General features: G+C 35.9%; 2 protein-coding genes across 2 annotated transcripts; both read left to right on the top strand.

The window, feature by feature from the left end:
• The first annotated feature begins 18,549 nt into the window (after positions 1-18,549).
• On the top strand, positions 18,550-20,117 carry LOC131043647 (uncharacterized). The gene is made up of 3 exons (XM_057976881.2): positions 18,550-18,873; positions 19,279-19,400; positions 19,494-20,117. The coding sequence occupies exons 1-3, from the start codon at positions 18,747-18,749 to the stop codon at positions 19,815-19,817; spliced, it is 573 nt and encodes a 190-aa protein (XP_057832864.2). The 5' UTR covers positions 18,550-18,746; the 3' UTR covers positions 19,818-20,117.
• Positions 20,118-24,458: 4,341 nt separating this feature from the next.
• On the top strand, positions 24,459-25,921 carry LOC131043654 (uncharacterized). Its single transcript, XM_057976888.2, has 3 exons — positions 24,459-24,704; positions 25,113-25,234; positions 25,334-25,921. The coding sequence occupies exons 1-3, from the start codon at positions 24,578-24,580 to the stop codon at positions 25,655-25,657; spliced, it is 573 nt and encodes a 190-aa protein (XP_057832871.2). The 5' UTR covers positions 24,459-24,577; the 3' UTR covers positions 25,658-25,921.
• Positions 25,922-72,089: the final 46,168 nt, after the last annotated feature.

A 72,089-nucleotide genomic window follows, 5' to 3' on the forward strand; every position in this document is an offset into this window, starting at 1 on the left:
GCAAATCATCTACCTCCCAATCTTTCTCATTACCATTAGGGGTGGTGGACAACATGTTAAAGGAGCCATGACTAGTACAGTAGATGAAACTATCTCTAATGCCAAGCATAGACCATGCCCTAGTGATGGATCACGATGTGTGTCACTCAGAGCTAGAGTTAATGCTTTGAAAATATTGAAGATAGATCATCTTAGCATTGCTAACACTTTCAAGTATATCATCAGAATTATTATCTAAATTGATCACAATATGAGGTTTGATAAGAGGAGGAGAATAACAAACATTTTGAATCAACGACTTCAACTTTTGGTGAGGTTGTTCAAGATAAGGTTCCTATATATTGTCACTATGTTTTATCAATCTATATGTTCAAATCATGCTTACCCCTCTATGATCTTGTGAGTAAATCATAAAACCATGAATACAATGTTAAAATATCATTGCTATATTTTTCCAAGATTGAGTACCACGTCCTTGGTGCTTATTTTAGTTCATAAAGGGCTTCTTTAATTTGCAAACATAACCCTTCTTTTATGTCAAGACAAATCCTTCGGGTTGTTCAATATATACTTTTTTCCTCCAAGTCTCTATTCAGATCATAGACAAATCCCTCTACATAATACAGGAAACCACTAGGTTTTCTTATGGTCAAGTTAGGGGTAGTTTTAGTGAGTCATATGATATACTTATGGATGAAGGCCAAATTTAGTCATGTGTCCACTCCCTAAGGCCTGTTTAGCCTCCCCAAAAATTGAGTTTCCCAAGTTGGCCGAATTTCAACTTTAGAGGAGCTTTCCTATGTTATATCATGTGCTTTAGTTGAATACTTTGAAAACTGAAAACTGAATATGAATAAAAGTGTATGTTAAAGATATTGTATATTGAAAATGAAATGCTTTCAGGACTTGAATGAAATCTGCAAGGATTAGTTCAAATAGGATATGGAAGAATGTTTCTCTATAAGAACCTTATGCATACAAATCAAAATCTCAGAAATGAATAACAAACCAATGCCTCTATCCAAGAATATACATGATACTTTGTGGACAAACAATTTGATCAGACTCTTGAGACAGTTTTAAGGTAACTTGTAAACGCGAGTTCTTTTATGTCAAGACAAATCCCTCTACATAATACAGGAAACCACTAGGTTTTCTTATGGTCAAGTTAGGGGTAGTTTTACTGAGTCATATGATATACTTATGATTTTATATGATTTACTCACAAGATCATAGAGGGGTAAGCATGATTTGAACATATGTCTGTAGCATCTCCTAGTGGTTTCCTGTATTATGTTATCTTCATAGATGATTTGAACATATGTCTGTAGCATCTCCTAGTGGTTTCCTGTATTGGTAACTATGAATTAGATTGAAAAGAAGAATTAATGCATTACACACCTAATAACAAGATTATGTAAAATACCTAACTGGGACTGATTATAGATAAATATGTAAACTGTAAAACTCTTGTCTAACGCTAAGTGTTGGCAATGTGTATTTCCAGTTTCGTATTGAATTCAATAGTTTGTTTGTGACTTCCTTTCAATAACAAAAGTCTTGCGATTCAGAATTAACCATCAAGCTTAAGCAATGAGGTTATACACATTGCCAACACTTAGCGTTAGACAAGAATTTTACAGTTTACATATTTATCTATAATCAGTCCCAGTTAGGTATTTTACATAATCTTGTTATTAGGTGTGTAATAATTCTTCTTTTCAATCTAATTCATAGTTATCCAACCCTTATGCTTGCCTAGGTTTTCTTATGGTCAAGTTAGGGGTAGTTTTAGTGAGTCATATGATATACTTATGGATGAAGGCCAAATTTAGTCATTTGTCCACTCCCTAAGGCCTGTTTAGCCTCCCCAAAAATTGAGTTTCCCAAGTTGGCCGAATTTCAACTTTAGAGGAGCTTTCCTATGTTATATCATGTGCTTTAGCTGAATACTTTGAAAACTGAAAACTGAATATGAATAAAAGTGTATGTTAAAGATATTGTATATTGAAAATGAAATGCTTTCAGGACTTGAATGAAATAAATAACATATTAATTTGAAAAATAAAATATTAATTTGTTGAAACATTATTATTAGTCAATGACAACACAATGCGAACAATTAGACTATTTCTTACATCATAAATCATATGAAATGCTTTCAGGACTTGAATGAAATAAATAACATATTAATTAATAAATAAAATATTAATTTGTTGAAACATTATTATTAGTCAATGACAACACAATGCGAACAATTAGACTATTTCTTACATGTAAACTTAAATGACTTACCCTTAAATTAAGACAAGTCATTGATGTCATGAGTGTACACTTGGTAATGCTCAGGACACTCCTTAATCCTCAGAAAAGTGTAACAATTTATACTTAATCCTCAGAAAAGTGTACACTGTAACTATTGACAACAATTTACACATTTGAGATAAAGGAGTTAGATATATAAATCAATGACTTGTCTTGTCTGAATTTTATAAACACTGTTGAGGGAGTGTCCTGAGCATTACCAAGTGTACACTCATTACAAGACAAGTCATTGATTTATATATCTAACTCCTTTATCTCAAATGTGTAAATTGTTGTCAATAGTTACAGTGTACACTTTTCTGAGGATTAAGTATAAATTGTTACACTTTTCTAATCATTCATATTGATTAAAATAAAAATAATATTTACTACAATCCCATTGTACTATCATTGTACATATTCCTTCTTATCAATTTATGTTAGTGATAGATGTTAGTGAATATTATTATTATAATATTATTCATCCAATTTAAATAATGATATACAAACATATTGTGGTGGGAAACTGCAGAAACAAACATTATTATTAGTCAATGACAACACAATGCGAACAATTAGACTATTTCTTACATGTATTAAATAATTACACTATAATATTAATAGTTGAAACATTATTATTAGTCAATGACAACACAATGCGAACAATTAGACTATTTCTTACATGTAACAAATAATACCTAACTAATAATAATTGTAATACATGTAACAAATATACCTAACTATAAATGACATATAATGATTTAATATCTCAACTATAAATGACAACACAACGCGAACAATTAGACTATTTCTTACATGTTATTAATTGTTATATATTATTTATTATAACTTGTTATTGATGGTAATTTTAATAACTCTACATTATTATATTATTATCATATTAGTTTCTCATTAATTATGATTATCATATATGTTCTTATTATGATCACATAATTTAATATTAGGTTTTCTAATTATATTGTGAGTAAATATTACAATGTTATTATAATTTAAGACATATTATAAATATTAATACTTATAAAATTAACTAAAAAATAAATTATTTGAGAAATTAATCTATACTAATTAATTAATAAGTTAGTGACTAATAATATTGATTTAACATTAGGTTTTCTAATTATATTGTGAGTAAATATTACAATGTTATTATAATTTAAGACATATTATAAATATTAATACTTATAAAATTAACTTAAAAAAAAATTATTTGAGAAATTAATCTATACCAATTAATTAATAAGTTAGTGACTAATAATATTGACTAATAATATTATAGTGGAGTGACACACTATAATGTTGATTTAACATATATACTTATATACTATTAAATATACATTATTATTTAAATTAAATATACATTATTACTTAAATTAATCATTCTAATATTTAATAGACTGGGATGAACCTAAACACCATTATCATATTTATTTCATTCAATTTAAATAATGATATACAAACATATTGTGGTGGGAAACTGCAGAAACAAACATTATTATTAGTCAATGACAACACAATGCGAACAATTAGACTATTTCTTACATGTATTAAATAATTACACTACAATATTAATAGTTGAGATATTAAATAATTATATGTCATTTATAGTTGAGATATTAAATAATTATATGTCATTTATAGTTGAGATATTAAATAATTATAAACACCATTATCATATTTATTATTCATCCAATTTAAATAATGATATACAAACATATTGTGGTGGGAAACTGCAGAAACAAACATTATTATTAGTCAATGACAACACAATGCGAACAATTACACTATTTCTTACATGTATTAAATAATTACACTATAATATTAATAGTTGAAACATTATTATTAGTCAATGACAACACAATGCGAACAATTAGACTATTTCTTACATGTAAACTTAAATGACTTACCCTTAAATTAAGACAAGTCATTGATGTCATGAGTGTACACTTGGTAATAAATATGATAATGGTGTTTATGTTTCTTGATAATATCATATTTATTTATAATATTAAATTAATATAGTATAGATTAATTTTCTTAATTATTACATTAAATGAATTTCTACTTTCATAACACCATTATCATATTTATTTCTTGAGATAGTTTTAAGGTAACTTGTAAACGCGAGTTCTTTTATGTCAAGACAAATCCCTCTACATAATACAGGAAACCACTAGGTTTTCTTATGGTCAAGTTAGGGGTAGTTTTATATTAATTGTAATGATGTAAGAAATAGTCTAATTGTTCGCATTGTGGTGTCATTGACTAATAATAATGTTTCAACTATTAATATTATAGTGTAATTATTTAATACATGTAAGAAATAGTCTAATTAATATGATAATAAATATCATATTAATTGTAATGATGTAAGAAATAGTCTAATTGTTCGCATTGTGTTGTCATTGACTAATAATAATGTTTCAACTATTAATATTATAGTGTAATTATTTAATACATGTAAGAAATATTCTAATTAATATGATAATAAATAGTCTACATAATACAGGAAACCACTAGGTTTTCTTATGGTCAAGTTAGGGGTAGTTTTATATTAATTGTAATGATGTAAGAAATAGTCTAATTGTTTGCATTGTGTTGTCATTGACTAATAATAATGTTTCAACTATTAATATTATAGTGTAATTATTTAATACATGTAAGAAATAGTCTAATTAATATGATAATAAATATTATTTAATACATGTAAGAAATAGTCTAATTATTTAATAGTCATGAGTGTACACTTGGTAATAAATATGATAATGGTGTTTATGTTTCTTGATAATATCATTTTTATTTATAATATTAAATTAATATAGTATAGATTAATTTTCTTAATTATTACATTAAATGAATTTCTACTTTCATAACACCATTATCATATTTATTTCTTGAGACAGTTTTAAGGTAACTTGTAAACGCGAGTTCTTTTATGTCAAGACAAATCCCTCTACATAATACAGGAAACCACTAGGTTTTCTTATGGTCAAGTTAGGGGTAGTTTTATATTAATTGTAATGATGTAAGAAATAGTCTAATTGTTCACATTGTGTTGTCATTGACTAATAATAATGTTTCAACTATTAATATTATAGTGTAATTATTTAATACATGTAAGAAATAGTCTAATTGTTCGCATTGTGTTGTCATTGACTAATAATAATGTTTGTTTTTGCAGTTTCAATATATAATATGTCATTTATAGTTGAGATATTAAATCATTATATGTCATTTATAGTTAGGTATATTTGTTATTAATTATTATATATTATTTATTATAACTTGTTATTAATGGTAATTTTAATAACTCTACATTATTATATTATTATCATATTAGTTTCTCATTAATTATGATTATCATATATGTTCTTATTATGATCACATAATTTAATATTAGGTTTTCTAATTATATTGTGAGTAAATATTACAATGTTATTATAATATTTATTTCTTGAGACAGTTTTAAGGTAATAAATATTTATGTTAATAAATATGATAATGGTGTTTATGTTTCTTGATAATATCATATTTATTTATAATATTAAATTAATATAGTATAGATTAATTTTCTTAATTATTACATTAAATGAATTTCTACTTTCATAACACCATTATCATATTTATTTCTTGAGACAGTTTTAAGGTAACTTGTAAACGCGAGTTCTTTTATGTCAAGACAAATCCCTCTACATAATACAGGAAACCACTAGGTTTTCTTATGGTCAAGTTAGGGGTAGTTTTAGTGAGTCATATGATATACTTATGATTTTATATGATTTACTCACAAGATCATAGAGGGGTAAGCATGATTTGAACATATGTCTGTAGCATCTCCTAGTGGTTTCCTATATTATGTTATCTTCATAGATGATTTCTCTAGGAAAACATGGATATACATGATACTTTGTGGACAAACAATTTGATCAGACTCTTGAGACAGTTTTAAGGTAACTTGTAAACGCGAGTTCTTTTATGTCAAGACAAATCCCTCTACATAATACAGGAAACCACTAGGTTTTCTTATGGTCAAGTTAGGGGTAGTTTTAGTGAGTCATATGATATACTTATGGATGAAGGCCAAATTTAGTCATGTGTCCACTCCCTAAGGCCTGTTTAGCCTCCCCAAAAATTGAGTTTCCCAAGTTGGCCGAATTTCAACTTTAGAGGAGCTTTCCTAGGTTAGATAACCCTCCTCATGAGTGACATTGCTCTTCCCCATTTCTTTTACCTTTTTGAGGTGTCTTGGCTAAAGAGTTTGTAAGGTTTTGGGAAGATCAACCAATAAGCAGCCTTCACCCTTCCCAAGTGGGTTGGAAAGAGTGAGGAGTGTCTTCATAGGGAATAGTTTGGGAGGGAGAAGTTTGATCACCCACTCTCCATTTTGGAGACTGAGATTTTTGAGTAGTTTTGGTAAGTGTTTTTGGAAGATTTTGGCTAAGTCTTGAGGGGAAAAGATAGTGGATTTGGGTAGCTCTTCTACAAGATTCATCATCCCTTTTGGTAGATTTAAGGTTGGTTGTTTTCTAGCTCATGTATGTTGTTGGTGAGGTTGTTCAAGATAAGGTTCAAGATAAGGGTTGGTCCCTTTGTATCTTTGTGCCAACAGAGCAACAAGGATCACCCAAAGAAAGCTTCACAAACACAAAGATAGCGGGTATACTTATTAGTTTTAAACTCTTTTTTGAAAATAAATATATGCTTGAATTTATTATTGCATTACATCTTACATGGCCTTTTCTTTAGCAGTGTGGTCTTTCAATACAGGTTTGATTTTGACTATAATCAAAATCTTGCTCTATACGGGTAGAGTGCAATTTAGACCAGAAATTTATCATTCCAGATACTATTGTGTTGTCATAATATAAATATACGCCTAAAACCAATGTCTTTATAGTAGTTGCATCAAGCAATTGAATAATATAACATGTCCATGGGGAACAGTTATATAATATAACAGTTATATACTAATATAACATGTCCTATATTTATTTGCATTAAATATTATTTTTTTCCCTATCTTTATGTACTTAAATTATAAAACCATGAATACAATGTTAAAATATCATTGCATTATGATTTATCTATGAACATAATAAATCAAAATAGTCATACACCTCCATTGATATTTATTTTCAAAAAAGAATATTTATATTTGTATCAAAACTGATTACAACAATATACGCCTGATCTATGATAAAAAATAATTAGTTCATTCTTCTTTTCAATCTAATTCATAGTGTACATGGGGACCCCTTCCCCCCCTCCAAAATCCCTATTTTTTCAGGATGCAATACTTAGGGGAAACATCCCCTTGCCTTATTAACTTGAGGGCATGTTCCTATATATTAAGACATGCCCTCAAATTAAGACAAGTCATTGATGTCAATTGTAACAGATAATAATGTTTTTATGATGTTTTTTCTATTTTGAGGGCATGTCTTAATAAAATTACAAGACAAGTCATTGATTTATATATCTAACTCCTTTATCTCAGTCTCCAAAAATAATAATGTTTTTATGATGTTTTTTCTATTTTGAGGGCATGTGTAATGCATTAATTCTTCTTTTCAATATTAATTTATCATTGTAACAGATAATAATATTAATTTATCATTGTAATAGATAATAATGTTTTTATGATGTTTTTTCTATTTTGAGGGCATGTGTAATGCATTAATTCTTCTTTTCAAAAATCTCAGTCTCCAAAATGGAGAGTGGGTGATCAAACTTCTCCCTCCCAAACTATTCCCTATGAAGACACTCCTCACTCTTTCCAACCCACTTGGGAAGGGTGAAGGCTGCTTATTGGTTGATCTTCCCAAAACCTTACAAACTCTTTAGCCAAGACACCTCAAAAAGGTAAAAGAAATGGGGAAGAGCAATGTCACTCATGAGGAGGGTTATCTAACCTAGGAAAGCTCCTCTAAAGTTGAAATTCGGCCAACTTGGGAAACTCAATTTTTGGGGAGGCTAAACAGGCCTTAGGGAGTGGACACATGACTAAATTTGGCCTTCATCCATAAGTATATCATATGACTCACTAAAACTACCCCTAACTTGACCATAAGAAAACCTAGGCAAGCATAAGGGTTTGATAACTATGAATTAGATTGAAAAGAAGAATTAATGCATTACACACCTAATAACAAGATTATGTAAAATACCTAACTAGGACTGATTATAGATAAATATGTAAATTGTAAAATTCTTGTCTAACGCTAAGTGTTGGCAATGTGTATTTCCAGTTTCGTATTGAATTCAATAGTTTGTTTGTGACTTCCTTTCAATAACAAAAGTCTTGCGATTCAAAATTAACCATCAAGCTTAAGCAATGAGGTTATACACATTACCAACACTTAGCCTTAGACAAGAATTTTACAGTTTACATATTTATCTATATTAGTGGTAATATTAATATAAAGGTATGAAACTAATATTAACTTTACAATAAGGTTTCAATGACTTGTCTTAATAATAACAAACCAATGCCTCTATCCAAGAATATACATGATACTTTGTGGACAAACAATTTGATCAGACTCTTGAGACAGTTTTAAGGTAACTTGTAAATGCGAGTTCTTTTATGTCAAGACAAATCCCTCTACATAATACAGGAAACCACTAGGTTTTCTTATGGTCAAGTTAGGGGTAGTTTTAGTGAGTCATAATATCCTTATGATTTTATATGATTTACTCACAAGATCATAGAGGGGTAAGCATGATTTGAACATATGTCTATAGCATCTCCTTGTGGTTTCCTGTATTATGTTATCTTCATAGATGATTTCTCTAGGAAAACATGGATCTACTTTCTTAAATCTAAAGAGTCTGAAGAAGTCCTAAATAGATTTAAAGAATTCAAAGCCTTAGTTGAAAATACTACAGGAAATCTCAGAAATGAATAACAAACCAATGCCTCTATCCAAGAATATACATGATACTTTGTGGACAAACAATTTGATCAGACTCTTGAGATAGTTTTAAGGTAACTTGTAAACGCGAGTTCTTTTATGTCAAGACAAATCCCTCTACATAATACAGGAAACCACTAGGTTTTCTTATGGTCAAGTTAGGGGTAGTTTTAGTGAGTCATATGATATACTTATGATTTTATATGACTTACTCACAAGATCATACAAACCAATGCCTCTAATATACTAATATTAACTTAAAAATCTCAGAAATGAATAACAAACCAATGCCTCTATCCAAGAATATACATGATACTTTGTGGACAAACAATTTGATCAGACTCTTGAGACAGTTTTAAGGTAACTTGTAAACGCGAGTTCTTTTATGTCAAGACAAATCCCTCTACATAATACAGGAAACCAGTAGGTTTTCTTATGGTCAAGTTAGGGGTAGTTTTACTGAGTCATATGATATACTTATGATTTTATATGATTTACTCACAAGATCATAGAGGGGTAAGCATGATTTGAACATATGTCTGTAGCATCTCCTAGTGGTTTCCTGTATTATGTTATCTTCATAGATGTTTTCTCTAGGAAAACATGGATATACATGATACTTTGTGGACAAACAATTTGATCAGACTCTTGAGACAGTTTTAAGGTAACTTGTAAACACGAGTTCTTTTATGTCAAGACAAATCCCTCTACATAATACAGGAAACCACTAGGTTTTCTTATGGTCAAGTTAGGGGTAGTTTTACTGAGTCATATGATATACTTATGATTTTATATGATTTACTCACAAGATCATAGAGGGGTAAGCATGATTTGAACATATGTTTGTAGCATCTCCTAGTGGTTTCCTGTATTATGTTATCTTCATAGATGATTTCTCTAGGAAAACATGGATATACATGATACTTTGTGGACAAACAATTTGATCAGACTCTTGAGACAGTTTTAAGGTAACTTGTAAACGTGAGTTCTTTTATGTCAAGACAAATCCCTCTACATAATACAGGAAACCACTAGGTTTTCTTATGGTCAAGTTAGGGGTAGTTTTAGTGAGTCATATGATATACTTATGGATGAAGGCCAAATTTAGTCATGTGTCCACTCCCTAAGGCCTGTTTAGCCTCCCCAAAAATTGAGTTTCCCAAGTTGGCCGAATTTCAACTTTAGAGGAGCTTTCCTAGGTTAGATAACCCTCCTCATGAGTGACATTGCTCTTCCCCATTTCTTTTACCTTTTTGAGGTGTCTTGGCTAAAGAGTTTGTAAGGTTTTGGGAAGATCAACCAATAAGTAGCCTTCACCCTTCCCAAGTGGGTTGGAAAGAGTGAGGAGTGTCTTCATAGGGAATAGTTTGGGAGGGAGAAGTTTGATCACCCACTCTCCATTTTGGAGATTGAGATTTTTGAGTAGTTTTGGTAAGTTTTTTTGGAAGATTTTGGCTAAGTCTTGAGGGAAAAGATAGTGGATTTGGGTAGCTCTTCTACAAGATTCATCATCCCTTTTGGTAGATTTAAGGTTGGTTGTTTTCTAGCTCATGTATGTTGTTGGTGAGGTTGTTCAAGATAAGGTTCAAGATAAGGGTTGGTCCCTTTGTATCTTTGTGCCAACAGAGCAACAAGGATCACCCAAAGAAAGCTTCACAAACACAAAGACATGCCAAGCATCACATTATGAGAGATTGCATTGCATGCAAGAAGACACATGTAACAAATAATTTACTGCACAAATGAGCTAGTCTAGCAAATCATCTACCTCCCAATCTTTCTCATTACCATTAGGGGTGGTGGACAACATGTTAAAGGAGCCATGACTAGTACAGTAGATGAAACTATCTCTAATGCCAAGCATAGACCATGCCCTAGTGATGGATCACGATGTGTGTCACTCAGAGCTAGAGTTAATGCTTTGAAAATATTGAAGATAGATCATCTTAGCATTGCTAACACTTTCAAGTATATCATCAGAATTATTATCTAAATTGATCACAATATGAGGTTTGATAAGAGGAGGAGAATAAAAAACATTTTGAATCAACGACTTCAACTTTTGGTGAGGTTGTTCAAGATAAAGTTCCTATATAGGTGTGGAAGATGACAAGGAAGGAAGAGAAGGTTGGATCAAATTAGCATTTGACTATTTAGGAAAAAAATCACTTTAGAAGCAAGCTCATGAGCCTTGACACAACACCTTCCCCAATATTGTCTTGCATTACAACTTCGTCGACTATTACTTGAAGTTTTTGTAGTTTAAGGTTGGGGATCACTCAACGTTGATTCCTTTTCTTTCTTTGTTCGAGGAAAAAATAGAGAAACAAAAGAAACCACTAAATTTTGAGAGATAGGTGTCAGACATTTACCTATTTACCGTTCGGACTAACCAACTTAAGGAACACAGAAAGTGTCCACCCATCTATTTAGATTAGATTGATTGGGCCCACATTTAGTTAGTTCTTTTCCCTCCCTTCTATCCTGATGCGCCCAACGGGACCTCGAGTTAACTATGGGGCGACTGTATTCACCGACCGATGATGCTTAGGTAGGTGTACTTTGGCCTTTCCCGAATCGGCTTCCCTTTATAGGATTGTGGGGGTGGAACCACAATATATATAGGAGGAATGTTAGGAGTAGGGAGGATTCCTAGTCCAAGATGTGGTTCACTCATTACTTGTGGGGTAGGAAGAGCTACTTCTGTATCCATAAACAATGAAGGATCCTTAGGGGTAGTAGTTGAAGTGGATCTTGGAGGATTTCCTGTAGATACATTAGATATCTTACTGGCTTAAAATTTTTGATAGGAAATGAATAGGATATCTTGACAAAGTTTGAGTGGTTGAGTTTTTTGAGGCCAAAAGTAATTAAGGGTAAAGTTTCCATGACTAGCTAAAGGCTAGAAAAGACTACGGTGAATAGCCACAACTTATCCTTTGTGAGAGAATTTCAAACACTAATGGATGGAAGAAGGGATTGTCTTGATGGATATGAACCAAGGATGACCCAACTTCACACAAAATTGGTTAGAGGTAGGGATAATGATGAAAAGAATATCTCAACATTTAGAACCAACTTCATTGGTAAGGGTGATGGATCCTACGGTAGGACAAGTGAAACCATGATGTAACTTGATAGAGATGTCAGATTTATCATGTGTGTAAAGATGCTCTTTTGTAATTACATTCACCATACATGTTGGATCATTTAGAACTCCACGTGAGAGTTTGTCTTTGATTTTCGTATTGATGTATAATGGATCATTAAGTACATTTATGATATCACTTGAAGCAAAGGTGATATTAGGTTCACATTTAGAATCGAGTTTCTCTTGGTCTATGAAATTAACATTGTTTTGGTCAAGTAAGTCATTAGCTGTTGTATGACTATAATATTTAAGCTCAATAATAATCATGGAATGAGAAGGTAAAGGATTGGTAAGTATTTGAAAGTTTTGATTAGGTGGTACTACGAATTTATTTCCTTTATCATTCACACCATCCACCACAGTAACATTAGAGTCAATGAGGTCTTGAATTTCATTTTTTAGATGCATACATATCTCTGTGTCATGTCAAAGTTAACAATATTATTGACAAAAGACTTTTGAGTTAAAGGAAGGAAGTAAAGGTTTTGAGGTATTCATGAGATGGATAGAAAAAATATTCATCAAGTTGTTTTTAATCAATTGAAGCATAATAAAATGCAAGGACTCAAAAAGTAGTGTGAAGTTACGATTCTTGAATGGTTTAGAAGAAAAGTGAGCTACAACAAAGATGTTGTACAACTTGATTATCAATGTTGTTGGAAGAATTGTTTTTGTTGATCTTAATGAAGTTTTTGTTTTGTTTTATAAATTTTTGGTAAGTTTGATGAGAATCTTCAAAGTTATCAATTGGAGTCAAAGATGAAAAACCTTCATATTGATTGACTTGAAGTTGATATTCATGAAGTGTTGTGCACAAGCGTGTGAAAGATTGGTATTTCAAAAGCAAAATCTTTCTCTAGTGTGTGGTTGCAAATTATCAATAAAAACTCTTTTAATATTAGCATCAGATAGAGCATAAGAAATATGCGAATGCAAGTGTTGATATCTACCAATGAAATCAATTAAGTTTTCCTAAACATGTTTGCAATGAAATAAATCAATCGACATCACTTATCCACTAATTGTTGAAATTCAACAATTAAATTATTAGGCATTGAGCAAAACTATTCCAAAGCAGTTTCTTTCAAGGATTGTTTTGAAAGAAGCTTTTAATCAAAGAAGTCATTGCATAAAATGGAAAATATTTTCACATGAATATGAGGGTTACCTTTTCCATTGTATTTCTCAAAATGATGGACCTCAATGTTTTGTGGGAGTGTGGTTCAAATAACTTCAATGAAAAGTGGGTTACTTGTAATGTATGAAGGGATGGTGGATTGGGATTGGGATACATTGACCAATTGTTTGTGTAAGGATGAAACATTTTGCAACAAATGGTTTATGGCGACATTGGTGGATGAATTGGATTGGAAAAATTTGGATTGTGATGGAGAATTTGAAGGTATACTATGGTACGTAGGTGGAACATTGTGATAAGTGGATGGAGGAGATGGTTGATGCATGTTTTGAGAAACAAAGGGAGATTTGTTGAAGGTGGAACATAAGCATATTGATTGATAGGGTTAGCCCCATGACTAATGTAGTCACATAAATCTGTCCACTTAATTAAATGAATACTTAGTATTTATTTGATTATTTAACCATCAATTAATAATTAATTAAATTAATATTTAATTAATTCATCTTAACCCTCTTCTCCTATTAATTAAATAAATTATTCAATTTATTTGATTTAATTCACTTAACCAAATTCAGACCATTAATTAAATAAATAAATCATATTTAGAATGGTTTTTAGTTCTTTGTTTTGTTTTTATGGTTGAAACTAACTTATTAACATTGAACTTTGTTGTTGCCTTGTCCCCATTTCCATGACATCAACTAACATGGGTACCATTACCATTTTTTGTAGTAGTAGCCATTATAGAAGATATGTAGATAAGAACATTGGTTAATGTTGTAGGCATAGGCATGGGTATCTCAATTTGGGTTGGAGGAGTGGAATATCCAAGAACTTACACACAACTAGCTAACTTCATAGCGTTTTCATCCACTATGTGAGCTATGCCACATAAAACTTTCATGTCATGTTCATCACTTGAATCAACTTTCTTAAACAAGGGGAATTTATCTCCAACCAAGTGTTCTTGACCCACAAATTGTTAAAGAATTTCCAATTGCTTGTCAATATTCACCAATTGTTCATTAGACACTTGTATTGAAGGGTCATCATGCGACGAAGATCTTCAACAATGTTAGGCAAGGTAGGTGCTAGATTAAGAGAAAATGACTCTCCCAAATTCTTAGGTGGGAATAATATAACACTTAATTTAGGCTAAATACCATTAATATTTAAACCATGGAAAGCCATACATTTATAACTTCTTTTCTCAAGAATATCAGATTTAGAAAAATGAGTTTTGTAACTCATAAACATGCACAAGCTCCAACAACACACAATTGCTCTCAGGAAACAAAAAAGAAAAGCTAGGGGCAAAGACAAAGGAATTGGTTTATGCTTACAATGCCTTTAATGCAATTGTGAATAATGATAATGCAAACAACTAACAAAAGATATGCAATTATAGCAATGATGCAATTGATTAAACAAGTGATTATTTACTATATGATATAGCAATGAAGTGATCAATTAACTACCTATTTAAGCAATATGAGATATAAAAAAGATGATTAATCAATAAAGCAAGCACATCAAAGACAAATTTTAGAAATTAATGTCTTTATATTTGAAAATTTTATCAAATTAAACTTATATTTGAAAATCCAAATTGAAAATTATGCAAACTATGTTAAGTCCACCAAAATGAAATGGTGAAAATGGTTGTCTCTAGCTTGGAAATGCAAAGTAGGAAGCATTTCTACTCTATTATATCATTTCATTAGGAAACAATCAATTAGGCTCAACTTCAGTCCTCTAGGATAATATTTTTGATTTGATATGATTAGGATGAGAAATGATGTAAAATAAACAATAATCAATTTACAGAGATAGATACAAAACTATAAATCAAAACGTAAGCTCATATATGGGAATGAGATGTAGAGAGGAATCAATGTTTGAAATATGAGTCTGAAATAGTTAGACTATGAAACTAGGTGCCTTAGTCTAGATAGGTGTCCTGCTAGTCGAGGTTTCAGATCTTAGATCGAAAGGTTCTATAGATCACTCTCTCCAAAATTCAGTTAAAAATCATTGGACTATGTAGCTAACTAGATTAGTCCTAGGGTTTTTGATTGTACAAAATCTAGAAATGTGCGTCTTAGTCTACTTTGCACAATTATGTCACTTTTGACACATAGAAAGAGAGAAAATGTTGTGTTGTATAGGGGTTTGGCTAAGTCAAACCTCAAGTAATTGTTTCCACACCACAATAGCAATGATGGATGAGAGAGAGGTTATCCCTAGTAGGGTAGAGACTAAAAACCTTATGGAAAATGATTGAATTGACAAATGATACATTGATATGGAACTCCTTGCCTTGAACCCACCCAAAAAGCTTGATGTTGCTAGATAGGTGTTAATGAATGCCTTCAGTCATGGAGGAACACAAAACTTGATCATGATTGTTGAACTTGAAAGCTTGTATGCTTGACTTCAAATTTATCCTCAAATGCTTGAAGATTCATGATTGAATGCTCAATTGGAGTGATAGGAATGTGAACTTGAAAGATGTAGATGTTCAAATGAGAGAGGGAGTTGTATTTATACACAACTTACACCTTTTCGGGTTGAAATTTTTAAGGAGGCCAACATTGGGGAGCACTTTCTCGCTCCTTAAATTCCCAACTGTTATGATTTCAAAATGTATGTTGTTGTATGCAATTAGCAAGGCAAATGAGAGAAAGATATACAAAATTGGATGATTATAAAAGATAAGATTGTATGTTGTTGTGTTCACTTTAGTTGGTAAGAAAAACATCACAACCATATACATAGTGTTATGAATATTAATGAGGCTTTTAGGAATTAACCAATGAGGTAGAACTAAAGGTACCATTTCTTGAATTTATAAAGGGGTTTTTAGAATTAACCCCATAAGAAAGAATAACCTTGATTTAAGAACTTTTAAAGAGACACTTCAAAATATTTACATTCTTATAAATAGAAATGAGGACTTTAGAATAAAACCATAAAATTATAAGGGTTGCGGATTATACAGGTTCTTTGATTATATCATTGTATAAAGTCAATGGGGTTATAATAATGGAACTCTAGATGGTTTGCATAATGATGAGAGAAAGATAGGATTGCCGACCAAAATAAATTCATGAGTATCATTTTTGCAAATGAAAGGAGAAATGGTAACTTAACTTTACCTAAAACCATGGAGAGTATTTGGTAGACATATCACATGATGGAGATAACAGTTGGCCAAGTGATACATGATGAGAAATGATGAAATTGGTAAAAAAAGAGTGTGAAATATTCCCATAATCAAACGATTTCATGAATATAAACAGGGGTTTTAGAATAAAACCATAAAATTATATGGGTTGTAGACTATATAGGCTCTTTGATGATATAATTGTATAAAGTCAATGGGATCATGGTAATGAAACCCTATATAGTTTGCATATTGATGCAAAAAAGACAAAATTAGTGGAGCAAACTAGATTCACAAGTACCCTTGTCTGCAAAATGAAAGGAGAAGCTCAACATTACATGAAGCCACATACAACATCCAATAGGCACATCACATGAGGAAGAGTGCAATAGGGCGAGAGAAAAGTACAAAGGAAAATGATGGAGCAAATGAAAAAAAACATGGGAAATAAACCCCTAAATGAACACAAATGCATTTTATTTGGGTTAAAACACGACTAAGGTTTGTGCTAATTAGATAGTCAACATTGTGCTATTTGAGTGTTTGAAACATGTAATAACGCAAAGTTGAACTTTTAACATTAAAATGTGATTTAAATACATTAATAATTCAAAGGTCTAATTTCTTTAATGGCTACTTTTTAATTTTTGTATGCATAATAAGTCATCATCTCTTAGTCAAACATATGTAGAAACTAAGACAATAACTATAAACTCTTTTGTCACTAATAACTTGGTACCCTTCCAGTAAATCCAAAATAGGAGAATCATACCGGTAGTGGTTATAGCTAACTTTGTGCACCGACATATCCTAAATGGTACATCGGATTTCAATGACTTAACTACTTGTAACTATTGTTCTGGCTTTCAGGTAGTAACAACACACGCTATGGCATCAGTTACGTGCACAAGGGTCAAAAAGTACACATTTCAAAGTGTCACTCAATACCTACTTAAAGATGTTCTAATATCCATCCACTCAAAATTGCCAATACTTGTGGACAAATGTCCTAGTAGTTGTGCACAAATGTCCTAATAGTGGTGCACAAATGGGCCAATTATGGACCAAAAAGCTAAAAAGTGATTGGCTATTGTTACATGTGAAACTTATTAATGAACATTTCATTATCATTTTTCTACATCTTTAAAATTAGTAATTAAGAAATTGAGTGCACAAAGAGTGAACCCCTATTAGGCAGGGTCCCATGGAGGGGGTTTAACCTCTATTTTTAAGGAAGAGGTGGTCCCATGAAGAAATTATTTTCCTACTATAGGATAATTTAGTATCTTTTCCCAAAAAATAGGAGCCCCTACATTTTAGGCATGTAATTTTAAGCAGGTGAAAATGGGGTGGGGCTAAAAATTACCTCATCAACTTAAGAATATTTTATGCCACTTGTCAATTTAGAGGGAAAACTAAATTTATTTACAACCAACTTGCTTAAATTTAATGGTTTAAACTTAGATGAGATTGCCAACATCATTAAATTTTTAAGCTGAAGTGCAATACAAAATTCATAAGACCACCAACTTAAAAATATTCTTAAAAAATCTTAACAGCGCTAGCTCAATTTTTTAAGAAGTTCCCTTCCATGGGACCCCAACCTTACAACGCTATTCACTACTAGTACTCTTCCCTACCCACCACGAATCAAAAGCCAACGCTATCCACTATTCACTACTAGTACTCTTCCCTACCCACCACGAATCAAAAGCCAACGCTATCCACTACTAATACAACGCTATCCACTACTAATACTCTTCCCTACCCACCACGAATCAAAAGCCAACACTATCCCCTACTAATACTCTTCCCTAACCACCGTGAATCAAAAGCCTACCCACCACTAATCCATGTAAATTGCCTTTGACTTGCATTATATCTACTGTGTATACCCATAAATTTGGGATATTAATTTCCAGGAAAAAAACGAGAGAGACAATTTGGGATATTAATTTCCAGGAAAAAAACGAGAGACACGATTTGGGATATCAAGTGTATACACGAAATTCTTGTACCCGGATCCTCTCTTGCTTTGTCACAGAAAGAAAGATGGCATTGAAATCGAAACAGATCGCAGCGTCACTGGAGCTTCAACCTCATCCCGAAGGAGGCTACTTCAAGGAGACTTTCAGAGACACTTCTATTGTTCTTACCAAATCAATTCTTCCACCTGATTGTAAGTCTATCAGTCACTCACTTTTATTATTTGGGTGGGTTTTAAATTGCATTTAAGCCGAACAAAATCTGTTTTCGCAATTCAAAATATATTCATAAACACACACAATTTCATTTTTTAGACCACTGAGGATTTTTGAGCTTTCTAAGGGCTTTAGAGAGCTTTTAAGGCTTAATGGGTTATATAGATTTTGGAAGTTTTATAGTTCCCTAGAGTTTGGGGCGTCTGGTTTCTTAAGAGTTTTATAGTTTTTACAATCCCCCTGGAATTTAGTGATTTTTTTCTAATTATTTGAAAAAAAAATATTTTATGTTCATCTCTGTTTTGGTAGAGGTTTAAAATTTTGTTGTGAGTTTATTGTTCATGGATGTAATGGATATGAATTTTTTTATGTATATTTATCAGACAAGGTAGACAGGCCTATTAGCACAGCCATATATTTTTTACTTCCATCTGGGAATGTTTCCCTTTTGCACCGGATCCCCTGTGCAGAAACATGGCATTTTTACATGGGAGAACCTCTGACGGTCAGTACAATTTCACTATCTTTGGAAATGTATTGAGTTCTCATTATCCTTCAATAGTAAATTTATATTGATTAATGGATTGTGCCAGGGCAGGTCTTTGAGCTTGAGCCTAATGGAGGAATCAAACAAACAATTCTTGGCCCTGATCTGGCAGCAGGACAAAAATTGCAGTATACTGTTCCACCATTTGTTTGGTTTGGGTCTTATCCAACAAAGGATATTGAAAGCTTCTCTGCTGATGGTAGCATGCTAGTTAAAGCTCCACCTAGAGATCCTGAGATGCATTATACCTTGGTTGGGTGCACCTGTGCACCTGCATTCCAGTTTCAAGATTTCGAGTTGGCATCAAGATCTGAACTACTGTCAATGAATTCGATTGCCAAGCCCTTTATTGAATACCTAACATCTGCTGACTGAAGATTCATGAATGCGATGCAATCCAATAGAATTTACTTAGGATTTCAAGAATCTGCATAGTCTGTTCCAGAGAAACGGAGGCAGTATCAAGAAATTGCAAAGTTGGTCAAGGTTACTTGTTTTATCTTTATAGCCCGTTTTAGAGGAAGCAATTTACTCTCAGAAAATTGTAAAGGATTGCAGTAAGACTATTTGTTTGACTTATATAGGCTGTTTTAGAGGAAACACCATAAAATCAGAAAATTGCAATGATTTGCAGCAAGACTATTTGTTTTATCTATATATGCAGTTTTAAAGGAAGCAAGATACTCAGAAAATTCCAATGCTTTGCTCAGAGCTATATATTTGATCTAATATAGGGTAGTTTAGAAATGGTTTGCATCAAGGCTATTTATTTTATTTATATTAATTCTTTTAGAGGAAGCAATACACTATCAGAAAATTGCAATGATTACCAGCAAGGCTATTCGTTGTATCTATATAGGTTGTTTTAGAGGAAGCAATACGCTATGCAGAAAATTGGAATGTCTTGTAGCAAGGTTATTTGTTTTATCTATATAGACTGTTTTAGAGGAAGCAATATACTAAATGAAAATTGCAATGATCTGCAGCAAAGTCGTTTGTTTTATCCATATTAGCTGTTTTGGTGGAAGCAATGCACTATGCAGAAAATTGAAATAGTTTGCATAAGGAAATTTGTTTTGTTTATATAACTTGTTTCAGAGGGAACAGTACACTGTCAGAAAGTTGCAATGGTTGGCAGTTTATCTTCATATCCATATAGAATACAAATCTCATATCACATCATGCGAACCTGAGATGTAAGACATAATTTTTTGATGAACAGTCTTATTAATTGGGAAGGTGCCTCCATGGACTAACGGATGATACTTTCAAGTGTTGTTAACTATTAATTGAACATTGCCCAACTCAATTCTGAGTCTGTGAAACACCTTAGTTTTTGGCTCTGGTACATGTTTAGTTGCATTGTACTGAGATCTGATTGTTGGAAGCTGGATTACAGGCATTCTAATCTAAGAAGCTATTTATGAAGTTTCTATTAATGTAGTTTTCTATTAGTGATCAAACTTACGTTCTAGATATATTTATTATTTACAAATGAATGCCTCGTTTATTGTTTATTTGACTCCTATTGATTCTTGAATAATCAATGTTTCTCCAAAATCAAATAATCTGATAGTTTGTACATTGTCTGACTGACCAAAGTTAGGCGGTGAAAAGGTGTGAATGCACTGTTGTTTCCTAATGTAAGGTTTCGTTCATGTATCTATGACCACTTAGAGAATTCATAAAATTTGGAACAAATATGATGCAGTCTCTGGAAGAGAGCAAACAAATCCACCATCAAAAGAACATCTTATGTTTCTCATGCACCTGCATTAGGGCTATGAATCCAAATACAACATTCACCAAAATGTATCCTCTCCTGTTTCAATTTGCAGCAGAAATCTTGTTTAATGTTAGGACTTGAGTGATATTCACTTGTAGATAGTTCTTATAGAAAGAGTTTGTCTACATACTTGATACCAGTGACATTACAAATGTTTCAGTATGGCAAGCATAATGTTTAATATACAATAATGAAGTTGTAGGTATTGCGAGCCATCATATATATTGGTTGGTCTGACAGAAACCTCAAGGCATTTGGCGAACAACTTACAACATATGTAAGTAGTGTTTGTTGGAGCATGAATAGTGATGCAAGAGCACGTGCAACAAAAAATGGAGTTAATGTGGTACAATTTGAGAATGACATTATAATATGGCAATAGGTACTGCAAAGAGTCAAGGATAATGTTATGTTGGTGTGGGCTTATTGCAAGTGAAGCGCTGGTAGTGGTTGTTATATGGGAAACATACATGTATACCAATGGTTTATAGGTTGTAACTCTTGCTTCATAATGTATGACAGCAACAAAGTGTACAAGGTGATTATCCATGTGGAGATATCACACTAGGTGATTTATGTAGTAAATTAACGTTATGTATGGCTGGATTATAGTTTTATATTTCATGGTATTCTGCATGTAAGTTGGATAGTCAGATGATTGATATTCATATGAAAATGTCTATATATATCATCTTGTACGAATTTGCCAAGGTTATTTGATTGTACAGGCTGAAAGGAATAACATTGGATTGTACATTGTTGGTGTGTAAACACTAGAGTGATTGTAGAAAAATAGTATGTTGTAGATTGAGACTTTGTAAAAGATTCCAAAGACATTTTTGTTTTGAATTCGTGTTGATTGTGAATAATATAACTATGAACATCTTTTGGTGATGGGCCTTTCTCCCATATGGATTTCCCATGTAAATCTTTATGTCTTGTGTAGTCTTGTGGAAACATACTGTTTCGTTTACTTATGTACATGTGATGTAAACAATTTCACCTTTAAATTAGAGAAGAGAATGTTTCTCCTTGTGATTTTGATCATTTTACTTCAACATGGGGGTTGTGGTTTTTTATGGGCTGCCAGATATAACCGTTGCTTCCATAACTGATGTCACCTCCAATAGTTGTCCCCTTCAGTCTCTATTTTTGCAAATCATCGCTGTGATGTATTTTAGTTGACAGCCTCCTATATTTGATAGGCACCTCTGATTACTAGGATGTGGAATATTGATTCCTGGCTAGCAATTATGGATTTATTGATAACCTGCTTTCAAGGAGGTCATGGGTAATAATATGTCCACAACAATCGTTGCTTGCTGGGAGTTGGCATCCTCTATTTAATCAACCAAATGTGTGAAAACAAAAAGGAGAGAACAAATATGGAAGAGGGATAGGGGAATGTAATAGTGCAGCATTGTAACATATTCCTCCTTAATTGAGGATTGAAAGACGTATAGGAAAGTAGGATAGGGGAATGTAATAGTGCAGCATTGTAATATCTTCGTCCTCAGTTGAGGATTGAAAGATGCATAGAAAAGTAGGATAGTAGAAGTTATGATGCTACCTCCCCAGTAGGTTGAAACATAGAGTTGTTAGAGGTGGTCTATTCAGCCCATATGTTGGTCTTGTTTGCACCAGTTTGTCTTGCATGGGTTATCTTTTTTCATTAGACACATGTTTCTTATTTGCAATGACTCCAATGGATTATTTCGGACACATAAATTTAGATTTACAAATTTTAACCAAAACTTACAGAAACCTATATTTGTTAACAAATTTTACATCAACTACTATTACTCTGATTAAAATATGAAATCAACAATTGATAGATTAATTCCAGAACTTTTTCTTATTTCTAACGAGATCTGAAACACATCAAAATATCTTGTAACAGTGACAAACAATAGCTGCAACAACATGACAAAGTGAAAATACTAGCCTGAAACCACAACAAACAACTACTGATATACAAAACATGTAAGAGGCAGAACCTGCAACTCATGAAGCACATTCACAACCTTTGTGGATGAGATTGTTATACAGAACTGAAGGGGTTACATACCCCGATTCCTGAAATTGAAGGGTTTTGGTCCTTAGATCTCCAACAAGTTCAAGGTTTTTCATCCTCAAATCTGATTACTTGAACACAAGGCTTAGATAATGTAGGTAAGGATTTTTCTTTTGTTGGTGTAGAATGAAAATATATTGAATGACTGCATCCACCCCATTCAATAACTGAATCACAAACAAAAGATATTTTGCCTCTTCATTTGTTTCAATTTTGTATCTCAATACTTGTGCCTTGGAAGTACAAACAGAAAATATTTTGCACGACTTTGCTTTAATGTAGGTTAACATTTGCATTTACAAACTATAATATAGAACCAATGTTATTGTCTTCTTTGACTATCATGAGGTAATTTCATTTGTAAATGCCTATGTTTATGATCAATACCATCTATCATCTATCAGATCCTTCAGTTCTCCTAAACAAAAAAGATAATATATACTAAGGATATAACAATTTTCTTATTATTGAAAAAAACATAATAAATGAAATATATGGTTCAATTCTACATTTAATGGGCAATTGCATTAATTTCATTACAATACAATTTCTACATTACAAAATATATTGCTAAATCATGTTCTAATTTGAGATGTTCATTACAATAATATTTAAATTTTGTCTTTACAAAAAGATTAATTCACAAGCATGACCATTCGTATTGTACAAACCTAGATTATCATCCAACCAAAACATGCACCACCTTTTTACATTTACTCTTACCTCGCCTTCGAAACACTAAAAATGAATCAAACAAATCAAACAATCATCCATGAGGACAACCACTTCATCTACCTTTAGGACCACCTATACATTTACTATTATCCTGCCCTCAAATAGTTGAAAATGTAATAAGTGTTGTTATTAACTACTCGCTAGTGCAAACACTTCACCTACTTTATGCCATCCCCAAATTTATCAATTCTAGTCAGATATACACAAAACTATAATCTTGTATAGTACTCTTTATAGAAAACACATTTTCTACAACATTATAATTATAATAATATAATAGATGTCAACATTGTATAAAAAAGTCTATTCTATACAAAATAAAAAACTGACAATAATTTGTAATTTTCAAAAAGATTGTTCCATCCCTCACCATCCATAGAAATCTTTTACTAACTGCTACACTCCATGGAAATCCCAAGTAATAAAAAAGCCACCTTTGACTTGTACCATGCCTACTAAATTAACCAATAAGTTTGGGATATTAATTTCACAGGAGATCCCTGTAACCTTATTCTCTCTTGCTTTCTCACAGAAAGAAAGATGGCGTTGAGCTCGAAACAGATCGCAGTGTCGCTGGAGCTTCAACCTCATCCTGAAGGAGGGTACTACAAGGAGACCTTCAGAGACGCTTCTGTTACCCTTACCAAATCAATTCTTCCACCTGAATGTAAGTCTATCAGTCAGTCACTTTTATTATTTGGGTGCATTTTATATTGCATTTAAACGGAATAAAATCTGATTTTGCAATTCAAAATATGCTCATAAGCATACACAATTCCAATTTTTATATCACTGAGGATTTTTGAGCTTTGGAAGGGCTTTAGAGCTTTTAAGGTTTAATGAGTATATAGATTTTGGAAGCTTTACGGTTCCGTAGAGTTTGAGACATAAGGGGTTTTTAAGAATTTTATAGTTTTTACATTCCCCTGGAGTTCAGCGTTTTTTTGTTTTCTATTACTTTATTTTAATTTATTTTATGTTTTTACATCTCTGTTTGGGTAGAGCTCTAAAATTTTGTGATGAGTTTATTATTCATGGATGTAATGGATCTGAATTTTTTAAGCATATTTATTAGACAAAGTGGACAGGCCCCTTAGCACAGCCATATATTTTTTACTTCCATCTGGGAATGTTGCCCTTTTGCACCGGATTCCCTGTGCAGAAACATTCCATTTCTACTTGGGAGAACCTCTGACGGTCAGTACCACTTCACTATCTTTGGAAATGTATTAAATTCTCATTATCCTTTATTATCAAATTCGTCTTACTCTTGATTAATGGATTGCGCCAGAGCAGGTCTTTGAGCTTGACCCTAACGGAGGCATCACACAAACAATTCTGGGCCCTGATCTGGCAGCAGGACAAAAATTGCAGTATTCTGTTCCACCATTTGTTTGGTTTGGGTCTTATCCAACAAAGGATATTGAGAGCTACTCTAGTGATGGTAGCCTGCTAGTTAAAGCTCCACCTAGAGATCCCGAGATGCATTATTCCTTGGTTGGCGTCACCTGTGCACCTGCCTTCCAGTTCCAAGATTGCGAGTTGGCTTCAAGATCTGAACTACTGTCAATAAACTCGATTGCCAAACCCTTTATTGAGTACCTAACATCTGATGACTGAAAATTGATGAATGCAATTTCATTTCCAATAGATCATTTTTAAGATTTCAAGTGTCTGCACAGTCTGTTCAAGAGGAATCGATGCACTATCAAAAAGTTGCAATAGTTGGTCAATGTTATTTGTTTTATCTTTATAGGCTGTTTTAGATGAAACAATATACTCTCAGAAAATTGCAATGGATTGCAGCAAGGCTGCTTGTTTGATCTATATAGGCTGTTTTAGAGGAAGCAATAAAAAGCAGAAAATTGCAATGATTTGTAGCAAGGCTATTTGTTTTATCTTTATATGCAGTCTTAATGAAAGCTATACATTCAGAAAATTCCAATGCTTTGCAGAAAGGCTATATGTTTGATCTAATATTGGCTAGAAATGGTTTGCAGCAAGGCTATTTGTTTTACTTTTTATCTATCAGGCTGTTTTAGAGGAAGCAATATACTTAATGAAAAGATTTGCAGCAAAGTCGTTTGTTTTATCCATATTAGCTGTTTCAGAGGAAGCAATACAGTATGCAGAAAATTGCAATAGTTTGCATAAGGATATTTGTTTTGTTTATATAACTTGTTTTAGAGATAACAGTAAGCTATCAGCAAATTGCAATGATTTGCAGTTTATCATAAAAGTCCTATTGTTTGGGTTCATGTTAACCTCAATTTTACATTCGTTTAAAGGTGCATCCATGGACTACCAGACAATACTTTCAAGGGTCATTAACTATTAATTTAACATTGCCCAATTCAATTCTGAGTATGTGAAACACCTTAGTTTTTGGCTATGGTACATGTTTAGTTGCATTGTATTGAGATCTAACAGTTGGAAGCTGGATTGCATGCATTCTAATCTAAGATGCTAGTTATGAAGTTTCTATTCACGTAGTTTTGTATTAGTGATCAAAATTACATTCTAGATTTATTTACAAATGAACACCCTGTTTCTTGTTTATTTGACTCCCATTGAAAAATCAATGTTTCGTTTCTCCAAAATTAAATAATCTGATAGTTCGTGCATTGTCTGACTGACAAAAGTTAGCCGGCGGAAAGGTGAGAATGCACTATTGTTTCGTAAAGTTAGGTTTCAGTCATGTATCCGTGTCTACTTAAGAGAATTCCATAAAATTGGAACACGTTATATAGTCTTTGGAAGAGAGCAAAAAAATTCACTACCAAAGTATCATCTTGTAATTATCATGCACCTGCATTAGGGCTATGAATCTAAATACATCATTCCCCAAATCCATCTTCTCCCATTTCAATTTGCAATACAAATCTTGTTTAATGTTAGGACTTGAGTGATATTCAGCTATAGTGAGTCCTTGTAAGAAGAGTTTTTCAACATACTCGATTACAGTGACATTACAAATGTTGCAGTATGGCAAGCATAATGCTTCACATATGATAATGATGTTTTTGATTAGAATAAGTGGGAAAAATAAGCTTCTCATCCCTTTACAAAAACAACCTAAAGGCCACACAAAACAGGTCCATGCTGGCCAAGAACAGCAGTTTAACAGCACAAGAGCAGCAAGGTAAAAACAGCAAAGATAAAACTAGAAACAAATAAAAAGGCCGAGCCCTTAAGGGTCACAAGACTTTCCCCCTCCCTCCGAGAGAAACTTGAAGACACCATCCTTGTCCATGGAAGAGCTGGAGGTACCTTGCTTCTTGCACTCTTTGACTTGCAGCAAGATAGGGTGGTGAGTCGGTGACAGACCTTTTCATTAGCAGAGCTATAAATCTGATCATTTTATTCCAATTGTCCTTAATTCGCTCCATTATTTTCCTCATGCTATCAATCTGGCTGGCCATGTCTTCATAGAGAGAACATTTAACTTTTTTGTTTTCAGAGGGTAGGGATCTAGGGACTTTCTGCAGTGGGACCCTGGGGGCTTTCAGCTGTGGGGAACTGGGGATTGTCCTCAGAATCAGTCTCCTGATGACTATACACATCATCAAAATCGGTAGAAGGGGCATTCATCTCCTTAAAGTAGCTACTCCACTCTAATTTCATCAGGGGAGTATATTCATGGGTGGTATCCTCCAAACTCACAGTACCTTTGCCCTTTTCCTAGTCAGATTGGTCACCTGACAAATCAATCTCCTGCAACTCAGGACACTTGGTTGCCAACCTGTTAGATCTTCTAACCGCAGTCTTAGTCCCAGAAGGCTTTTACTTGAGACAGAATGACATTTTTTCTTTCTTTGGTGGAATTAACTGGTGTGGATTTAAATAGGACTTTATTGACAAACTAATTCTTAGGAAAGTGATCCTCAATATATTTTTTTTCTACAGAGCTTCTTTGCAACATTCTTGCTGGGTTAGGTTTCAAATTTCCTTTCATCCTATTTCTTCTTAGAGGGTTGGGGGATGTTTGAGGGAACACAAGCCTGCAATTGCCCTAGCTTCACCTTTGTCCTAGCTTCACCTTTGTCAGAAGAGCTAAAGAATAATTTTGACGCTCCAAAGGGCTATAATTTGTAAGACTCCACCTTTTTTGGCTGACCATTCCTTTAACAAGTAACACTAGTTCTTTTTTAAAGCAGATTTTGGAGAGACGGGAATTCACATCCAGGAGAGTAGCAGGTTTTTTCCCTAATTACAAGGGTATTTTTACAAGCAGGCAGGGAGGGAGTTTTTGGGTTATAAGGCTAGATGAAACTGGTAGAGATGGAGATTCAATCACCGGTGTAGGGGTATTTCAGGCCTGCTAAGGCTGGGGTCTCATGGAGAGGGGCTTCCGAAAAAATAGAGCGGGTGCTCTAGAGATTTTTTAGGAATTTTTTAAAGCTGGTGGTCCCATGAAATTTGTAGTGCACTTCTGCTTAAAAATTTAAGCTCCTAAATTGAAGCAAGCTGGTGGTCCCATGAACGTAATTCAGCTTAAAAATATAAACATAAATTCTGATATCCCTCTAAATGTTTTGTTGGTGGGATTCATTAAATATTTTTTGGTGGGAAACAAACTATAATTGACAAGTGGCATAAATTATCCCTAAGCTGTAGGGGCTAAGACGGGTTCGATGAGGGAGGCTTTCCACAAAAATAGAGCCCCTATTTTTTAGCCTTGTAAATTTAAGCAGGTGAAAATGGGGTGGGGCTAAATTTTGTCCCTACCAGCTTAGGAATTATTTATGGCGCTTGTAAATCATCTCAATTTTTTTTTTAAGAAAACTATTTATTTTTTTCCACCATGTTGCTTAAATTTAGGAATTTAAACTTAAGCTGATTGCACTACAAAGTTCATGAGACTGTCAACATCCTGAAATTTAGGAATATAAAATTTTAAGCTGAAATAGAATATAAAATTCATGGGGTCGACAACTTTAAAATATTCCTAAAAACTCTCTAGCAGCTCCTGCTATATTTTTTAGGAAGCCCCCTCCTATGGGACCCCAACCTAATTCTAGTCCCACCCCATTTTCACCCGCTCAAAATTGAAAATCTAAAAAGTAGGAGCTTCTATTTTTTAGGGGAAGATTCCAAATGATCCTGTAGCCCAATTTTTTTTTCCCATGGGACCACTTTTTCCATAAAAATAGAGCCCAAGCCCCTCCCATGGGACCCCAGCCTAAGGCTTCTTTTTTTGTGGAAGTTTGTAGCTTCCTCCACAAAGTTTTCAAATAAGTTCAAAAGGGAAAGTCTTACTAGAGATTTGTGTTGTCGATGGATGAGTAATGGGAAATGATAACGAAATGCGCATTTAAACCTACCCTCCAACATACAACATTTGAGAGAATGGCCCTAGGGTGAAGGAAGTTTCTCCCTATTGAAGCCATCTTCAAACTTGATGACACTCTCGCCATCACTTAGGAACTGATTGATGGTCTCCTTTTCCTTGATTTTTCTCAGCCCATTGACCTTTTCCCCTTCAAGTTTCAGCCCCATTGCAGTAGCTATGGCTTCTTCTATGACCTCAAAGCTAACACCCCCAATTTGAACTAACCTTCGCTCCAAGATTCCGTGAACTGCATGGAGAGAATTTGGTTGAAACTATTAAAGTAATATGGTAATACAAAGTTTATAATGGTCAATTAAGTCTTTAGGATAGATTTAAGAAACATTCTTTTATTCTTTTAGTTAAGTTCTTATCCTTTTTATTTCTTGGTTATCACTTTTATCCTTTTTGGATACAGTCTTTATAACTCTTATTTAAAGAGACTTTAACTAATTAATTATCGAATACTTTGGTAACCATTTTGTTTTTTATTTTCTGTAATATGGTATTAGAGCCACATTGGAAATATTGTTGCCATTGATGTTAAAGGAAAGAAGAGAAAATTGCTGTCATTTAATTGCTTGCTTTCTAACATCCATTTCAACAACTATTTACACCCCAATCATGCCTCTTCACCCAATAGGGTCGACCTTCTCAAGGAGGGTCAACCACAAAAAATAATAATATGTTCATTTTGAAGGAAGTAAATAGAGGTATGGTAGAAATTGGAGACAATGTCACAACAACTATTATAGGAAAAGGTACTCTTAGTCTCGATAATGGAAAGACAAGAACAAAAAATGTCTTGTATGTTGAAGGTTCGAAGCATAATCTTCTTAGCGTTAGTCAAATGTGTGATCAAGGACACACCTTTACTTTTCATACTCAAGGTTGCAAGATAAGGCCAGTACAAGAAAAGTAGTTGTTAATACAAATAGAACAACAAACAACCTATACACCCTTAGTGAGATCAAGGGAGAAAAATGCTATATGGAACAAAGAGATGAGAGCTGGTTATGTCACTGAAGAATGGGCCATATAAACTTTGATAATTTAGTAAAAATCAACACCAAATGAGCCATAAGAGATATGTTGAAGATTGTGAAACCTCCAATCACTCTTTGCAAGCTATGTCAACATCAAAAATAGACAAGAGTAAACTTCAAGCCAAAGGAACACTCAACAACAAAGCCATTGGAACTTGTCCATATTTATATTTATGGGCCCACAAGAACACAAAATTTGCAAGGTGAAAGTTATTTTATGTTGCTCATTAATGATTATTCAAGAATGACACGGGTTACTTTCCTAGAAAAGAGTATGAAACATTTGAGAAGTTTAAAGCTTTTAAAGCCTTGGTTGAAAATGAAACCGGGCTAGAAATTAAGTGCTTGAGATCAGATTGAGGAGGTGAGTTCACCTCAAATAAATTTGAAGACTTTTGTGAGCATCATTGAATAAAGAGACACTTTGGAGTTGTAGAAAGGAAGAATCAAACCATGCAATAGATGGCTAGAACAATGTTGAATGAATCTAAGCTACTGGACAAGTTTTGAAGAGAAGCAATCAACATATCAATTTACATTTTTAATAGAGGGCAAATTAAGGTCAACAATAACAAGACACCTTATGAATCATGGAAGCGAAGACCAACAATAGTTAAATGCTTTTAGGGAAAAAGTGCTACATAAGTAGAGATGATGAAGATTTGGGAAAATTTGACTCCAGATCCGATGAAGGTATCTTCCTTGATTATTTGTTAAGAAGTAAGACTTATAGATGTTACAATAAAACATTGCACAAAATTGTAAAGAGTGCCTATGTAAAAGTGGATGAAACAAGGCATCTAAAGGAGAAAGCATAATCAAATGATCACCCAAAGGAGCCAAGCTACAATGAAGAAGAAGATGAATATGGAAGAGAAGGAATAAAATGACAAGATACAAATGCACCATCTAAATTTGTCCAAATGAATCATCAAAACATGCAAACTTTTTCTTGCTATTCAAAATAGAGCATATACAAATGTAGATTGAGCAAGCACTGTTGATGATAGGAAAAGTACAAATGGAGCCCAAACATTCTTTCTTGGCAACAATCTAGTGCCTTGGTAAAGTAAGAAGCAAACATCGGTTTCTTTGCCCACAATAGAGGCTGAATACATAGCAAAAACATCATGTTGCATACAAGTTATTTTGATGTAGAGTTTGAAGGGCATGAAGGTAGAATATTATCATCTAATTTCAATACTTTGTGACAACATGAGTGCAATTAATATTTCCAAGAATCTAGTTATTCACTCTAGGACAGAGCATATTCCCATGCCAAGTTGGAGTAGTTTGCCAGCAAAAAATAGATTGTGGATATTTTCATGAAGCCCCTTCCTAAAGAGACTTTTGAATATCTTAGGCAAAAATTGGGAGTGGTATCACTCTCATCTAGTCACTAACTTATTAAGGAGAAGAACCATTTTAGAGCTAATAATTGCTTTATCTTTTAGCTCCGCTTAGAGATAGATTAGATGATGAATATTCTTTATGAGAGTAATGAGCATCCTTTTGCCAATAATGTCAAAGGGGGAGAGTTACAAACAGGGGGAGATTTACAGAAAGGGGGATATCTATGCTCTTGTTACATTCACAGATTATTTCTTTGTAGGGTTACCATTAATGACAAAGAGGGATATTATTGGAAATGTTTTTGTCAAAGAAGAAAATCATATCCATTAACATGTAGTGTTGGGGGTTTTAATGTTGAAAGCCAAAGACCACTAGTTGAATTTTTCAAGGTAATTATTAAGACCAAAATTGGGCTAACCCTCTTTTGATAAAATTTAATTTAAAGTTAAACGCTGAAATGGGTTGACTCCCTTAATGTTTAATGATATCATATTTCGACAATCCATAATTTAATTGTAATTGCTTTTGGATTAAACCTTGTTTGAGTTTTTTTATCAATGTTTTGGATCACACTCCATAATCCATCATCAAGATACAAGAGAGCTACTCTTGACTCTCTTGTATCTTGATGATGGATCACAAAGTGTGATCCAAAAATTTGATTAAAAAAACTCAAACATAGTCTAATCCAAAAGCAACTAGAAATCCCTCAATGTTGTCACCCCTCTTAGGGAAATAAAATGAACCATATTTTTTTTATTATTTGGCCAACCCCCCTTGAGATGGCCAACCCTATTGGGTGAAGAGGCATGATTGGGGTATAAATAAAATTTGAAATGGAGGTTAGAAAGAAAGCAATTAAATGTATTATCATTCAGATTTAGAGAAAAGAAGACATTGCAACAAATTTTTTAAGAAGAAAATTTATATGAAGTTACACACAAATTTTATGAAGGTTGAGATCAAATAATCATCATCCAAAGAAGCTATATTCAAGAAGACAAAATTATTTTTCATTTGGTGGTTGGCACCTCCTAATAGAAGAGGTCAGTGTCTCTTGCTAAGCTGGTGGTTAGTAATTGAGATTGGTGTCTCTAGTGAGTTGGTGCCTACAAAGATTTGTGAGCGAATTTCATTTTTGTGGTTGGATTTGGACAATAGATCCAATTCGTCTTTTTAGTGGTTTTTTTTGAAAGAGTTTCCATGTAAATCTCGTGTTTATTTGTTGGTAGATCTTATGTGATTTTTTTATTTTTATTTTATTTTTATTGTGGTCATTGAGTTTTTTAATAAGTTAAAGATTGTTTATATTGATTCACCCCCCTTTTCAGTACAAGTGTGTGATCATCAAGCCCCAGTTGAGATTTAAGATCTAAGAATGCGTGGAGTTCTACAAATTGTTGCAATGATGATTCATGCACATGACACAGAAGGACTAAAAGGACCTCGTATGATACAATACAAAACCATATATATTAGCTAAGGAAGAGTAATCATATATTTTTTTACTTATAAAAATGGTGATTTTTTTTTTTACTAAAAATAATGACATGGTTTGTGGCAAATTGCAAATATTTCTTTGAATTTTTTTTGGATTTTTTTTCACAAAATTGCACCAAGTTTTGTAGTAAAAATCATGTGGATTTTATAGTATAAGTCAAACCTTTTTGTTTGTAAAACTTGTGACCTTTTTTTAGCTCAATTTTTTTTTTCTTTCCATAGGAATCATGTCTTATTTTATTAAAAAACTACAATTGACAAGGTTTTATGCATGTTATATCGATGGAGACCCTGTTATATCCATTCAAGCACTAGGATGCAAGATATTGCAAGTGATGGCTAACAAATTATGCAATCCTAGAGTAACAATACTTTTGCCTCCATATCGATCCCAAGGATGTCTATGTAGTGTCCTAAAATGCGCCTAGTGTATTTATGACACTTATGCATGGTGCCTAGTGCATTAATGACACTTATGCATGGTGCCTAGTGCATTTATGATGAATCCGTGATCAAAATTATGTTATTTTGGCATCATGGGCTCGAAAGACAAGGGGCCTTGAAATGCCTTGAAAGCCCCTTTGGACCTACTTTTTGATGGACGTTAGTGCGCCGCGCTAACGTCTTGAAAAGATAGCCGAATCTTGAATCTGGAAGAGAGTCAGATGCTGGTCGATGCGTGTCCTTTGGCTCGCGTTTCGCCGTAACAGTTCTTCGCGCCCGTTTCAGGTTTAAGAACCCTTCCTAGCTCATTTTGAAGGGTTCCTAATTTTGGATTCTTGGCTCTTGGCTCTCATTGTGCTCATGATATCTCACTGCTCTCTTCACACTCTTGGACATACACTCTACCAATATCAAGCTACAATCATCTCGTGGTGGCTTCTTACCAACAAAGCGATCAAGTGGGCTTCATCACACTCGTGAATCCAAATACGAGGGGTTTGGCTTCATGCTCATTCTCTCTCTCTCTCTCTCTCTCTCTCTCTCTCTCTTACCAATCTCTTTTACATGCAATGAGTCCTTTGCATTGTTAAATATTTATTTCCAATATTCCATTATTCCAATATTCCAATATTTATTGCATGCAATAGGAGTTAACTATTTTTAAATGAAGTTTAGTTTCCATTTGCATTTACTTTCCAATTTATTTTTCCAATCTATCTATCTGGCTATCCGTGGCAGTGGAAACACCTAAACAGGGGTTTGATTGAGGCAGGCCCCTATACAACCCCAACAATTTTCCCCATCTCAGTATATGCAGGTGACGTACAAATTTTGCGTGCAGAGAAATACACACAGGCTTCTTTCTGGACTTTCTCTGTCTACATGGACTACAATGTGTTGCGCTAGTGTCCACGCCCTGTGCTGACATCCTAAACCCGAGAGTTCTCTGGTTGAAAGGTATAACCTGTTTCTAGTGTTGCATCATTCTGTAAATCCATTTTTTATATATTTTTCATTTCTGTGTTGTAGTTCTATGTTTTAGTTAGTGTAGTTACTTGTTATCCCCTAGCTCATCTTAGCGCCTGTTCGAAGAGGTAGCGACAGATAGATTTGCCTTCTATGATTTATCATCTCAGAGGGGGCAAATCTCCTCCCCTACATTTTGGTGAACCTGATGTGAATGCCAAATGTCAGATCTTTTCCTTTTGGAGTTTGATGCCTTTGATAAGGCATTCTCGAAGGATGATTTTGATATGTTGAATGAAGTCTTAGATGTCTTCCTTGAAGCACCTTCTCCTAAAAGAGATGTAAAGGGTGGGTCATCCTCCACGACGTCCTCATGTGAAAATGAAGGGTCTGTGAATGTCATTGTTGTCTCCGCAGCCCCACAAAGGCCTAAAAAACCTTACATCCACGTGACATCGGCAAGTCCTTCTCCTAAGAGAGTTAACACCATTAATGGAAAACCTTTCAAAGGAGAAGCTTCTGATTTATACACTAGATTTATGCAATCCAAGCAACCATCCTATAATACTATTGCTCACGCATGTAACACTTGGAATAGAAAACAAGTTCTTGAACCACCTTGAACTTCTCTACCTCCTTCTCAACCTGTCCTTCCTAAGGCATCTTTTCCTGCGAACAAGCGACTAAGTGATTATGATCTTATTGAGCAACTTAAGGTTACTCTGGCTAAGATCTCACTTTGGGATTTTCTTGAAACCGCCCCAATGTGTCAAGGTATGCTATAGGAAGCTTTGCAAAATATTTTGATACCTTCCTTTGTGAGATCGACTGATGTGAATGCGCTAATGGATCATATTCGTGTGGATTCGCCAAATATTACCTTTTATTGACATGAATTCCCACCTCCCGAAGTGAGGAATTTAGCAGATCTGTTAATGATCATTGTTCATGTGAATGGCGTTGGTATTAGATGAATAATTGTTGACACAAGTTCAACAATGAATGTTTGTGGTTTAGACTTGTTACCAAAGATCAAGGTGGACCCAAATTCTTTGGCAACCTCTTCCTTGTTCATCTGAGGTTTCGATAACAGTGGTAAGACTGTTGTGGGGACTGCCATACTACCTTTGAAGGTTGGAATGGTCACTATTCCAATCCTTGTGCATATTATGCTAGACCCTTTATCATACAATCTTCTTTTAGGAAGACCATGGCTACACACTTTGGGAGTTGTTTCATCTACACTTCATGGATCCATGAAGTTCGTAGCTAATAATTAGGTTGTCATAGTTAATGCTGATCCTGAGGCTATGCAGTTATGTCAAATAGCCGCGGTTGGTCAAGCTTCTGTTAAACCTTCCTTTCAAAATTATGTACCCACTCTGTCTTCTTCGATTGTAACTTTTGCTTCTGTTTCATCCCCTAAAAAGGATGAGTGTAAGAAGGAAGAAGTCGCTAAGGAAGTTGGTAAAAGGGAGATATCACCTGAGAAGCAAGATTCTTCGAAAGAAAAATACCCAAAGGTAGATATTCCTAAGGTGAAATGGCTGGAGTCTACACCTGTAAAACCTTCCCCAGCTAAATCACCTTCAAAAGTGAATGCATGCTTGGGTGACGATTGGGGTTCTTTGGATTTCACCGATTCTCATGTTGGTGAGTACAAAGTAGATCCCATCCACTTAAGTTTTCCTAAGATTTCATTCACCTCGGCTACGAACGATGATTATGCGTCTATAAAGCCAGGTGCTGCTTATCATGTCAATCACCTTTTCTATACGAAACCACCATCATTCAAAGAATTACAAAACATCTATGGTCCTGGATACAAGCTTGTGTCTCAACTTGGGTATGATGAAAAGGGTTGTGGACCTAATGAACAAGGGATTTAGATTCCTTTGGAGCCCGAGCCTTGTCACCACAACACTGGACTAGGATACTGTCATACGGGTCGAAAGGCGAAACCATGGTTAGCTGTTATCGTGATTTTGATTGGTCCCCTTCCTTTAGAGCTTGTTCATCCAAAACTCATCGATGTTGGTGTATCACCTAATGAGATTCCCTTGGATATTTTCCCTTCGGAAGAATCCTTGAAGGAATTTATGGGTGCACACGATGGGCTACCCTCTTATCATCATAAGCGTTGGTTCCTGTATTGCTTGAATGCTCAGGTATATTTTGGAGAATCCATTCTGTAGGGGGAACTTCTATCTCACAATGAAGAACAAATGTCTATCCCTCATCCCGAATATCGTAGTTCTCTCCTTAGTGGAGAAACTACAGACGTCATCATGAGTGATAAGGCTCCCGAAAAAGTCATAAAAGTGGGAAAATGCTTATCCTCCAAAGAATTCAAAGATTATTCAAACTCGCTACATCAATTCCTTGACATCTTCACTTGGTCTTACAAGGAGATGCTTGACATTGATGAGTCCATTGTGGTACACAACATTATGCTTAGTCCTGATGCTAAGACGGTGAAGCAAAAGATTCAAAAGATGAATCCTAAGGTGGCTTTATTAGTCAAGGCCGAGATAGAGAAGCTCCTAAAAGTTGGTTTTATCTACCCTGTTGACTATTCACCTTGGATCTTAAACATTGTCTCGGTGAGTAAACCCGATGGTCGCATCTGTATTTGCATTGATTTTTAGGATGTGAACAAAGCCTCCCTCAAGGATGACTTTCCTCTCCCGGATATCGATATAATGGAGGATTCAACTGCGAGGTATGCTTTACTCTTATTCATGGATGACTTCTTGGGTTATAACTAGATCCGTATTAACCTAGAAGATCAATATAAAACCACTTTCACAACCCCTTGGGGAACCTTTTGCTATGTTGTCATGTCGTTTGGGTTGAAGAACACAGGAGCGACCTATCAACAAGCCATGACCTTGATATTACATGATTTCATCCATAAGGTCTTAGAAGACTATGTCGATGATATCTTGGTAAAATCTTTAGCGCGAGAAATGCATATTGAAAATCTGCATCTGGTCTTTGAAAGACTCTGGTTGTATAAAATGAGACTGAATCCTCTTAAGTGCGTCTTTGGTGTTGACATCGGGAAGCTCCTAGGATTCACCGTCTCCCGTCGAGAAATGAAAATAGACACAGATAAGATCGATGCAATTGTGAACATGCCTCCACCTAAAAGGATCTCTCAGCTTCGTAGCTTGCAGGGGAAAATCCAAGCCATTCATCGGTTCATGGCACAATTGGCTGATCATACCTTACCTTTTACACGACTGCTGAAGAAAGATACTCATTTCAAATGGAATGAAGAATGTAAAAAAGAATTTGATTCCATCAAGGATTACCTAACTCATCCTCCCATCCTCATGCTGGCTATGTCCGATAGACCTTTCTTCCTGTATATTTCAGCCTCATCTCACGCTTTGGTGGCATTATTGGAACCAATACGATGATGAAGGGCAGGAAAGAGAAGTCTATTACATTAGCTGCACTTTAATAGGATACAAAACTTGATATTCTACTATAAAAAAATAGTGCTTAGCTCTTGTCTTCGTGACTCAGAAGATAAGACACTACATCCTCCATGCAGAAACATGGGTTATTGCTAAGAATGATATCCTCAAGCACCTCTTTGCAAAGTCTGATCTTTCAGGAAGGTTGGCCAAGTGGGTGATGCATCTCTCTAAATTTGACTTGCACTTCATAATTCAAAAGTTAATCAAAGGGTAGGTGATTGCCGATCAGTTAGCTGACACTCCCTCAGACAAGTCTTTTCCCACCTTAGATGTCTTCCTCGATGAGGATGTTATGATCATTGACCAGGAATCCATTTGAGATATGAATTTTGATGGTTCGAGGTGTCAAATTGGCTCAGGCGCAGGTGTGGTTTTTGTCTCACTTGAAGGAAAGCCAACCCCTCTTTCTTTCTATTTAGAATTTTATTGTACCAATAACATTTGCTGTGTATGAGGCCCTAATAGCAGGACTCCATGCTGCGATTGCCATGGGAGTAAAGAACATCCACATCCATAGAGATTCCGAACTTATTATAAACCAAGTGACAAGTGCCTATCATGGTAAACAGTTGAAGTTGTCTCAGTATAAAGATTTAGTATTGACCATACTGAAGCAATTTGCTACTTACACGATCAATAGCATCCCATAGAGGGAAAATTGTCATACAGATGCAATGGCAAGCACTGCTTCCCTTGTAGGCCCCAAATTTGGTCAAGAAAAATACCATTTTATGGTACAAGTCCTCTACTCTCCAGCTGTATCTGATCAAACTCAATTCAATAACCATATATATGCCCATGTCGATTTGGGAGAATGGTTTGTACACATTTTCAATTATTTAAAAATCAGAAGTTTTCCTAATGTTGCTAGCAAAAGTTCGCATGTGTGGATTCAGAAGCTAGCCAACTGTTACATTCTCCTATCTAACATGCTTAATAGAAGATCATACAACATTCTTCTTTTGTGATGTTTAACAAAAGCTAAGATCCCCCTTGCCCTTCAGGAGGCCCATTTAGGCTCTAGAGGTGGGCATTTTGGAGGAAAGTCCTTGGTACACAAGCTGATCCACATGGGGTACTATTGGCAAACGATGGAACAAGATTCTTTTGCTTTTGTCAAAAAGTGTCCTTAATGTCAACATCATAGCAACTTGATTCGAGCCCCTACGCAGGAGCTCCACAGTTAGGTCTCTCCATGGCCTTTCTAGACTTGGGGATTAGACATCATTGGCAAGATATCTCCCCCTTTGTCTAAAGGTCACATCTTCATTATCACCGCTACAAATTACTTCACCAAGTGGGTCAAGGCAGTCGTGCTAGGATCGACTACTACTAATATGATTTGTGGCTTTATCATGGATAACATCATTTCTTGATTTGGCTTGCTTGCTACCCTTGTTTATGATAATGGTACGCCTTTTATAAACAAGGAAGTTAAGCAATTTCTTGAAAAATTTCACATTCAACACCGCTTTTCCACACCTTACTACCCACAATCTAATGGTCAAGCGGAAGCATCTAACAAAACCATTGAACAAATCTCATGCAAGACTATCACTAAACATGGCAAAGATTGGCATTTATAGTTAATCTACACGTTATGGGCCTATCGCACAAGTGTTTGTACAACTACAGGAATGATGCCCTATAGCCTCGTGTATGGTGCTGACGCTATTATGCCTCTTGAATTATAGATTCCCTCTTTGTAGGTCTCCTTAAAAGGGGTTATTGATAATGATTCTTATCACAATCTTCATTTAAATCAACTTGAATTGTTGGATGAGCGTCGCTTAATGACCCTTCAACATCTTCAAGCTTATAAAAAATCTCTATCCAAACAATATAACCAAAGTGTGCAAACTTAGACCTTTAAGAAAGATGACTTGGTTCTTTATGAGAACTAGAGAAATTTTAATGCGCTGCCTGAGCAAAAAGGAAAATTCAGCCCAAATTGGTTAGGTCCATACATCGTCACTTCTGTTTATGGTTCTAGTGCCTATGGCCTATCCTCCATGGATGTCACTCCTCTTAAAGAGTTGAATAATGCTACACACCTACGTAGATACTATGCGTAGTATGTGTCTTGCGCTTGATACCTCGCAACCAATGGGGTGGGTGAGAGATCATGTCCTGACACATATCCTTCATCGCTGTGACATTCCTTTTTGTGTTATGAAGTGACTATGCATTGTTAAATTCACGTGTGTGTGCATGTACATGTGTCATATATGTAGATCATCATAAGATTAAATCATGCATACAACCATATGTGAATTAAATCATGATAAGTATCTAAACCTACATCATCCATCACATAAGCATGTAAAATAACAACAACATCCATCAATGGAAACACAAGATAGAACCACAATATTGAATCTCATATATATATATATATATATTTATATATATATCTGTGTGTGTGTGTGTGTGTGTGTGTGTGTGTGTGTGTGTGTGTGTGTGTGTGTGTGTGTGTGAATGTATCATATCAATGCACATGTATCGTATCACTACAAAAACACATGATGCTATCATATGTGTCTCTAATATACATGAATACACCCGTGTATATATACCAAAAAATGTTGTACATAGAATGCATAGAAAATATATCATGATTGTCTTGGTGGGCTAGTCCCTGAGGTCGATGGCGCTGGAGGATCCTACTCTCAGCGAGGAGGCTGTCTGACTGAGGTCGACTGTGATCCCACAACTGTAGTGCTTTGTGATCACATGCCCCTCATCTCTCCTTGTAGCTCAATGATAGTCTTGCAGTGTCATCAGCTCCTCTCGTGTTGTCGTCTCTCACTGGCGCGATGCCTTAAGGTTTGGGCATCAGTTCATGCACTCGAGGGTGGTCTAGATAACCTATGACGCCCTACTGTGCAGTGTCCACCTGTCACCAAAGGTCATCAACCTAGCTCTGTAGAGCATCATGTGCACTCTCAACACTCTTAGCTCACATCCTCGCCTGGTCTCTCTCTCTCTCTAAGAATAGTGCAGACCTCTTGCAGGGCCTGATCCCCCTGCCCAATCACAGTGGCTAGCTATGCTATTCCCTGCACCAGCTCTACTTGACCCTCCTCATTTGGTGTCTATAGCCATGCTACAAGATCAAACAACTGCACGTGTCTCCCTTCTTCCTGGAGGGGCCAATAGCTATCCAACATTGGACCTTGGGTCTGCACATTAGGGATGACCTTTGCAAGCACCTGGTGGATGAATCTCAACCAATCCGCTATGCTCTTTGTAGACACAAAATATGTCATTTCAATACTCATGATGACCAAAAATCTCTACATCTATGCATATACAAAGAAAAAATTGAAATATATCAAATGAAACTATAAGTACATACCAGGATCGCCCCTCTGCCAGTCTGGATCCTGCGAAGGCACCTTGTTGGAGGATCCCTCCATAGCCGCTGCTGCTGGTCGTACCTGTGGCATGACTGGTGGTGCAACTGGCGATGGTGGATGAGCCCTAGCAGTCGGTACAACTCATCTTGGACTAGGACTCCTCGTTCACTATCTCTGTTATCGCCTCTCACCCTCATCGCTTGTGGAGGCCTAGTCGTCACTTTCTCCCCCAAGAGCTTCAATGTCTCCTCCCTCTGCATTTGGCAGGAAGATCGATGCCGGACCTACCCTCCGCACTAGCCTGCAAACCCTGGTGTGACTCCGACATCATCTATATCAAGCTGTGGAGTGATGTCGTCATTGTCACTCCCCTGGGGATTGTCCTGTACATCTCTAAGGGTGGGACGGGGCAACTCTTGTGGTCGCAATACACTCCTGGCTGATCGTGCATAAGTTGGAGAAGCAAGTGGAATAGTCTGCACCTGCCTGAACCACCACATGCATCACTGCCAGTAGTACGACATCACCACATGGTCCAGGCGGTTGAGTAGGAAGTACTCTCTCTACATCTGCGCAAGTTGCATGCAGTCTGTACCCCAGACCCCCATGTCGTGGTATGGCTGCCATATCACATCTCCAATACCGAGATGGTCGAAGGCAACCCTCCAGCAAGTGAGGTCTCCCATCCACCATCCTCCGTGCCGTAGTGGATACGCGTGTGTTCATGGCATGTCTAAGGGCATCAACACCGGGAATCCAACTGGCCGCGTTCAAGTGATGTGCTCGAAGGCCCATACTTGTTGTGGAGTGCCCACTGTGAGGTTGTGGTACTCATGGTGCATGTACCGGGAGGGCTCATAATATAAATGGGCTAGTATGTTGTGACCCCATGCGTACACCGTTCGCCTCTCCTCCATCTCGCAGATCAAAGGAACAAAATTTGCAACTAGCTTTGAACCATGACTGTATGTCAAAACTCATCATGCAATAGTCGCAATCATAATGCATCGTACCAAGGGAATTAACACTCATCCTTGGCCCAACGCTCATAGGTACACGTGTCCCATAGTGTCTACCCTCTGCCCCAGGGCCCACTCCTGTTGTCTACCCAACTCCACTATAGAAAGAATCACTGGTGACACTTGCTCCTCCCTGATAGGAAGCCATAGGATGCAGTAGATGTCGATCAGTGTCACCATCATCTCTCCTGTGGGTAGCTGAAAAGACATGGTGTCTGCATCCCACCTCTCCATCAATGCCCGTAGCATGGGGGCATGGAATTGAAACTCTGGCAACATATATGTCCACCATTAATGGACCATGCGAAGGAGTCATTTGTCAGCAACTGATAACTCATCTGCTCAACTCTGCAATGTCTGCAACTGGTGCCCCGATGTATGCTCTTGCATCTCGAGCAATTTTTGCACGTAAACAATTTTGCATTAGTTTTGATTCCACTTTTCAAATAGACGGCTGGACACCCAGAAGACGACATCGCGTCTTTTGGACACCAATGCCTTTTTGGGATGTTAGTGCGTCGCCCAGACTAACACGCTCATCTAAGATGTAGGCACACATACTGGATAACAGTGTGTCCCAGGGACGCCTGCACAACCGTCTGACCCAAATACTCTAAAAAAGCACTATAAATACAAAATGAGGGATGTTTCAAGTTGTACTTGGTCGGGCTCACTTCCCTGCTCAACCGTGTCCGCAACTCCTCGATCATGCTATCCCTAAGCTCCCATTTGTGTGGCATTTTCACTTAGACTCTATGCAAATCTCAGCTCAAACGCCTACAGAGAATAGTAACAATGACCCTTCTTGGGGCTCACTTTCGAGTATATAGCCTAATTTTTGCCCAAAATGGCTTTTGCCCATTTTTGGACAAATTTTGGCTCTTTTTCCTTCCCATTTTTTTTGCCTTACTGGGGGCAAAACATGAGGGGTCATATACTCGCCTTTATCTGATTTTTCTCTTCTATCCCTACTAACATTTCTTAAGCATCCTTCTCGCGGAAGTAGATTCCTCCGTTTTCAGTGCTGACAACTTTTCCAATCTTGCTGTATGGAATTCATCATACCAAACACTAGATTTCCTCATGGATACTTGGGGCCATTGATCGTGATCATTGAATCAACCTCTATGGCTTCTACAATATCTTTTTTGGCTAAGTACTTATTGCATCTGTTGGGAAAAATGGTGTCTCAACCTTGCATTTATGTGAGGTTACTATTTATAGTAAGTTTTTATTTGAGCACGAAATGGTGCGAAACTCTCCCTGAAGCTTCTGGTTGGCTAGATAAGCATTCCGGTAAAGTTTCGTTGCAAGGTCACAGCTAGTTTTGAAGATATTAAAGTTTTCGTCTTGGAGGGGTGCAATAAAATGTTTAAACTTAATTTTGGGGACTTTAGAGGCTCCGAAACGCCCTGAAAAGTGGCCGTAACCGGCGAAGCGGGTTACAAGGTGATAGAGCACTTCGCGAGCTTTCCGGCGCTTCAAACGGTTCGTCAATCGGACACCCGGTTCTCAAGTTATGGCCTCCGGAAGTTTGTACTCCTGAAATAGGAAAAATAATTTGTATCGAATACATAAATGAGCTGTAAAAGGGAGCGACACGTGTTGATGTGTGCTTTAACATGTCATAGAAGGGAGATAAGGTCGGCTACACCTTATTGGGTGGTTTTAGCCCATGGTTTTGTAATACCGTTTGATGGTTTCTTGTATTGTATCTCCTATTTATGAGGTGTGTGAGATAGAGGTTGTGTGTAAGAGTCTTATGGCTATTGAGTTGCCTCTGAATCTCTGATTAGTGCTACTCCTGCGAAGAGCTTGCTCTGCAAGTATTTTGTAATCTATTTTTGATTGCTGAATAAAATATTGAGCTGCTTTTGGAGGGTGGGGTTTTTCTCCCGAAAGGGTTTTCCCCACGTAAATCATTGTGTTGTGGTATGATTGTTATTATATCTATTTCTATTTTCTGTAACTATTGTAACGATCTGAAAAGTTTTGCATTACCCTCCTCTTAAGGTTAGTGTAGGAAGTTGTTTCCGCTACTTTACTTCCTTACAAGTGGTATCAGAGCTTGATCACCTTTGGTTTCAATTGTGGGCAGTTGGGTTTTTTGAACTAATCCAGATTTGAGTGGGAGCTTGTGCAGAAGACACTTTTTGATCTTGTTGCAGGAATATTCAGATGGCGAGTTCGTCAGGGAGAATAGAGGTGGAGAAATTTAATGGAAGTAATTTTGAGATGTGGAAGCTGAAGATGGAAGATCTGCTAATAGATCGAGATCTTTGGGATGCTGTTGATGCGAATGTCCAAAGGCCCTCAGATCCTACTGCGGCAGCTCAGTATGATGTTATGGACCGAAAAGCCAAGGGTCTAATCAGACTGTGCCTGGCAGACTCTGTTCTAATCAATGTCCATGAAGAGAACTCTGCAAAGAAGCTATGGACTAAGCTTGGTGAGATGTATCAAGTGAAATCTTTATTAAATCAAATTTTCTTAAGAAAGAAATTGTATTCCTTGAAGATGGAAGAGGGTGGATGAATTGCAGACCACCTAGAAGTATTCAATATGATTGTGGCTCAATTAGTATCCGTCGGTGTTAAGATGGACGAGGAGGAGAAATGTCAGATCTTGCTTTGTTCTTTGCCTGATTCGTGGGATTCTCTTGTTATGGCTATCGGTAGTACTTCTGTCATTTTGAAATCTGAAGATGTGGTGGGTGCCCTACTCGGTGAAGAGATGCGAAGGAAGGTATCCATCAGTTCAAAGGAAGCCCTAACCGTTCGTGGAAGACCTAAAGAGAAAGGCAAGAAGAATGAGAAGCGTGGCAAGTCCAAATCCAAAGGAAGATCGAAATCTCCTGGAAAGTCCAAAGTCATTTGCTGGAATTGCGGTAAACCGGGTCACATCCGTAAGGACTGCAAAGAAGAAAAGAAGAAGAAAAAGAAAAAGTTAATTTCTGATTCTGAGTCCGACAAGGAAGATGGCGATGCATTTATTGCGGCTTTGGCGACTCATGCAGGTAATGATGCCTGGCTAATTGACTCAGGTGCATCTTTTCATATGACTTCCAATAGAGATTGGTTTTCTGAATATGAAGGATTTAATGGAGGTAAGGTGTACTTGGGTGATGATTCACATTTAGACATTGTTGGTCGAGGTAAAGTTAGAATCAGGTTTTCTGATGGTAGAATAAAAAGGATTAATGGTGTGTTGCATATCCCTGGATTAAAACGAAACCTGTTATCTGTGAGCAAACTAATAGATGCAGGTGTGCAGGTAGTCTTTTCTGAAACAGGATGTAAGATGATTAAGGGTGCTATGGTAGTTGCTAGAGGTGTCAGGTTTGGCACTTTGTATAAGCTTGAAGCATACACTGTTGAGTGTAATAGCACTTCTATAAAAAGTAAATCTGTGGATACCTCACTGGAAGATTTGAAGGTTTCACCTTCAGCAGATGGAAATGGTTTTTGGGTACCTAAGGGTGCACTTTCATCTGAAGCAAAGTTACCTGCAGAGAAGACTATGTTATGGCACCAGAGACTTGGCCACATTGGAGAAAAGGGTCTAAGGACCTTGAAAAATAAAAATCTTGTTGAAGGTTTGAATGATTGTAATCTTGACTTTGATTTCTGTGAGCATTGCATTTATGGAAAAAAAAACCGCGTTCAGTTTTACTCGAGTTCTCATAAAACTTGTGGTGTTTTGGACCTTATCCATTCTGATGTGTTTGGTCCAGTAGATGTCTCTTCGATTGGAAAATCCACATATTATGTTTCATTTATTGATGATTTTAGTAGAAGGACATGGGTATATTTTCTAAAGAGTAAATCTGAAGTTTTTAGTCGTTTTAAAGAATTTAAAGCAATGGTTGAGTTGCAGACTGGAAAGAAAATAAAATGTTTGAGAACTGATAATGGCGGTGAGTTTTGCTCTAATGATTTTGATAGATTCTGTAAAGACTGTGGAATTAATAGGAAGAAGACAACTCCGTATTCTCCACAGCAGAATGGAGTTGCAGAAAGAATGAACAGGACACTGATGGAAAAGGCTAGGAGTATGTTGAGTGGTGCTGGTCTTGAACAAAAGTTTTGGGCTGAAGCTGTTGCCACTGCTTGCTACCTGATTAACAGGTCTCCTACATCAGCTCTTGTTGATAAAACGCCTATGGAAGCATGGTCAGGTCACAAGCCTTCATTGAGACATCTTAGAGTTTTTGGTTGCGAGGCATATGCACATGTGCCAAAGGAGAAGCGAACAAAGTTGGAGAACAAGGCTGTGAAATGTATCTTCATCGGGTATAGTTATGGTGTGAAAGGATACAAGCTTTGGGACCCTGTTGCACAAAAGGTAATTCACAGTAGAAGTGTTATTTTTAGAGAAATTAAGTCTCCTTCTGTTACATTGCAGCCAGAACAGACTAAAAAAGAAGATGTGATTCAACTTCCTTCTACACCTGAAAGAGTTGAATCAAGACCCCTAGATAGGCAAGAATTTGAGGAGAGCTCGTCTAGCTCTGAATCTTCAGAAGAGGAGGAAGAACCTCCAACTCAGCTTGTTCGAAGGTCTACAAGACATAGACAACCACCTGAAAGGTATTCACCTGATGATTGGAGATGTATTTTTGCTCTGAATACTAGTGTGGATGAACCGAAATCTGTAGAAGAGGCATTAGGTATGAATGATGCAGAATCCTGGAAGATTGCTATGGAGGAAGAAATGGCAGCTTTGAAAAAGAATGATACATGGGATCTTGTACCATTGCCTGAAGGACGAAAACCTGTTGGTTGTAAATGGGTGTTCAAGAAAAAGATTGGTTCAGATGGAAGCATTGAGAAGTATAAAGCAAGGTTGGTTGCAAAAGGCTACTCTCAGGTTGAGGGTGTTGATTACGGTGAGATATTTTCTCCTGTTGCAAAAATGACGTCCATTAGATTTTTGCTTTCTATTGCTACTGCTTATGATTTAAAAGTTGAACAAATGGATGTGAAAACTGCTTTCCTTCATGGTGATTTGGAGGAAGACATTTATATGACATAGCCAGAGCACTATGTGGTGAAAGGCAAAAGTAATTTGGTCTGTAAATTGAAGAAATCTTTGTATGGCCTCAAACAAAGTCCTAGGATGTGGTACCAGAAATTTGATACATATGTGTTGAGTTTGGGATTTGAACGTTCTAAATCAGATCACTGCGTTTATTATAAATCTTATGGTGATCATTTTTTATTTATTGCATTGTATGTTGATGATATGTTATTCATTGGTAAAGGGAAAGGTATGATTTCAGAACTGAAGTCTCAGCTCGCTACTAAATTTGAAATGAAAGATCTTGGTGCAGCAAAGCACATTCTTGGGATGGAAATTAGAAGAGATAGGGCGAACAGAAAGCTATGGCTAGGCCAGAGTAAGTATGTGAATTCAGTGTTACAGAGGTTCAACATGCAGAATTGTAGACCATTGAGTGTTCCTTTTACAGTTGGAACGAAACTATCTGTTTCAGATTGTCCTACATCCCCATTGGAGATGGAAGACATGAGCAGAGTGCCTTACCAGAGTGCAGTTGGAAGCTTGATGTATGCTATGGTCTGTACTAGACCAGATATTGCCCAAGCAGTGGGAGTACTTTCTAGATATATGTCTAATCCTGGTAGAGTTCATTGGGATGCAGTCAAAAGAGTCTTCAGATATTTGAAGGGTACTTCAGAGTATTCTTTGTGTTATCATGGTAATTCAGTTGGAGACATGACTTCCCTTGATATCCATGGTTATGTGGATTCAGATTGGGCAGGTGATATTGATAGCAGAAGATCCACCAGTGCTTATGTGTTTACTTTGTTTGGTGGTGCAATTAGTTGGATGAGTAAGCGACAGGCTGTGGTTGCTTTATCCACTACTGAAGCGGAGTATATGGCAGCTACTCATGCTTGTAAAGAGGCCATTTGGCTTCAGAGACTGTGTTCGGATATTGGAATAAAACAAGGTATAGTGACAGTTTACTGTGATAGTCAGAGTGCAATTAGCCTAGCTAAGAACCCGACATTTCATGCCCGGACCAAACATATTGATATTCAGTATCATTTTGTTAGAGATATGGTCGAAGATGGTAGGGTGAAGCTGGTTAAGGTGGAAACTTTGATGAATGTTGCAGATGCTTTAACTAAGGCAGTGAGCACAGATAAGTTCAGATGGTGTTCAGAGTCTATGGGCCTTATGGCCCCTAGCAATTGATTCATTGTGTTGACATTCCCTTCCGCTCATGCAAGGTGTTCGACAAGTGGGAGATTTGTTGGGAAAAATGGTGTCTCAACCTTGCATTTATGTGAGGTTACTATTTATAGTAAGTTTTTATTTGAGCACGAAATGGTGCGAAACTCTCCCTGAAGCTTCTGGTTGGCTAGATAAGCATTCCGGTAAAGTTTCGTTGCAAGGTCACAGCTAGTTTTGAAGATATTAAAGTTTTCGTCTTGGAGGGGTGCAATAAAATGTTTAAACTTAATTTTGGGGACTTTAGAGGCTCCAAAACACCTTGAAAAGTGGCCGTAACCGGCGAAGCGGGTTACGAGGTGATAGAGCACTTCGCGAGCTTTCCGGCGCTTCAAACGGTTCGTCAATCGGACACCCGGTTCTCAAGTTATGGCCTCCGGAAGTTTGTACTCCTGAAATAGGAAAAATAATTTGTATCGAATACATAAATGAGCTATAAAAGGGAGTGACACGTGTTGATGTGTGCTTTAACATGTCATAGAAGGGAGATAAGGTCGGCTACACCTTATTGGGTGGTTTTAGCCCATGGTTTTGTAATACCGTTTGACGGTTTCTTGTATTGTATCTCCTATTTATGAGGTGTGTGAGATAGAGGTTGTGTGTAAGAGTCTTATGGCTATTGAGTTGCCTCTGAATCTCTGATTAGTGCTACTCCTGCGAAGAGCTTGCTCTGCAAGTATTTTGTAATCTATTTTTGATTGCTGAATAAAATATTGAGCTGCTTTTGGAGGGTGGGGTTTTTCTCCCGAAAGGGTTTTCCCCACGTAAATCATTGTGTTGTGGTATGATTGTTATTATATCTATTTCTATTTTCTGTAACTGTTGTAACGATCTGAAAAGTTTTGCATTACCCTCCTCTTAAGGTTAGTGTAGGAAGTTGTTTCCGCTACTTTACTTCCTTACAACATCTACCACATTTATTGCACCGCATGAGCTCAATGAACATATCTTTCTAAACTATAGTGTGATTGATCCCTATAGTCGACCAATCCACTAAAGTGGGGGCAAAATGTAGTTTCCTAAAATGCACCTAGTTCATTTATGAAAATTACGCATGATGCCTAGTGCATTTATGATGAATCTGTGATCAAAATTATGTTATTTTGGCATCATGGGCTCGAAAGACAAGGGGCCTTGAAATCTCCTTTGGGCCTACTTTTTGCTGGATAACAACACGACGCGGGGACATCCGCATGCCATGCTAATGTCCCAAAAGGATGTTTGAATCTTGAATCTGGCAGAGAGTTAGACGCTAGTCGATTCGTGTCCTTTGGCTCGCGTTTCGCCGTAATGGCTCTCTGCACCCCTTTTGGGTTTAAGAACCCTTCTCAGCTCATTTTTAAGGGTTACTGATTTTGGGTTCTTGGCTCTTGGCTCTCATTGTGCTCTGATATCTCATTACTCTCTTCATGTTCTTGGACATACACTCTACCAATATCAAGCTACAATCATCTCGTGGTGGCTTCTTACCCACAAAGCAATCAAGTGGACTTCATTACGCTCATGAATCCAAATATGAGGGGTTTGGCTTCATGCTCTCTCTCTCTCTCTCTCTCTCTCTCACCAATCTCTTTTACATGCAATGAGTCCTTTGCATTGTTAAATATTTATTTCCAATATTTCCATTATTCCAATATTCCAATATTTATTGCATGCAATAGGAGTTAGCTTCTTTTAAACGAAGTTTAGTTTCCATTTGCATTTACTTTCCAATTTATTTTTCCAATCTATCTATTTGGCTGTCCGTGGCGGTGGAAACACCTAAACGGGGGTTTGGCTGAGGCATGCTCCTACACAGCTCCAACAATTTTTCTTGTCTCAGTGTGTGTAGGTGACATACAAATTTTGCATGCAGAGAACTACACTCAGGCCGCTTTCTGGACTTTCTCTGTCTGTGAGTCGTACAGACTACAATGCGTCGTGCTGGTGTTTGCACCTCACACTGACATCCTAAAATCAAGAGCTCCCTGGTTGGAAGGTATAACCTGTTTTTAGTGCTTTATCATTTTGTAAATCTAGTTTTTATATATTTATCATTTCTGTGTTGTAATTCTACATTTTAGTTAGTATAGTTACTTGTTATCCCCTGGCTTATCTTAGTGCCTGTTCAAAGAGGTAGCGGTAGATAGGTTTGCCTTCTAAGATTTATCATGTTGGAGGGGGAAAATATCCTCCCCTATAGTCTATATAAAGTGTTGTCTCATGGATGTACTTCATCCTAGTTATGCAAATCAGGTTGCTTCTAGTATTAGTCCCGAATTTCCCATTAAAAAGGAGTATTTGGTAGAAAGAATGGCTTAAGAAGAAAAATGAGTGGAACCCCCATACTCACCCCCTTCCCATGGGACACATAGGATAATGATCTTATGTACATAATTCCAAGTGATTGGCCATAAAAGATTGGTTTGTGAGAACAAAACTAAACTGAGGAAGGCAATCAATCATATGAATTGATGCTTTTGTTGGCCAAGATTTGTACTAAGCCATCCCAAGGTGCCACATTATCAGAGATTAGGAGAGATTCATTTTTCCTTACACTACCATTGGCCAATAATTCTATCGCCCTATTGGTCTCTCTAAAAACACATCTCATTCTGTAATCTACATATAGTTTTAAACTTGGCTAAATTGGTTCAATCCATGATTGAAGTTTCTAGCTTGAAATCTTCCTCTTCTTTTATTGCATTAATTAAAATCATGGATTTTCTTTTGATATCAATCAATTCTATACCTTTTTTTGACCTATTTTGAGTCCCATCATCGACACCTCCATTTTCGCTTCATTTTTGGTGGCATTCCCCAAGTTTTTGGAGACAACCCATAATTCTTGCCAAAGTTCATCCTTGATAATGCAACTCATCCCCAATGCCATTGGGTTTCCTTTAGAGGATCCATCAAAGTTTAATTTGATTCTTTCTCTTTCAATAATTATCCATCTTGCTGAGAGTCTTTTAGAAGCTAGACTAATTAGGATATTTGATTGGGAGGGAATTTGAGACCTTTCCACTAGCTTCATTATTGCATCATTTTAGTTAGTGAAGGTAACCTTTCTCATAATCCTTTACTTTAGAGTTCATTATTTTTGAGATTACATTTTCTATTCTCTAAATAAAATGGTCAATTAAACTTTTTAAGTTATTCATCATCCATCTATTTTGTTCGTTCCATAGCTGCCACATAATTATCAAGGGGGATGTGATAAAAAGTTGAGACTAGAATGTGTTTTTTGCAATTGAGGCTAACCACAAAACACATCGAAAATATCAACATATATTGGACCATGCCAATTAAGAATTTTATGGAGCCAATCTTAACAATGAGAGGCAAAAGGGTAGTTGAGAATGTGTAAATGGTTTGTTGATTCTTCATTCTCTTTCTAGAGAAAGTGCTTGTTAGGACCCAAATCCCAACAATATGAAGGCAATATCCCATTAAGATCTTTTAACACAAACTAGTCCATTTGAAGACTCTCGCTTAAGGGAAGGAAAACTTATTCCAACATAGATTTCTAGGCCAAGTGTTAATGGTTTTTTTTGTAGATGTTGAACTTAATACTCAATCTTTGTAGTGTTATCAACATATTTGGCTCCACATCAAATGATTTTTCCCTCTTGAAAGTTTGAAATAATTTTTCGCTTCTTCAATTCATTTGAAACATTGACTTAATATCCAAACTTATTAAGAATTTGTTGACATCAACCCAAGCTCATCTTAGACAGGGAGTGGAATCAAAAGGTTTGACATAGTTTACCACTTTGGAGCTCTTGATTTGCACCATTATGTTGTGACATTCCCTGAGTTCTATGAAATCTAGGAGTGGTCGATGGTTGTTCCATAAATCATTCCAAAAATTTTCCTTTCACCCATCATTCACTTTCTAGGTTAAATGATCTATAATGATTGGGTGTGATGCCCTAAAAAAATTCCACATGGGAGCCACCGAGTGTGTTTGCAATAGTTAGAATTCTATTGGGGTCTTTGTCATCAAGGTATTTTTTTTGTAGAACTTTGCACCATAATTTGTTTATAGAGGAGTATAGCTTCTAGACTAATTTACCCCCAGGGCCCTTGTTTTGCATGCTTATGTTTTTTACTCTAGTGCCAACCTCTGAAGTGTTCTTACGAGTGATGTCTAATGTTCTAGAGGAATTTGTTTCTCTTCATCAGATCCCTCCCAAACAAAATTATTCATTATTTCATCTAGGTTGGAAGTAATTTTCCATGTGAGTTGCATACATGATATAATTTATATCAAGATTGCAGTGAGTTTGATTTCATCATTGTGATATGCTTCGTGAGAGTAAGCCAACAAACTCGCCACAATTAATTTTTATTATTCTTGATCAAAATTCTCCATAAATTTGACCATACTGCACCTTTGAATACTAGTGCCCTAAGGTATTTGGCTAGAACAACATCAGTTGTAAAACACAGATATTTTGTGACTCTCTTTTGCCACAACTTCTTTGTGTTGAAGAAATATATGTTGGAATTTTATCTATTTAATAGTTGTTATGTACTAGTCCAAAGTGCCCTTTATTGTTTTCTCCTCCCTCATATATTAAATTTTCCATATAGAGTAGTGTTGTTAGCAAATTGGGGATGACTAACCAAATCATCATCTCTTGCCACTTGTGCTCCATGCCGCAACCTTGATTGTTATTTTTGACTTATGGACTACCCCAAGGTCTCAACCATTAATACAAAGAGGAAGGGAGACAAAGGATCTCCTCGGCGGATTGCATTTGAGCTCTTGAAAAATATTCACATTGAACCATTGACAAGGATGGAGAAGCATGCATTAGAGATGCAATGAAAGATCCAGTGAAGCCATTGGTTGTAGAAATTGTGATTTTTTAGAACCAACATCAATAATATGTAATAAACATGATCATAAACCTTGTTATTATTGTTTATGGTGAAAGTGGATAAACAACAATAATGAAAGACTAAATAGATTCAACTATAAAACCCTAGCCTAACAACAACAAAGATCCACCATAACATATGAAGATTACCTAAGACAATGCAAATCAAATGAAATCACAAAGATTATAGCATCACATGTCCAATAGGGTTTGAATCTCCATTCTTCCTATCTCCATTGATCTTGCTTGATATATTTGCTCTCAGATTTTATGTGTCCAAAAGAGCTCAACAAAGAACATAAATGTGGTTGCAAGTAGGCTTGATTGCATATGAAAGTTCGAATGCTAGAAGGCTTCAAAGATCGATTAGTTGAATAGAATGATTAGAATTGATTATGAAGGAAGCATCTCCTTATATAGAAGACACCGTAAGAAATGGAGGGATAAGATTAAGAGGTGTAAAAGATAAATGGTCGGCTATGATTAGAGGGTACGTAAAAGAAATAATAAAATAATGAGAGGGTAGGTAGTGTAGGAATTAAGAGATGAATGAAACGTGTCATAGGTAGAAAAGGCTAATAAATTAATTAAATAAATAAATATTTTTTTAATTAATAGAGGAAGTGGGATCAATTAAATAAATAAGATATTTATTTTATTTAGGAAAAGGGGAATTTAAATAAATAAAGGTATTTATTTAAATGAGAAATAAGGCTAGAAGAGGATAAATGAATTAATTAAATAAATAAAGATTTATTTAATTAATAGAAGAATTAGGATAAAATAATAAAATAAATAAAGATATTTATTTAATTATACAAGACAATTTTTGGTGTCTACATTTTACCCCTCTTTGAGACAATGTAGCTTGTCGCGTTGTTTCAAAGAAGATAAGATGAACTGATACAAAGTTGCCCCAAGATGGGAATGATATGCCCCCTCGAGAGATTGGATGAAAATGTCTGGAAAGATCGCGAGCAATCTCTTGATAAGAAAGAAAGGGTAGAATGGACTGACCGGATAGGATAGAGTGACAGAGTCATGGGATAAAGAAGACTAACTCGGGAGACGAGGGCTAGGGTAGTCTATAAGATAGACTACGAGAGAAAACATCCTCATTGTCATCCACACATCTAAGAGATTAGAGTGCAGAGGGAGTAGTGATCAGTCAGCAACGATGACATTAGTGCATAGATTCGATCGCGTTCACCGATATCAGAGGCCAGCAGATGCAGGAGAGTTGGTAAGTACCACAAAACCTCCTTGTACTTTATTGCATTAATTGTTGTTATAAATGCATGCTAGGTAATGTAATAAATATGCTCTAGGTATGTTGCAAAAAATGTCAAGCGGGGTAAAAATGCCAAGGTGCGTCTGTGTTGGTGCCAGGCATGTCTGGGTAGGCTAGGCACGTCTGTGTTTGTGCCAGGTGCATCTATGAATTCAATAACGTTTATGTTCAATACGAGCGCGTCTGTGTCTTGCAAGCGCATTTATGAAGGACATGCACGTCTAGGTAGATCAAAGACACGCCTGTGTGATTGAGGCGCGTCTGTGCAGAATAGGCGCGTATGTGCAATATGCAAGCGCGTTTGTGTCATGAATGCACGGTTATGTCTTCAAGGTCAAATAGACAGTTCTATGACGAACATACATTGTCGATTAGATAAGCTGCTAAGAGGATAAACTCAAGCAGGTCCTCTAGGGAAGACTAGAATAACAAATAGGGCTGGGATTGACAATTTTGTGATAGAATATACATTGCGAATTAGGAAACTACTCAAGAGGATACACTCAAGCAGGGGCCCTAGGATAGGATAGATCAAGACACTTTGTGATGAGCAGGGAGTACTAAAAAAGAGCAACACTTTGTGATGAACAGGGAATGCTAAAACGTAGTACTTTGTGATGAATAGGGAGTACTAAAAAGAGCAGCACTTTGTGATGAACAGGGAATGCTAAAACGTAGTACTTTGTGATGAACAGGGAGTACTAAAAAGAGCAACACTTTGTGATGAATAGGGAGTACCACTAGGATTGACACAGTTGATTTGCTTGACTGCAGGAGGACCTACTGATGCTCGAGTCATAGGAGAGATTCCCTTTGACTCATATTTTATAGCTAGAGCTAACACTCGAGGAGAGAGCAACAGTTCAGGCTATGGGACTACAACATATTCTGTATGTGCTTGAGTTTTGGACGAGCATGGGTTTGCTGACTGCTTTAGCTGAGAGATGGAACTCAGAGACTTACACGTTTCATTTATCGATGGGTGAGTTGACAGTCACCTTAGAGGATGTATATAGGATACTACGGATACCGATCAATGGGGAGTTAGTTCCTTACGATCGAGACAGAGACAGGGATGCATTGAGATGAGTGTTCCAGGATCCAGGACTGGAGATGAGGGCTGGACATGTGGCGTGGGACACTATGACACAAACATGATTAGCGCTACTGGCAGTGCTGGCATGAGTGATCATCGGGTTCCTCTGTTTGAATAAGGTGACATGAGGGTTGGCTATGGGATGGGGGAGGAGAGGCAGAGGATGAGCTACTATCCTTGAGAGAGATCTGCCAGGGACAGGCAGATGAGATCTAGGAGATGGAGTGGGATGCAACTAGGCTCAAGAGATATCCGAGGGACACTGAGCAAGAGAGAGATTAGGATATTCAATGCTATACAAAGGCTGAGATATCACTGAGGGCAGGGAGACATGAAGCAGAGGACATAGGGGCCGAATACGTCCATGTTTTGTGGGCAGGGGATGAGATAGGCTACTGGAGAGACCTATACTATGAATTGGTGCCACCAGATTAGCGGGCTAGGAGCTTCTGAAGACCATTGCAGATGGCGACAACCTCTGGAGGGAGAGATAGGAGACATGCATCTAGCGGTGGGGTCATGGGTCCTCCACCACCACCAGATAGAGGGGGCATGAGAGATGATCCTGGGGCAGGTCCTTCCAGGGCTTAGACTCTGTCAAGGCCCGCTAGCTCCGAGGGAGGGAGTTCATCATAGCCTTAGCGGGCTCCTTATGTATCAATATTGTACCATTTTTGTATGATGACATAGACACATTCAAGTGATTTTGTAGCCATATGTATTTGACATCATTGTATCATGACACTTATGATTTTTGATATATATAGGAGATGATTCATCCTTGCGGCAACTATATGCATTTGTACCTATGTGATGTATGTTTCTATGTGATTCTTTGATGTATGGATCTATGTAGTGCTTATGATATGGATGCAAATATGTACATGATGCAATGCAATATTTTTGTTCTTTTATGTTTTATATGTTATGCAAATGCAAATGTTAATGTATGAAATGCAGATGAATATGACGATGCAAATAACTATTTACATGATGAGAATACAAAATGTGCTAAGATGTGTTATGTGTAGGATGTGATCCAATTGTGATATCTATATGTATGTATGAAATGCTAACATGTGGTAGTGTAGTTGCAAACTATATGAAATGCAAATGTTTTTGGCATGTCATTATACTCAGTCATGTGATAACGAGCTACGTAGACTCAAGAAGGATGATGGAGGTCAATCAAGAAAGGGGGATGAAAGATAGAAGATATGGAAGTGAAAGAACTTCTTGTGCTATTATCATCATTGAGCGTTATTATGGAAGATAGGTTATGACAATCGAGGCATATGTTCGACCCAGAAAGTCATTGTTCATACATGGAGATCAGACAGTTGCAAACAAGGAATGCCCTAGTTCACACTAGACTCACAGTGTCCTCATATCCTTGGACAAGTCATAGCATTACTAAGAGACAATCCATAGACAACAAAGAAAAATAGGTGACGATACCCCATCCTCGCCTTTCCAGTCAAAGACATCCTAGAGATAAAATCTCTAGTCAAAGACATCCCAGAAAAGCTAAAAGACATGTCACCAAAAGATAAAATCAAAAGAAAACCAAGACTCGACACCAACATCCACTATAGTTCTCAAGTTTAGTGTCTCTTGTCACTTGTATAAGTCTTATTTGATTGTGGTCACAATGTTTACTTTCACAAAAGGATAAATAGCACTGAACCATAATGTTGCTAAGTCTGTTGAAAGATTTGATTTGTTGAAAGTCCATTGTTGCTTGTGTCTCATTTGAAACTGACTGAATCTATGAAACTGATACTTTATTGCGGAAAAGATGGAAATTTATTGTAGATCGACGATGCAAATGTTGCTTTATTGTGGATTGTGTGCGGATAGACTGAAGAAAGCTGGAAGAAACTATACTCCTCAAAACGTGTGATGCTCTTAGTTCCACACCCATCACTAGACATAGGATTTGCCTTAGCCACCGATAGGAGCTGATTTATTATGGACAGAAAGGGGTGAAAAGGGAGGTTTATTATGGATGGCTAACTAATCTTAGTTAGATCAATAACAAGCCATGATGGGAATGGGTAAGTTTTATTATGGATGGATAGGTTGTGAGTGTGTGCACAGTGAACGGATGAAATAGAATCCTGAAGGAGGGAGGAGCAATGTCTCTACACATGGTGCCGGTGACTCAATTTTCACCATAGTACTTGCCCAAGGCACCACCGAAGTGGTTTTCACCATTGGATGAAATGTTTTTTTTTTTTTCAATTTTTTGTGTCACAAGGTGCCCATTGGCCAGGTTTTCACCAAGTAATAATTTTTTATGTTTTATGATTTTTTTTGTATTTTTGATATTTTTTTGTATTTTTGAAGTTGAGATACTCTAAAGAGCTATGTGTATAACCTGTGAAGGTACATGTTGTTGATAGGATCCTCCAAAGGCTCACCATCTGGGGTTGAGAGTTGATATGCACTAGATCCATAAGCTACTGTAATGATGTAAGGACCAAGCCAATTCGGTTCAAACTTGTCCTTCTATCTATCTTGTTGATTCTTAGGATTTTCCTTGAGAACTAAGTCACCTACCTCAAATGTGTGAGGCTTTATCTTATGATTATAGCTGCATCATTCCTTGACTGAAAGATGTGTAGCTCAAGTGACTGTCTTCCTTGATAAAGGAACTGAGATAGAATTACTAGTGTGTGTACTACGTTTGCCTGTATGTATGTCACCTAAAGAAGTTTGAGCATACCTGATAACAAATTCCCTCAAGGAAGCTCCATTAAAGGTCCATGATGTATCGCCAGAAGGGAAAGGATACGCATAACAAGTGGATGAGTGATGAAGGCTTATGATTGCGAAAAGAAGTGAAAGTAGGATGGAATGATGGAGACTTAGGATCAACAAGTATGCTTTTTGACTTAAAATTGTAGAACTTTTGCCCCCAGTTATTTTGATATTAGGGGAGATCAACTCTTGTTCTTTTTTCTTCATATTATTTTTATCCTTGACTTTGATTTTTGAAGAGTCCAATAGATTTTGATTTTGATTTGGACTAAAGGACTTTCCTTTATTTTTGACTTTTAGATTTTTCTTTTCAAAGTTTAATTTTTTATCCCCAATTAGTAAGGGCTTTTGTAATTCTTGTTGATCCAAGCCTGAGAGAGGAGTGGAAATGGAATGAGCAGATGAAATGGTAGAGCTATGTGAGTTCTCAAGAGGGCTGGTGACACGCTTAATAGATTCTTTGTTGGAACCACTCTTAGGACTATTGATATCAAGAGATGGTTGCACCACTAGAGGAGATTTGCATTAAGACTTAGTAGCCACAACACTAGGTGGTTCACAACCAATTCCTTGAAAATTGTTTATAGATTGTTCTTGTCGACTAAATACCTTAGGAGATAGTGAGAGTTGATCAACATGAAAGATATACTCACCACATCCCATGTCCTTAAGCTTGGAATTTTCTTTGAGCTCTGTTTGTTTTGATGTAGAAGCTTTCAATGATTCCCGATCCACATATGCTGATGAAGGAATAGATTCTTGATTGACTGAGACTATTGTTTTTTATTTTGACTGTAGATTGTTGCAATATATGAACTGATTTGGATCACCTTTGATGGTCACTTCAACTCTATTGTGTGGAAACTTGATACATAGATGACATGTTGAGGGAAAAACTCTCATTTCATGAATCCATGGACGTCCTAGGAATAGGTTGTATGTGAGATTGAGGTCTAGGACTTGACAAACCACATCTTTTATAACTGGCCCAACTCTAAGAGGTAAGGCGATTGTGCCTTTGGATGAAAACTCTTCGTCATCATATGCTTTTATGGTGATTGCATGTGTAGAATTCATAGCCTTTTCAGAATATCCCAATTGCTTAAGGGTATTCAATGTACAAATGTTTAGACCTGCTCCTCCATCTATCATGACTCCTTTTATTTGGTGTTTGTGTAGGAAGGCTTCAATGTGTAAAGGTGCATTATGTGGTTGGCTCACGGAGGCATCGCCAGCTTCAGTGAATGTAAGGGAGCGTGGAATGGAAAGGTATCCCACCATGGCTTGAAACCGGTCCACGTTCAAATCAGTGGGGACATAAGTGTCTCTCAAAGTTTTGTCAAGAATGGTCTTATGTGCAGGAGATATACGTAAGAGCTCAAGGATTGAGATAAGCGCGGGTGTCTTCCCTAACTGTTCTACAAGGTCATACTCAAGTTTAGTTGATGAGGAAGTGGTGTTTTTAGCTGGCGCAACTTGTAAAGTGAATTTACGTCAACGAGTTGTAACATTACATTCAAAGGTAGGTTCAGAAGAAGATCCAATGCCTTATAGGACAACCTTGGGCCTTTGGGTAGAATTTTCAGGTGTTTTGTCCTCGATGATAATGGTAGAGACATAATTGTCCATTAAAATGTGATTGGCAGTTGAATCATAGTTATAGGATGCTTTGGTATAGTTGGTCTGGTCATCTGTGACTTTGGCTTTTCCCTTGTCATGTTTTGGGAATGGTTCCTTAACCATCTCATGTTCTTGATTGGATGAATGCCTTTCAATCTCAATGTCACCTCTATCAATAAGGTCTTGTATGATGTTCTTCAGGTGATGACAATTTCTTGTTTTATGTCCTTTGCTCTTGTGATATTCACATTATTCATCGTCATTCCACCAATTTGGTTTGACCTTTGGCTCATATGGAGGCATATCTAGGTTTGTTATTATTTTGTTTGCCACTAGCTTCTTGAAAGTTGACTCAAGTGGGTCTCCCAATGGGGTGTATTTCCTTGTGGTTTTTAAGTTGTTTGAGTATTCACTTGCTTGTTTGTAGAGCTTGATTCAGAAAAAAATGATTTTGGGTTGTACTGCATTGGCATCAACAACACCATCATTAATTGTGTTCTTGTTTTTATTCCAAAATGTTGGCTTGTCTTTTCTTTAAATTCCTCTTTGTTTTCTTTGAATATTTTGACAATGCCTTGCTCAATTATGACCTTTTCTATTGCTAAGCCTTTCTCAATGACGTCCTTGAAGGTGAACAAACAAGCTTTTCTTAGATCATAACCAATGTCTTTGTTAATATTTTGGGTGAGCATCTCTACCATTTGTTTTTGTGGAATTTCACAAGAGCATCTGTTGGCTAGATTCCTCCATCTTTGTAAAAATGATGAAAAAGACTCTCCCTCCTTTTTCTTGGTGTTTTACAAAGTAGTGACTGATATGTCTATCTCTATGCTGTATGAGAAATGTTGGATAAATGCCTCTGCTAAATCACCCCACGACTTAATTCCAGGTGGAAGTTGGGAGAGCCATTCCATAGCTTGATCACCTAAGCTTTGTGGGAATAATCTCATCAAATATGTCTCTTCTGCGGCTACCTCAATGCAAGCCATGAAAAACTATCTTATATGTGCCTTAGGGTCCCCTTTTCCTCTGTACTTATCAAACTTAGGTGTCACAAAGTGTGTAGGAAATGAAGGCATTGGAATGCTTTTGTCAAATGGATAAGGACATATGTCTCTCACTGTGTAAGCTGGCTTCGGTGTATTTATGTCCTCCATTTTCTTTTGTAAGTCCTTAATTTTCTGTTTCAAATTGTTCTTAGGTGGAGATCGACTTCTTAGACCATATCCCATGCCTAAGGCACCAGGTGGAGGAGGAGCATGTTTCATATATGGATGATACTAATCATACACATGTTCATATGGAGGAGGTCTATAGTGATGCTGCGTATATGGACCACTTGGTATAGAGTCATGATGAGGAATGGAATATCTATTTTTTCCATGTATACCATACTCTACAGGCATGTCATGAGTTTGTTCTAATGTGTTGCCCCCAAATTTGACATGGGGTTTCCTTGTGTCCAAATTTTGAACATGCCTTGGATATCCAATTGCTTTGATGGTTGGTCATTAACATTGGTATGTGATTGAGTATATTTTTTTGCATAAAACTTCCATAATGGTCTGCGAAGGTGAGTATCATATGCTTGACCATGTGTATGTGGGACCTCAGGTTTTTGAAACAAAGATGATGGTGATTCAGGAACAATATGTGGTCCTCTATTGTCTCCACTACTAGGCCTCCTTTGATCCAAGTTGAGGGGAGGTTGTTGCAAAGGTCGATGTTCCATTATTTGAGACATATCAAAATCATGAGGGATCTTGGCTCCACTTTGTGTCATCACTTGTAAGAAATATTGTCTATCTCTCCTCATTATTTCCTCAACCAATTGATTAAAACAAGGATCCATAATGGAGTCTTCCACTTTTGCTGAATGTACAGAAAATTTGTCTATATTGTCATTGTGTATATCATTGTTGTTTGTGTTATCCATGTTCTCAACATTTTGAATGTTTCTATAAGCGTCCATGTTAGATAATGTAGTATGATCAAAATTGAAAAAAATATCATTGTCATACTCATAGACACTCATGTTTGTAGACTTTTGAGCCTCTTTAGCTTCTCTCCGAGATTTTTGGGAACGGGTTTCAACCATGAACTAGGTCTTGACCAAGATGTGTGAGACTAGATGAAAATAGAAAAGAGTATGGAAGACCAAGAGTTGGATAGAATGTAAATGAATCTGAGGTGTACTTGCAATGTCCAAAGTGTAAGATCAAGTATGTATGTAGTAGAGTAGGTGTGGCTTCCAAAGAGATGATAGTTTCTCTTGATAAGGTAAGTTGACCTTGACTCTAAGTAAGACCAAATGAGACCTAAAGGTGATAGACCTTGATGAGGGACCACTTAGCAAAATGTTGTTGTATGTAGTGTGTTGATAAAGAAAGATGAGGACAAGCGAGTGACCTTTTGACTCAAGTTTAGACAAATGTGAATGTAATGCAAGGTGTAAAGCAATTATGAAATTTGTGAGACCCAAAGATAGGTTGAATGCTAGATGAAAATCTAGAGAAGTAACCTAGGAAGCTCAAGAATTCTGAAATTGATTGCTCTTGTTTGTTGGACTGTGAGTTTTTCCCAATACTAAACACAGACGTGCCTGTATACTTCACATATGTGGTTCTAAAATCTGAGTGGAATTTTTCCAATTTGTGAAGTTGTTGTTGTGACCAAATTTGATTTTTTGACTATTTTTTGTGACAAGAGGACACAATGTTGTTCAAGACTCAATGTTTGTAAGTTTTTAGACTCAAAATGACTCAAAGAAAAGTGTGTTATTTGGATGTAAAATTGTTTTTCATACACTTGAAGACACAAAAGATACAATGTTATGATGTTTGGTCTTGAATGTTTGAATGTTGAAAAGAAGACAAGCACGATTCTTATGGCTGGCCAAGACAATAGTTGTTGATCCCACATGGGGTTTCCCCCGAGGCTACTCTATTTAGAGCGGATACCTAGATGCTTGACCCCACTAGCTCCACCCTTGACACTCACTTCTTTGGGGCAGCCAAGCATCAGTCTCCACTAAAAATCCCCATGGCGAACTTTGTATCTCTACTAAGAACCGTATGTGTGTGGGCCGCTCCAGAGGTCCGACCTCTTGCCCCAACAACTAGAAGGATTTTGGCTTTGTAAAACAAAAAGGTGCTAGTAAGGGCATCCACTCGTGTGGCCATACATGCGACACTTTTAGCTCTGTAAATACATAAGGCTCCTAGCCAGTAGGGGTTACGCCCTACAACTGATCAAATAAATTTGATCAAACGGTTTTATGGGAAAAAATAGTGTCAGTATGAACTAATCAACACACGTTAACCATGGCTTTCACCATGGATACAATTATTTATAGTGGTTCGGAAGAGGTGGGTTTTCCTCGCTACCACTTGGGTCATTCTCTCCTTAGTAGTAGTCCTCATGACCACACGGGGAGATAGGCCCTCTAGAGGTTAAACAAAAAGAGCCTATTTCTCAAGACACAAAAGACACTAGTTCAATTTTAGTGCACCAATTGAAGTGTTTGATAATCTATGAAAACAAGGCACACAATAAAGATCAAAAGAAAACCCTTGTCAAGGTCCTGCAAAAAAGGTTTGTTAGTAGTTTGGATTGTTTCAAATGATCACCCCTTCCTGCAAGCACACAAGTTATGTAAATTTTAGATCCAAAAAGACTTTGTGAAATAGGGGCCTTCGACAAGACGTTTTTTTGATAGATTCAAAGATTTGATTTTCTATGCGTTATTTTGCATCATAAAGATATTACTCTTGTAAAATTTCAAGATATTTCCAGAAATATAAGAAAATCCAAAAAATTTGTTAATTTGCTCCAAAAATTAATTTTTAATGAAAAATCATAAAAAAATCATATAAAATGCACAATTGATTTAAAAAATTTGAAAATTTTCTTGGACACTCCCGATAGCCTTCCAAACGTACATAAAAATATTACAACAAAATTTCCAATTAGTTTGTGAGATATGAGCAAAATAATGAAAAATCGTAATTTTCAAAGATCCGATTTTCTAGGAATGATTTTGCATCAAATTTAAAATCACAAAGAACAGATCCTGTGTATAATTCTGAGAGATTTCCAAAAATGTAAGAAAATCCAAAAACTTCGCTCATTTTCTCTCAAAATTAATTTTTTATGAAAATACATAAAATTCAAATATACTCCAACAAATCTGATTTTTTTACTGAGAATTTATGATATTGTTCTTGACTTGAATTTTTTTTTATGACAAAATTCAAAGCCGTTTGTGAGATCTGATAAAAAAAATGAAAAACCCTAATTTTTAAAGATCCGATTTTTAAGGAAATATTTTGCATCAAAATTAAAATCACAAAGAACAAATCCTATGTATAATTATGAGAGATTTCCAAAAATGTAAGAAAATCCAAAAAATTATCTCATTTTCTCTCAAATTAATTGTTTATGAAAATTCATAAAATATTCATGGAAAATGCAAATGTGCTTAAAAAATTCTGAATTTTGGATTAAGAGCTCTTGATATTGTTTTCTACCTTCCAATAAAATTTGGTGAAATAATTGCAAACCATTTGTTAGATCGGATCAAATCTCTTCAAGATCTTGATTTTTTGTCCAAAACCCTAGCCGCACAAGGTTATTCTCCAAATTGTTTTACAAAACAACAATATAGGGCTAGAAAAATCTATAAAAAACATAGATCTAACAAAAATCCATGTACCACGGGGCGTGCCAAAATGTTTATGGTAAAAATGGAAACAACAATATTGAAAGACTAAATGAATTCAACCACAAAACCCTAGCCTAACAACAACAAAGATCCACCATAACATATGAAGATTACCTAAGACAATGTAAATCAAATGAAATCGCAAAGCTTATACCATCACATGTCCAATAGGGTTTGAATCTCCATTCTTCCTATCTCCATTGATCTTGCTTGATATATTTGCTCTCAGATTTTATGTGTCCACAAGAGCTCAACAAAGAACGGAAATGTGGTTGCAAGTAGGCTTGATCGCATATGAAAGTTTGAATGCTAGAAGGCTTCAAAGATTGATTAGTTGAATAGAATGATTAGAATTGATTATGAAGGAAGCATCTCCTTATATAGAAGACACCATAAGAAATGGAGGGATAAGATTAAGAGGTGTAAAAGATAAATGGTTGGCTATGATTAGAGGGTATGTAAAAGAAATAATAAAATAATGAGAGGGTAGGTAGTGTTGGAATTAAGAGATGAATGACATGTGTCATAGGTAGAAAAGACTAATAAATTAATTAAATAAATAAAGATTTATTTAATTAATAGAGGAAGTGGGATAAATTAAATAAATAAGATATTTATTTAATTTAGGAAAAGGAGAATTTAAATAAATAAAGGTATTTATTTAAATGAGAAACAAGGCTAGAAGAGGATAAATGAATTAATTAAATAAATAAAGATTTATTTAATTAATAGAAGAATTAGGATAATAATTAAATAAATTAAGATATTTATTTAATTATACAAGACAATTTTAGGTGTCTACTGGTATCTAATTTTATCATCATACTTTCTTGTTTTTGATTAATAAGCATCGTTAACTAGGGCATCAACCCTTTAACATAGCCGAAGACTATCAACAACACAATAACAACAAAAACCTATCAGAGAGGCAAATATGGGAGCCTGCAAGACCAATAAAAAACCAGACCCGAATCAAGGAGGAATACAAACATCTGAGCCTTGATTGGGGGAGGATTGGGGAAGGGGGAAGGACCTCCCCTTCCACATGCAGAGAACCACCATCCAAGCAATACAATCATTAGGATCATCAAGGGAGAGATCATTTAGAAGGGGATTACTGGGAATATGACTAGTAGAAACATCAATAGGTTGTAGAGGGGCCACAAAAGAATGAATAGGTATCGTGACAGGGGCATCTCTGGTAGCTTCTGAAGGTTGTAGTGAATCGGTGGTTGGTTGCAAAGGAGTCAAAAAAATAGGGCTACAAATTGATATAAGCAGATGGATCATCGATAGAATCAGTAGGCATTGCATCTCGGGACTCCTCACCCGAGCCATCCAAAATATCCTCCGAAGCATAGATAGTTAGATGATCAAATGTAGAATCCTTCTACCACATTGCAACACCCTTACATCAGGAAGTAGAACAATCCGAAGCCAAATGTCCACTAGAGAAGCACTTCTGACAATGAAAGGGGAGACCTTCAAAATCAAGCGGTTGCATCCAGGGCCTGTCCCCAACCATAAGAATCACATCTCCTAGGAAAGACGAAGCAACATCAATGTCTACCACGATGTGGGTGAAGGTGGAGTGGCTCATAGAGGGAGTATCTTCATCCACCATCAAGAAACGACCAATGGAGTTTCCAATGGCCTCATAGCAGGACTGTTCTCAAAAATGAAGGGAAAGATTCGAGAGACAGACCCACACTGGACACACATTAAGTGGTTCGGTAAGAGGGTTGAAGGTAGTGGTCCAGGGCTTGATAGAGAGAGGGTGGACACTCCAGGCCCACAACTTACCCAAAATCAAATCCCAATCAGCCAAAGAGGTAAATGAAGCAATAAAAAAGCCTTTAGCATTAGGAAATAGCTCAATATTGTAAGCAACCAAAGACTTTCAAGAGTAAGGAGGGCCAAAGCCTAGAAAATCTGCACACCAAGGCACAACATTGGTAGAACCCAATGTTTCCCATAACATCCTGCCCACAAACAATCACAAGGGATGACTTCACATATGGGAGAGGATGAACACCCTTGGAGCTATAGATCTTGCCACACAAGTAAAATTATGCTTACCAAGTAGGTGGGGGCTTGGACGGGGAAGCGTCCGAAGTATTCTTGATAAAAAGAGAAGCCACACAACAGGCCAAAGATGAAACTGTAGAACCCATGAGAGGAGGGCACTTGGTAAGAGTAATAGTCACAATAGTGCCAAGAGAGGCAACCAAGGGGTTCTCCCTAGCTGGGAGAGAAGAACCCATCATTCCCCCTAAATCCGTGGGATCTGAAGTAGGGTGAACCATAGAAGGGTCCAACGGGCCAAGAGCCGAGACACCCATATGGTTAGAAATGGAAGGAGACGAGCCAAACATGGAGGGAAAGAGGGAATTCAAACTAGAAGGAGTGGGAGAGGCGTTGCGCATATCCATTAGTGTTTTTATAATTATACATTTTTTGTTTTGATCTTTCTATAGGGTGAATTATTTCATTCGCCAAAATTATACTATCAGTAATTTCTCTCACCCAAGGGTAAAACCACTTTGGCGTTCCAGGATGATGTGATTCAGGGGTAAAAAGTTGGACCTTAAATTTAGATATCACCAAGTAAGAGTCAAGGACAATGTGTAGATGACAACATTCAAAATATGTAAGGACTTTTCAAGTGGATAGTATTACCATTTGGGTTACGAAATGAACTAACTACTTTCATGCATCTCATGAATGGGGTATTAGGGTTGTTAATGAAACTAGTGTAATTATTTATATAGCTGGCATATTGGTGTTCAAATTTTTAATGAAGATCAGTTGTCTCATCTTGAAAAAGTATTTGATATTTTATAGGAGAATAGTGTCACATCCCACTTTGTGCCCTAACTATGTTGAAGATGCTTTCATGTTATGCAAATGTCATTGTGATGATGAATGAGTAGATTGAGATGCATTTGTTGGGTTAAATTATATACATGTTTTGGATGAATGTCGTTAGTACAAGATTTTTGTCTAACTATCTGTGTTTGGTAGTGGATGCAGGGCCGTCGTCCTCCAAGGAGGGAAAGCATCACCAGGTATGGGATACTAAAGAGTTGTGAATCACAATGCCACCTGAACCTAGTAGGAGATGGCTTGGTAAGGTAAGTCGAGGGTTTTTACCTAGTCTTGTGTGAGCCAGTCTAAGCTAGTAAGGTTAGCCTAATAGATGAGTAGGTTTGGTCTTTCTCGTCTTTAATCACCTTGGTATTAATCGCTTAAATTTAGAAATATATGCTTATTGTGGATGATGGTATTAAGAACAAAGTATAATAGCATATGTTCTTCTTTTAAAAATATTTAATAATGAAAACAAACACACACACACACACATATATGAATGTGTGTAAAATACACACCTACTCTCTCTCTCTCTCTATATATATATATATATATACATATGTATATCTATATCTATATCTATATCTATAAGTTATAAAATACAAGTGATTATCGAGTGGGGCATGCTATGTTATCGCATGGCTAAAGCCATGCTTAAATTTTACTTAGTAAAATCGTCTATCCAAAATCAATGGGGAACAACACGAAAATAACTAAAAAAATATATATAATATAAAGTGAATCGATTTCATGAAAATGATATTGTATGAATTCAATATCTTACTATATCTCAAAGTTTAAGATTACGACAAATATTTGATGGCATTGGATGCCATTCTAGCCACCTCAGTGCACAATGGCTAAAATAGTGGAAGCCTTGGAAAGGCAGTGAGAAAGGAATATAAGAAAGATAATTATGAGGGTTTTGAAAGGCATTTTTTAGTGATGCTCTGCAAAAAGGATTAGAAAATCTGTTTGATGGCAACACACACAAGAGCACAAGAAACAAACGTTAGTGTTAGCAACAAAAGATTATCCTAAACAGGCATATCAAGAGAGATATTAAGCATGAAATAGAAAGCATATAAACATAGAATGAAATAGCTAATCAAGATGCTCATAGTTGCTCCTCCCTTGTTCCTCTCCTCTCCAAGTCCCAAATGAGTGTAGCTCTCAGCTTTTAGCACTAGCCATGGATGCCATATGGAGATTCAAGATAGTTGAATATGATAAGCAAATACTATGCAAGAGTAGATAGTGATGCTATGAAAAAGCTCTATGCTAATGCCAGTATAACAACAATACTCTAAATGCTTCCCCTTTTGCTTGAGGAGAAGGGTTCTATTTATAGAAGAAATGGGGAAATGAAGGGTTAAGATTGAATGGTTTAATCAAGGGCCAAGTTTGAAAGTTGGGGATCCATGTGCACAATTGGCACCAATAAAATGGTGACAAGTGTCAACATAGGATTGGGTTGAGAGAAGAGGTTGGAGGTATTAAAGGCCTGAGAAGACCTCATGGTTATCTAGAAGGTAAGGGTCAAGTCTAAATTAAGATTATCCATTGGATTAAGAGTTAATCCAAGGATAAACCTTTGTGCAAATGATTAAGAGATAATCATGGTCAAAGCATTAAAGGCTTGATGAGACCTTTGGGTTGGGTAGAGGTTGAGTCAAAACAAATGTTTTAACCATGTGGGAGGGTTTGAGGTAACCATTAATGGTTATTGGAGACTTTGGGGATTAAGTGGTTGAAGGTTGAAAGCCTTCAATGGTTATCAAAGACTTTGAGGGTTAATTTGTTGAACACACAAAGCATTAATTGCTTTTCAAAGACTTTGGAGTCTTTGAGAAGTGACTCCAATTTGCTTAAGAATGTGACAATATTTAGGGGATGGATTAGGCTAATTAGGAAGGGTTTAGAAGAATCTAGAAGGGGTTTAGGCATACAAGTGGATTTTGTAGGAAAATGCAAGTGGGAGAAATTTTGGTATTTTCAATTAAAATAAAATCATTTATTTCAATTAAATGGTGTAATTTGCATTTGGATAAATATTCAAATAAATATTAATTTATTTAAATGAGAAAAATGAAGATAAAGCATTAAAATGCTTGAAGACTTTGAGGGAAACCATTAAAGGCTTGAAGACTTTAAGGAAAACCATTAAAGTCTTAAGAAGACTATAGAAGAAGCCATCAAGTTTGAAGACTTTAAAGCCATCAAGTTTGAATACTTTAAGGGAAACCATTAAAGGTTTCAAGTGGGTGAGGATAAAGAGGATTTTAAATAAATAATTTATTTAAAATAGTTGTGCAACTTGCTTTTGTAGGAAAATGCAAGTGGGTAGAGGATAAAGGTGATTTAAATAAATGTTAATTTATTTAAATGTGAGAGGTGGGATTTTGGGGGATTTAAATAAATATTAATTTATTTAAATGTGAGAGAAGATTTAATTAAATAAATATGATTTATTTATTTAATTAATGGTTTGAATTTGGTTAAGTGAATTAAATCAAATAAATTGAATAATTTATTTAATTAATAGGAGAAGAGGGTTAAGATGAATTAATTAAATATATTAATTTAATTAATTATTAATTGATGGTTAAATAATCAAATAAATATTAAATATTCATTTAATTAAGTGGACAGATTTATGTGACTACATTTAGTTTTGTAAAAGAAGGGAAAATATGGTGATAATAGGGAAGAAGAAAGCAATTACGACAAAAGTAGAGTAATAGTCTTCCATGATACCTACTTCAAATTGGAAAAGAACTTGGAAAAGGGTGGCGCCAGACAGGGAACTACTCCCTACCACATTCAAATTGCAGGAAGCTAAGCACAGGTCATGGTATGGTATAGCTGAAACATTATTTTTCTAACTTTGAGTTATTTATCTTAAAGGAAGAAAAAGAAAGTGGAATTTAGAGATTTAACATTGTTTTAATGAACAATAGAATAAATGCACTCCCTGTTATGCATTTAGCATTGGTAGGAAAATGTTCAAATTAATAAAAGAAGAAATGTATTCCATCTAATTGAACGACATTGTTCTTTTGTAAGCTATTTTAAAGTTTTAAAAAAAGAGAGCTAGGGTTCAAAGAGGAAACCGAATTTGAACAACATTCCAACTGAGATTTTCTCAGTCACATACTATTATGAGTGTTACATAAATAATTATATTTCTGTTATAAAATTATTATTCTTGAATTTTTTTACCAAAATAGTGGAAAAGTTAATAGCAATGCAAGCTGGAAAAACTAAACAAAATAGTTCTAAATTATGAGATTATCCAACAATTTTGACTAGTAAACTACAGCAATTAGTTTTCAACTAAGAAAATTTATGCTTATGAAGTATTTCTAGTAGAGGGAAATATTTATTTATGCTTATGAAGTATTTCCAGTAGAGGGAAATATTTTTCTGAACTCTTGAGAGGAGTTGGAAGCTAGCTCAAGAGCTCATGAATATCTCTAGAATCTATATAACAAATGAAAATTAATATACAAATAAGTGAGATGGTCTAATGTTGAGAAGCAGGGAGAAATCTTCTATGACAAGCAATTTTTCTTTTGTTAGGATTGTAACCCTAGCCTTGAGAATGTCCAAGTCCTATTATTTTAACCATAAATTACTTAGCGGTCACAAAGTCAAGTAGCAGTATGCTAAGGACTAGTGTGAAGGCAATAAAATTGATTAATAGTTATAATCAACTGAGTAGGGTGTTGAACCCGACTACACTTACTATGTGTTTGCATTAATTAAATCCTTTGGCCAAGATGTAGCTTGTGTAGTGTCAGTTTGTTTAACCTCGATATCCAGCTCAGTCAGATGTCATGCAAAGTAGGATTAACCTAAGTGTGTGGTTGACTAGGGTTGCATAGAGTTGAAACACCAGTCTTAGATGACATAATGACTCCAACTCTTGGATTCCATGACACGGGGGATTGAAAAGTCTGTGGTTGGGCGGAAAGCACTATGATGATGTTTTCCCTCCCCAATTTTAAATGACCAACTCAAAAGGAAATACATTAGAACTTCAGTATCACATCTTA

This window comes from Cryptomeria japonica, chromosome 6 (assembly GCF_030272615.1).
Source record: "Cryptomeria japonica chromosome 6, Sugi_1.0, whole genome shotgun sequence".
Classification (NCBI taxonomy): Eukaryota; Viridiplantae; Streptophyta; class Pinopsida; order Cupressales; family Cupressaceae; genus Cryptomeria; species Cryptomeria japonica.

Bases quoted from the DNA above. Each gene is read 5' to 3' on its own strand.
- LOC131043647 (XM_057976881.2), top strand. From the start codon at position 18,747: ATGGCATTGAAATCGAAACAGATCGCAGCGTCACTGGAGCTTCAACCT. The intron at 18,874-19,278 runs GTAAGTCTATCA...TATATTTATCAG, and splicing joins ATCAATTCTTCCACCTGATT to ACAAGGTAGACAGGCCTATT. The intron at 19,401-19,493 runs GTCAGTACAATT...GTGCCAGGGCAG, and splicing joins ACATGGGAGAACCTCTGACG to GTCTTTGAGCTTGAGCCTAA.
- LOC131043654 (XM_057976888.2), top strand. From the start codon at position 24,578: ATGGCGTTGAGCTCGAAACAGATCGCAGTGTCGCTGGAGCTTCAACCT. The intron at 24,705-25,112 runs GTAAGTCTATCA...CATATTTATTAG, and splicing joins ATCAATTCTTCCACCTGAAT to ACAAAGTGGACAGGCCCCTT. The intron at 25,235-25,333 runs GTCAGTACCACT...GCGCCAGAGCAG, and splicing joins ACTTGGGAGAACCTCTGACG to GTCTTTGAGCTTGACCCTAA.